The 72,089-nt window shown below is 39.6% G+C and overlaps 2 protein-coding genes and 2 pseudogenes across 2 annotated transcripts; 1 reads left to right on the forward strand and 3 right to left on the reverse strand.

Annotated features, from left to right (window-relative positions):
* Window positions 1–16,767: 16,767 nt before the first annotated feature.
* Window positions 16,768–17,706, reverse strand: LOC124107783 (vomeronasal type-1 receptor 4-like). The gene has a single exon (XM_046465985.1). The coding sequence runs from the start codon at window positions 17,704–17,706 to the stop codon at window positions 16,768–16,770; it is 939 nt and encodes a 312-aa protein (XP_046321941.1).
* A 3,284-nt stretch (window positions 17,707–20,990) lies between these two features.
* LOC124107784 (E3 ubiquitin-protein ligase NRDP1-like) lies at window positions 20,991–24,619 on the reverse strand (annotated as a pseudogene).
* Window positions 24,620–29,317: 4,698 nt separating this feature from the next.
* Window positions 29,318–30,262, reverse strand: LOC124107785 (vomeronasal type-1 receptor 4-like). The gene has a single exon (XM_046465986.1). The coding sequence runs from the start codon at window positions 30,260–30,262 to the stop codon at window positions 29,318–29,320; it is 945 nt and encodes a 314-aa protein (XP_046321942.1).
* A 14,823-nt stretch (window positions 30,263–45,085) lies between these two features.
* Window positions 45,086–46,022, forward strand: LOC124107786 (ADP-ribosylation factor-like protein 5A; annotated as a pseudogene).
* Window positions 46,023–72,089: the final 26,067 nt, after the last annotated feature.

A 72,089-nucleotide genomic window follows, 5' to 3' on the forward strand; every position in this document is an offset into this window, starting at 1 on the left:
GTACCTGAATTGCCTCGTTTCAGTTGCTATGACCCAAAATTAATCCTAAACTCCCTGCAGGCAGCAGCCCACAAACTTGTAGGAATTTGCTGTGGTCCCATTTCAGGCATTAAGGCAATCACGATGGTTGGTTGTACAAGGATTGTCTGGGTGGATCGAGTCTGTAAATATGGTGCCTCACTATGGCTGGGAGCAATGACGTCAGGCCCTGTGACCTCTCTTCCATTTCCCCTATTTTTTTGGCCCAGGGAAGGGCCGACCGGAAGTTTTTCACTCCCTATTAGACAGAAGTGAAGGCCAAGATGGAGATGGTCTGATGCCATATTGATTGACGCCACATTGATCCATCTCCTCTCCTGTCACGAGGCCTCTCGCCCTATGATGATGCTGACACAGACTGGATAGAACCCTGGCCTTCTGGCACCGAGACTCACAGTCTCATGCAAAATGACCATTTCTCCCACAATTAAAACACTGCCCACGGGATTGGCCTACCTGCTGCTGCAGTTGAAATGCCTGCTTTAAAGCGGCTGCAAGGGTAAAGCCTTGTAATTGAGTTGGGCCAATATCCAAGCACAGGCAAATGATTAACATGTGTCAAATATACTAATACAGACAACAACTGAACTGAAGGCCACACAGAAGAGTTTGAAAAACACTTGTGGTCACATACGACCTTTTTTTTTTTAATTATACTTCATCTGTTCCTCTTTCTGACATCTTGATCTGAACACTCTTCTATGCAGCTCTAGATGTCTAGGGCTTCCTAGGTGATGTGAGGACAGGGAGAAAGAAGCAACAGGGACAAAAATTTCTCTCACAGAAAAAAATGTTTGCAGTAGAGGTCAGATCTCTCTTTTTGCAGGTGGTCACAAGAAAGTTCCTCCTGCATCTGCCTCGTCATGATGTCTCTGTTTCCCATCCATACCTACAACCTTGTTTTCTCCTCCTTGTTCTTCTGAGTTCCAGTGTGCTGTGTTTACCATATCAACTTGTATAAAGTGGATTTAGTCTTTGCCAAGATTGGTGTTGAGTTTGCTTTTCTGTAAAGAAATTTCTCCTTTTTTTGTTTCCTGGGTGCAGTTCATTGCTGCCTATGCCTCACGCTGCTCTTTCATGGAGTTTTGGAAGGTCTTACCCTTCCTTGTAAAAATGGATGACTTTCCCACTTGATGTGGTGTGTCTCACAAGGATTTTAATTAGAAGCTTGGTTTCTGGTGTGGCAGTGTTAAGAGGTGGTGGGACTTGTATGAGATGACCCTGGTACAGGTTGACAGGTCACTGGGTCTTTGTCCATTGAAATAATAAAGGTATTTCTCATGAGACTCTCACTGGGTCTCATGAAGCAGTTTATATAAAAGAGAGGATTGGCCTCAGTCTGTTCTCTAGTTTTCAAACTCTCCATGTGATCTCTCACACACACATTCCTCTCATGATGCCCACCACCTCCTTATGACACACCATGGGGCCGCACAGCAACTGAGCCAATGTGGGTGGACATGAAACTGTGAACTATGATCTCTCTCTGTAAAAAGAGAACTCAACTACTTGAGTTAAGACATAGAAGAGGACAATAGGCTAATAAAGTGGTCTTTCTGCTATATCCATGTGATGCATAGACTCTTCCCTCTGGATCAGGAGGTCTCAGTTGCACACACCCTTCTGGATTCTAATTTCAGCCTCCTTAGATCATCTCTGCCTTACTATGATCTACAATCTCATTATGTATTTTGAATAATGAAGCTTTGGGGCATCAATATCAACTACCTGTTCTTCTGACATCCACATGGACACACCACACCTGGGACTTTCACCTGTAAAACAAGCACAATCTGGAAATGAGACAGTGAGACATGCCAGGATATAATATCGGGAAAATGGTCATTAGAGTGGAACAAGTTTTGCATTGTATCACAAGGAGGATATTTTTTTTTAATTTTTTTCATTTATATATGAAATAGGAATGCATTACAATTCATGTTATACACATGCAGCACAAATTTTTCATATCTGTGGTTGTATACCAACAATATTCAAACTAATTTGTAACTTCATACACGTACTTTGGATAATGATGTCGATCACATTCCAACATTTCTAACCCCGTGCTCCCTATATTTCCCTCCCACCCCTCTGCCCTATCTAGAGTTTGTCAATTCCTCCCATGATCCCCCTCCCTACCCCATTATGAATCAGCCTCATTATATCAGAGAAAACATTCAGCATTTTTGGGGGGGATTGGCTAACTTCACTAAGCATTATCTTCTCTAATTCCATCCATTTGCCTGCATATGCCAAGATTTTATTCTCTGTTATTGCTGAGTAATATTCCATTGTGTATATATGCCACATTTTCTTTATCTATTCATCTACTGAAAGGCATCTAGGTTGGTTCCACAGTTTAGCTATTGTGAATTATGCTGCTATAAATATTGATGTGGCTGTGTTCCTGTAGTATGCTGTTTTTAAGTCCTTTGGGTATAGTCCAAGGAGCTGGGCAAAATGGTGGTTCCATTTCCAGATTTCCAAGGAATCTGCATACTGCTTTCCATATTGGCTGCACCAGTTTGCAGTCCCACCAGCAATGTATGAGTGTACCTGTTTTGCCACATCTTTGTCAACACTTATTGTTGTTTGTCTTCATAATAGCTGCCATTTGGACTGAACTGAGATGAAATCTTAGAATAGTCTTAATTTGCATTTCTCTAATTGCTTGCAATGATGGATTTTTTTATATACTTGGAGATTGATTGTATATCACCTTCTGAGAATTTTCTGATCAGGGCCTTGGCCCATTTATTGATGGGGATATTTGGGGAGTTATTTTTTGGTGTTTAGATTTATGAATTTGTTATATACCCTAGAGTTTACTGCTCTATCTGATGTGTGAGGGGTAAAGATTTTGTTCCTAAGATGTAAGATCTCTATTCACCTCACAGGTTGTTTCTTTTGCTGAGGAAAAAAAAAAACTTTTTAGTTTGAGTCTATCCCATGCCATAATCAAGTGGATTTCATTTCAAGGATGTAAGTTTGGTTCAAAATGCACAAATTAATAATGTAATCCACTATGTAAATAGACTTAAGGGTAAGAATCACATGACCCTCTCAATAGAACTAGAAAAGGCATTTGACAAAGTCCAGCAACATTTTGTGATTAATACAGAGTAACTAGGGAGAGGCAAAAGGAACTTATGTCAACATTATAAAGGCTAATATGATGAACAACAGGAAACATTATACTGAACATAGAAAAAATGAAACCATTTTCTCTAAAAAGCTGATCCAATACAGGATGTCCATATTCAGGACACTTGTTCAACAAAGTACTTGAGAACAAAATAAAAGAGATATAAATAGGAAAAATAATCAAATTACTTGTTTGCAGCTTAGATAATACTATGGTGAGAAGGTACACGCAGAATGCCATCAAATGATTTGAAGAGCTTGTAAACAAATTCACTAATGTAGCAGAATACAAAGTCAACACATATACGTCAGTCAGATTCCTATATGCAAACCGTGATCTACTGAAAAATAAATTAGGAAAATGTTCCCATTCCCAATAACACTCAAAGAATTTCTACATATCAAGCAACTTTGAAGAAGTTGATTTTCGTACAACTGAAAATTTGCTTTGCTTATGTATCCGTGAAGATTAATTTGAGCATGTACATACATACATGGCATATATATATATATATATATATATATATATATATATATATATATATATATATATATGAGCTAGTTGCCCCTAGAATAAGACTAGACTTGAGGGGACAAGTTAGGGTGCAGTTAGGTCTTCCTAGACACCCTCCTCTGTGTTGAGGAGGCAGGTAGAGTGTGCTGCAGAAGCCATGAATCTGTGGAAGGATCCTCATCTGTTAACTCCCATCACTGGTCTCCCCAACACAGCTGCACCCACGTCTGCTTCCCTTGCAGCACTGGCCTCTACCATCTGTCAGAAATGAGATGTGCTTGTTGGCACAGCCAAGGCTTTTTGCAATGTTCTGGGTAACTCCTCCTCTGCACTTGGTTGTTCAATCTTTTCTATTCAATCAAGTGACCATCCAGAATTTTAACAATACCTCTTTTTGCAGCTTATGTGCCTTGCATACTCCTTGAAGGGCACATGCACACCTTTACTCCAGCTTCTCTCCACTTCCTGATGGCTGGGACTCCATCTTCATGTCCAGCAGTTAAGGGCACCCTCCACAAGTGGCCCTGTGGTTCTTTTAGCATTACAACCTTTGGGTCCAGTGATATGTGCAGGCCACATATCATTATGTATCAGGCCACTGGATTAGGTATTTTTTGTTACCTACGCCAGTCTCTGGTGCTATAGAAATTGTAACAGCCCCATCCAAGTGGAAAAATTTTCAACCAGTTTCCTGGAAATATTAACATCCTGCTGGTAATCTCTCCTAATGTGTCTGCAAATAAAATAACACCAAAATTAAAATACCTAGGAATAAAACTAACTAATGAGGAATGAGACCTCTAAACTTAAAGCTAGAAACAATAAAGAAAAAAATTGAAGTAGAATGTAGAAGATGGAATGACTGCCCATTTTTTATTCATATATGAGATAAGAATGCATTAAATTTTTATTACACACATAGAGCACAATTTTTCAAATCTCTGGTCATATACAAAGTATATTCCCACAAATTTGTTTCTTCATACATGCACTTTGGATAATAATGACCATCACATTACACCAACATTTCTAACACCATGCCCCTCCCTTCCCCCCCAATCCCTCTGCCTTATCTAGTGTTTGTCTATTTCTCCCATGCTCCCCCTCCCTACCTCCTTATATCAGAAAAAAATATTCAGCATTTGTTTTTTGGGGGACTGGCTAATTTCAATTAGCATTATCTTCTCTAACACCATCCATTTACCTGAAATGCCATGATTTTATTTTCTTTTGTTGATGAGTAATATTCCACTATGTATATATGCTACATTTCTTTTATCTATTCATCCACTGAAGAACATCTAGGTTGGCTCCACAGTTTAGCTATTTTGAATTGTGCTGTTATAAACATTGATGTGGCTGTGTTCCTGTACTATGCTGTTTTTAATCTTTTGGGAGAGGGATAGCTGAGTCAAATGGTGGTTCCATTCCCAATTTTCCAAGGAATCTCCATACCGCTTTCCATATTGGCTGCAGTCCTAGCTTGCAGTCCCACCTGCAATGTATGAGTGTGCCTTTTTCGCCACATCCTCGCCAACACTTATTGTTATTTGTCTTCATAACAGCTGCCATTCTGACTGGAGTGAGATGAAGTCTTAGAGTAGTTTTGATTTGAATTTCTTTAATTGCTAGTGATGATGAACATTTTTCATAAATTTATTTATTGGATTGTATATCATCTTCTGAGAAGTGTCTATTCAGATCCTTGGCCCATTTATTGATTGGGTTATTTTTTTTTCATGTTTAAATCTTTGAGTTCTTTATATAGCTTAGAGATTTGTGCTTTATCTGATGTGTGAGGGGTAGAAATTTGCTCCCAAGATGTAGGCTCTCTATTCACCTCACAGATTGTTTCCTTTACTGAGAAGACACTTTTTAGATTGAATGCATCCCATTTATTGATTATTGGTTTTAATTCTTGCACCAAAGAAGTCTTATTGAGGAAGTTGTGACCTAATCCCACATGATGGAGATTAGGGCCTACATTTTTTTCTATTAGACACAGGGTGTCTGGTTTTATTCCTTGATCCTTATCCATTTTGTGTTGAGTTTTGTGCATGGTGAGAGATGGGGTTTTAATTTCATTCTGTTGCATATGGATTTCCAGTTCTTCCAGCATCATTTGTTGAAGATGCTATCTTTTCTCCAGTGCATGTTTTTGGCACCTTTTCTAATATAAGATAATTGTAATTTTGTGGGTTAGTATCTGTGTCCTCTATACTGTACCATTGACCTAGCAGTCTGTTTTGGTGCCAGTACCACGTTGTTTTTGTTGCCATTGCTCTGCAATATAGGTTAAGTTCTGGTATAGTGATATCACCTGCTTCACTCTTCCTGCTAAGGATTACTTTACCTATTCTGAGTCTCTTATTTTTCCAGATGAATTTCATGATTGCCTTTTCTATTTCTATGAGAAATGTCATTGTGATTTTGATTAGGAATTGCATTAAATCTGTATAGTGCTTTTGGAAGTATGGTCATTTTGATAATATTAATTCTACCTATCCAAGAGCAAGGTAAATCTTTCCATTTTCTAAGGTCCTCTTTGACTTCTTTCTTTAGATTTCTGTAATTTTTATTATATAGATTTTTTCACTTCATTTGTTGATTTCCAAGTATTTTATTTTATTTTTTATTTTTTGAAGCTATTGTAAATGGGTTAGTTTTTTCATTTCCCTTTCTGAGAATTTGACACTGATATACAGAAATGCCTTTGATTTATGGGTGTTTATTTTATATTCTGCTACTTTGCTGAATTCATTTACTTGTTATAGAAGTTTTCTGGTGGAACTTTTAGGGTCTTCTAGGTATAGAATCATAGCATCAGCAAACAGTCCCAATTTGAGTTCTTTTTTTCCTATGTGTATCCCTTTAATTTATTTTGTCTGTTTAATTGCTCTGGTCAGTGTTATAAGAACTATGTTGAATAGAAGAGGTGAAAGAGGGCATCTCTGTCTGTTCCAGTTTTTAGAGGGAATGCCTTCAGTTTATCTCCATTTAAAATGATGTTGGCCTGGAGTTTAGCATAGATAGCTTTATGATGTTGAGATATGTTTCTGTTATCCCTAATTTTTCTAAGTGTTTTGAACATAAAGTGATGCTGTATTTTGTCAAATGTGTTTTCTCCATCTATTGAGATGGTCATATGATTATTATCTTTAAGTCTATTGATTCAATGAATACACTTTTTGATTTCCATATATTGATCCAACCTTTCATCCCTGGGATGAATCCCACTTGATCATGGTGCATGATCCTTTTATATGTTTTTGTATTCAATTTGCCAGAATTTTATTGAAAATTTTTGCATGTATGAAGAATTAATATTATAAAACAGAAAATATAATCAAAACCATTGTACAAAATTAAAGAAATACTAATCAAATTATCAATGATAATCTTCACACAATGACATAGTGACATAAAATATTTCTCATAAGAAATGAGATAGAAATCAACATACAGGACACCATGTATGACAACAAATAGACCAGGAGAAAAAACACTCCAAGACATATTGTAATCAACACTGAAAATAAAAACAGAATATTAAAATGTACAAGAAAATATAAACATCAGGTTACATCTAGAGGCAAACCAGTAAGATTCACCTTTGACTTCTCAACACAGACACCAATATCAAGGAGAGTGTTGAATGAAATATTCCAAGATCAAAAATATTTTTCACCAATATTGCTGAATCTAACAAAACTGTATTTCAAAATGAGTGGGTAAATAGAAACTTTCCAAGACAAAGCTAAACTAAAAAGCAGAGAGCAGTGGAGCACTCCTGTAATCCCAGCTGCTTGGGAGTTGAAGAAGGAGGATCACGAGTTCAAAACCAACCTCATCAATGGCAAGTCACTAAGCAACTCAGTGAGACCCTTTCTCTGAATAAAATACAAAATAGGGCTGTGGATATGGCTCGGTGGTCGAGTGCCCCTGAGTTCAATCCTTGGTACAAAAAAAAAAAAAAAACTTAAATTAAAGAAATCATGACAATTAACCCAGAACTACAAAATACTCAAACATATATGCACACAGAGGAAATCTAGAAAAAACCCCAAAAATCTCAAGTGGATGAATCCTACTACCAGAGTAACCAACTAAATAAAATCAAAACCAAATTAAAAATGCAAATACATAAAAATTGCAGAACACTACAAACCTACATTTATATTACCTCTGAAAATAAATTGTTTCTAATCCCCAATTAAAAGACATACATTAGCAGAATGAATCAAAGGACAAGATCCAAGTATCTGTTGCAAGAGACTCATCATAGAGGAAACATTGTCCACAGGCTGAAGTTTAGAAAAGGATGAAAAAATATATATTTCACTCAAATGGAGTTTGAAAAAAACACACAAGTAGTTATTATCATATGTAAACTAAGCAAATTCCAACCAAAAATAGCCACAGAAGGAAACTACATTCTGAAAAAGAGAACAATTCAACCAGCAGAAATAATCATACTAAATAGGCATTCCCCAAATGTCAGGAAAAATTAAAATAAATAGTTATTGACATTAAATTCCAGATAGACCACAACAAAATAATGTCGAGTGATGTTAACATACTTTTATCACCAATAGATAGATCATCAAAGATAAAATCAATAAAGATATTACCAATGTAAATAATGCTATAAACCCAATGGACATAATATACATTAGAATACACCTCACAGGCTGGAGATGTGGCTCAAGCGGTAGCACGCTCGCCTGGCATGCATGTGGCCCGGTTTCGATCCTCAGCACCACATACAAACAAAGATGTTGTGTCCGCCGAAAACTAAAAAATAAATATTAAAAAAATTCTCTCTCTCTCTCTCTCTCTCTCTCTCTCTCTCTCTCTCACACACACACACACACACACACACACACACTCTCTCTCTCTTAAAAAAATACACCTCACCATGTCACCTCTTCCTCTCACACACATTCTTCCCCTAATATCGTCCAGCATCTTGTGACATAACTAGAAAACTCACAGGAACTGAGCTACTGTTGGTGCCATACTTGTGATCTTCCAAAACCATGAGACAAACTCTTCTCTCTTCAGGGAACTGAGCTTCTGGGGATTTGTCATAGAAGTGGGAAACAGGCTTCTGCATGTTGTCTCCTATCCCTGTGTGAGAGGCAGAGACTCTTCCCTCTGGAAGATTCCCAGTTCCACATCTGGCCTTCAGGCTCTCCTGACTTCAGTCTCCTGGGGTCATCTCTCCACCTGGGATGGGCTACATTCTTCTGTATCTTTGAAACCTGCAGCTTTATGCTGTAGGCATCCAAACCCGTTCTCTCCTTGAGGCTTGTACATGGACACACAACACACAGGAGGATTCACAGGTCCACAAGCACAACCTGAGTATGAGGCAGGGAGCTCTCCAAAGCCTCATGTCTGTGGCCTGTTTGTTGAAGTGGGAAAAGTCTAAAGTTTCCTCTAACATGGGCTCAAGGGCAAGGTGCACTTAAATACATGTGTAACCCAGAATATGGGCAACCAGCATTCATGGTGGAGACAGAATAGCACTGTTACAACTAGACTTCCTCATTTGGGAAGATTTTATAATTTCTCTAGAGTTCTCTTGATATAGATTCTGTATCTGGACATTTTGGGGCAAATCTTCTTCCATGGATCTTAAAAAAATTTGCTGTTCTTTAGTTTCAGTCTTCTATCTCTCTACAGTAAGAAAAACCCTGGGCTCTGCCACAAAAGTTGACACAACCCCTATCACTGAAGGCTCTTGATGAGCCTAAATATTTATGAGATGACAGAATATAGCAAAAATATCACATGCACCCACCTTGAGACATGAGAACACACAGGAAACTCAATCAATGTTGATCAAAGTCAAAACCCATTGCTTCACTGCGTTCATGCTGGAAACTGTTTCCATGAGCAAACAGTTTAGTAAAATAGCAATTCAACAAATGCAGTCATTAGGATCAAGTCCATTTTGTTTATTTCAAGCAACATGTAATAAAGATTGATGTGATAAGGCAGCCAGAAAAGGAAGCTAATACCTGTAATCCCAGCTACTCAGGAGTCTGGAGCAGGAAGATTGCAAATGTGAAGCCAGCCAGAGCAACTTAACAAGACCATGCTGCAAACACAGTGTTTTATAAAGAAAAGTGGGATGTAGTTCAGTGGCAGAAAACTTGTTTGGGAGACAGGAACATGGCGGCGGGTGCGGAAGGAGCAATCCTGTGACCTCCTCAGCTATGCTGGCAAAGAGAGACTTCAGAATGTCTGGATGCTGTCTGCTCAGGAACGCCTAGCAAAGTTGTTCTGAGGTGGTACCTAAGCGAGCAGTTTGAGCTTCTCAGAGGCCACAGCGCGCTTGGATACCAGTGAATCCAGGCCACCCCATGTGTGGAGTTACTGGCAGGTTGATTTGTGACCCGCCACCAACCCGCTGTGACTCAACATAGTTCTCGAAACACTGACCAGAACAATTAGACAGACGAAAGAAATTAAAGGCATAAAGGCAGGAAAAGAAGAACTTAAAATAGCACTATTTGCGGATGACATGATCCTATACCTAGAAGGCCCCAAAATGTTCTACCAAGAAACTTCTAGAGCTAGTAAATGAATTCAGCAAAGTAGCAGGATATAAAATCAACATGCATAAATCAAAGGCATTCCTATATATCAGTGACAAATCCTCTGAAATGGAAATGAGAACAACCACCTCATTCACAATATCCTCAAAAAAAAAATACTTGGGAATCAACCTAACAAAAGAGGTGAAAGACTTATACAATGAAAACTACAGAACCCTAAAGAGAGAAATAGAAGAAGATCTTAGAAGATGGAAAGATATACCCTGTTCATGGATAGGCAGAACTAACATTAAAATGGAGATATTATCAAAAGTACTCTATAGGTTTAATGCAATGCCAATCAAAATCACAACGGAATTTCTTGCAGAAACAGATAAAGCAATCATGAAATTCATCTGGGAAAATAAAAGACCCAGAATAGCAAAAGGAATTCTAAGCAGGAAGAGTGAATCAGGCGGTATAGCGATACCAGATTTTAAACTATACTATAGAGCAATAGTAACAAAAACAGCATGGTACTGGTACCAAAACAGGCGGGTGGACACGGAGACCAATCCACAAAATTACAACTACCTTATATTTGACAAAGGTGCTAAAAGCATGCAATGGAGAAAGGACAACATCTTCAACAAATGGTGCTGGGAAAACTGAAAATACATATGCAACAAAATGAAACTGAGTCCCTTTCTCTCACCATGCACAAAAGTTAACTCAAAATGGATCAAGGAGCTAGGGATCAAACCAGAAACTCTGCATCTGATAGAAGAAAAAGTTGGCTCTAATCTACATCTCGTGAGGTCGGGCTCCAAATTTCTTAATAGGACACCTATAGCACAAGAGTTAAAATCAAGAATCAACAAATGGGACATGCTCAAACTAAAAAGTTTTTTCTCAGCAAGAGAAACAATAAGAGAGGTAAATAGGGAGCCTACATCCTGGGAACAAATTTTTACTCCTCACACTTCAGATAGAGCCCTAATATCCAGAGTATACAAAGAACTCAAAAAACTAAATAATAAGAAAACTAATAACCCAATCAATAAATGGGCCAAGGATATGAACAGACACTTCTCAGAGAAGGATATACAATCAATCAACAAGTACATGAAAAAATGCTCACCATCTCTATCAATCAGAGAAGTGCAAATTAAAACCACCCTAAGATACCATCTCACTCCAGTAAGATTGGCAGCCATTATGAAGTCAAACAACAAGTGCTGACGAGAATGTGGGGAAAAGGGTACAATTGTACATTGCTGGTAGGACTGCAAATTGTTGCGGCCAATTTGGAAAGCAGTATGGAGATTCTTTGGAAATCTGGGAATGGAACCACCATTCGACGCAGCTATTCCCCTTCTCAGACTATTTCCCATAGACCTAAAAAGAGCATACTATAGGGATGCAGCTACATCAATGTTCATAAAACAGCACAATTCACAATAGCTAGACTGTGGAACCAATCTAGATGTCCATCAATAGATGAATGGATAAAAAATGTGGCATTTGTACACAATGGAATATTAATCAGCACTAAAAAATAACAAAATCATGGCATTTGCAGGGGAATGGATGGCATTAGAGCAGATTACAGTAAGTGAAGCTAGCCAATCCCTAAAAAACAAATGCCAAATGTCTTCTTTGATATAAGGAGGGCAACTCAAAATAGAGCAGGGAGGAAGAGCATGAGAAGAAGATCACCACTAAGCAGGGACAAGAGAAGAGGTGGGAGGGAAAGGGAGAGAGAAGGGGAATTGCATGGAAGATGGAAGGAGACCCTCATTGTTATACAAAATTACATAAAAGAGGATGTGAGGGGAAGGGGAAAAAGACAAAAAGAGAGAAATGAATTATAGTAGATGGGGTAGAGAGAGAAGATGGGAGGGGAGGGGAGGGGGATAGGAAGGGGATAGGAAAGGCAGCAAAATACAACAGACACTAGTATGGCAGTATGTGTAAACGAGGCTGTATAACCAATGTGATCCTGCAATCTGTACACGTGGTAAAAATAAGAATTCATACCCCACTTAAATCAAATGTATGAAATATGATATGTAAGATCATTGTAATGTTTTGAGCAACCAATAAAAAAACTTGTTTGGCATGCACTAGGCCTTATGCTCAATCTCCAGTAGAGCACAAAGAAAGAAAGAAAGAAGAAAGCAAAAATCAAAGTGACATTAAGGATTCTGTGCACCAGAATGAGTTCAAACAGCCCTACTCACCTCCACTATTCCCAGGCCAATCCCACATACAACCATCTATAATAACCATGTTCTCCCTGGGAAGCTGTGTGAAATGATCAATTAAGTAGCTGAGAGTTGTGCAAAACCCTACAATCAACACACTTCTGATAAGCTTCCAGAGGTTGGCATTCCAGAGCCTGGAGAAAAATGAATCTAGGTAAAGCACAGAAAGGTCTGATAGTCCAAAAACAAAACACAGAAATTAACAGAGTCTTCCCCAACCACACATAGGATTATACAAGCTGAAAATGAGATTCAAAAGGCTTGTTGCAGAGCTCATGAAGCTCAACTTGGTTCTGGAGCACAGCCAGCACCATGCTCCACCCTCCACACAGCAGGGATTCCCAGGGCCTTCCAGACACTTTATTTTCTTAAACAAAGGAGAAGTCAAAGATGTCTGCAGACAAGTTAGAAGAAGTTACCAGCAGGATGTTAGGAAACAGGCTGAAAATTTTCCCACTTGGATGGGGCTGCTACAAACGCTACTGCACCAGAGACTGGAGTAGGTAACAAAAAATACCTAACACCGTGGCATGGTAGACAATGTGTGCCTGCATATATCACTGAACCAAATGGTTGTAATGATAAAATAACCACAGGGCCACATGTGGGGGTGCCCTTTAGAGTTAGGTATGAAGATGGAGTCCCAGTGTTCAAGAAGTGGAGAGAAGCAGGAATGAAGGTGTCCATGTGTCCTTCAAGGAGTATGCAAGGCACACAAGCTGCAAAAGGAGGTACTTTTTAAATTCTGGATGGTCACTTGACTGAACACAAAGATTTGAACCACACAGTGCAGAGGAGGCATTATCCAGAGCATTGCAAAAAGCCTTGGCTGTGCCAACAAGCACATCTCATTTCTGACAGATGGTAGAGGTCAGCACTGCGGGGGAAGCAGATGTGGGTGCAGCTGTGTTGGGGAGACCAGTGATGGGAGTTAACAGATGAGGACTTTCCATAGCCTCATGGTTTCTGTAGCACACTCTACCTGCCTCCTCGACGCAGAGGAGGGTTCTAGGAAGACCAAACTGCACTTCACACTTGTCCCCTTGAGTCTAATTTTATTCTAGGGGTAACTAGCTCACTTATACATATGTATGTATGCCATGTATGAATGATGCATGTATGTACAAGCTCAAGTTAATCTTCATGGACATATAAGCAAAGCAAATCTTCAGTTCTACTAAAATAAACTTTTTCAAAGTTGCTTGATATGTAGAAATTTTTTTTAAGAACAGAGTTCTAATCCTTATGGAGGGCTAAGTGTGGTATATAGAGAGAAGAATTGCTAAAATACTTATAAAATATTTTATTTATCAGGTTATTTAAGAAAATGGAAAGCTACTTTTGAGAGTTATGTAGAAGCCTATTGATTTTAATCTTGGAATGGCTTCAGAGATGTTCCTAATAAAAATTCAATGCCTACATTTGATTTTGAGTTATAAAGTTTATAACAACCATAATTCACATTTGTCTCCCTGGGGAGAGAATACCAGTGTATTTGTTTCATCTCAGAAAGAGTTAAGAACTTGGAAGAAATCTCACTTGATCAATGAGCATGTGTTACTTCAGGAGAAATGTGCTGATTATGTGGTGCCCACAGCTAACACTGGCCTCCTCAATGAAAATGTTGCACTGAGGAAGGAGTCTCATTAGAAATGGAGTTCTTGATGTTTAACAAAGAAGACTTTATCCTTTTGCTAAAACCAGCATAGTTTCTAACTATGTTGTGGCACAGTTTAGAAATATGCTAATTGCTATTTACTATTTTGAAAACTCTATAGAAATTAGTTCATTACACCAAGAAGAGTCCTCAAGTGTAATATCTTCCTCTCAATTGAATGTGAGAGATGTAAATTTCATAGCAGCATTCTTTATCCAGGTTTAATTCTAATAAGATTTTAGCTTGGGCCTGGGTTTGGGTGCAGAGGTATAGTGTTTGTCTAGCATGCATGAGGCACTGGGTTCAATCTTCAGCACCACACAAAAATAGAGGTGAAGACATTGGGTCCACATGAAGCTAAAAATACATATTTAAAAACGAGACTTTTGGTTGTTTTCATGTTCAAACTAATAAAAGCGTTTTCTTCCTTTAAAAAAATATGAAAATAAAACTAGGAGCATCTAAAGGGTTGAAATTCTTAGAAATATTTGGTAAACTCTGGTATTGTATGCTAAAGGCAAGTAGATGTGAACCTATGATCAGAAAAATGTGTGTGATTTATTGATACTTATATATAAATATGTGTTCACATATATACATGTTGTGAAGAAACACATGAAAGTACCATGAAAACATGTTGCACATTCCACATGTCAGTTCTGATCATGATGCTCCAAACTAAAAGACACTACTATATTTTATTGATCAGTTTCTGCTGCATATCCAAAGGCCTACACAGATAATTTATAAAGAAAGGAAATTTATTGAACTACAGTTCTGGAAATTCAGGAGCATGGTGCCAGCATCTGTTCAGCTCTGGTGAGGACCTCACAGTAGTTGGAACCACAAAGGGGGGAGAATGTGCAGAAGAGACCACAGAGCAGGAAGGGGAGCAGGAGACACTGGGGACACCAGCACTCAATGTGGGACAACCAATGTTCTCAACTTTTCAGGGGGAAGACAGCAAAATTCTCACTGGGGGATCTTCTGCCCAGAGGAAACCAAGCCACCCTAAATAGCCACCCTGAATCTTAATAACTCAAATAATTAGCAAATAACAAAACATAAGTGCTCAGAAAATTTATTTACAAAAACAAAGCCCCTGATAGATCAAGCCCACGTGGTTCTTGAACTGGACAAAGAAAAAATGGCTTCAGTGGTTTATTTAAGGGGGTACCTTCAAAGGCAGGAGTAAGGTGTCAAGGGCTGACTCTTGCTTTCTGATGTCTTGCAGTCAGCAGGTTGATTGACATTGGCAGGTCACACCCATCTCAGGTTCTGTGAGGGATCTTAGTGAGAGCTTGAGGGGGAAGTTCACCTGCATCAGGCAGTCTATCCCTGTGAGGGGTACTCCAGGGAGTTCCCAGTGCCAGACTTATCCCCTCAGGAGGCTGCAATGAGCAACATAGTCCACACACAGCTCATGATGGCTCGTGATGGCTTGTGACAAGAAACAATATAATTCATCATTAATCTTTTCCAAGGTGACCTTCCCATGACCAACCACCTTGTGCTGCATCCACTTCTCAAAGGTTGCACCACCCAACACATCACACTGGGGCAAAACTTCTAACTCATGGAACTTGGAGGTGGAAGCATAATTCACATCCAAACCAGAGAACGGGTGCTAGAATTGTTTGAAACACCTTCAGTGAGATTCTATCATCAACAACATGGGAAATACAAATTTGAAGCATATGGAATTTTCAAAGTCCAATATAAAACAGGTGATGTCGAATGATTTCATTTATTTAAAGTGCAAAAAAAGGGGAAAGTGATCTATGCTGTTATACTGCTCACTCTTGTGGACACTTAGAGAAAAGAAGACTTATGCAGACTAGAATATTGTTTTACCATGCAGCAGCTTCTTGCACAGGTGTGTTCAGTCCAGAAAAAGTCTTTAGAAATGCATGTCAACACTTCCACACAAATATCTCAAAGATACATATTGATAATTCAATAATCAGTTATAAAATAAAATTTATTATTACCCAGTGTTGTGAATCATCAAGATACACAGTAAATAAAGATTAAATCTAAATAGCTTGTGAAAAAAGACATATTGCATTATGAAAATATCAGTCCAGAAACCAACAAATTAGATATACACTGTTTAATAAAAAGAGCATCAGTAGACTTTGTTTCCCATCATTTCCAAGATTACATGAAACATGTCTCATTTCATTGCAAAAGAAAAACGTTTGAGAGAGTTCACTTTGATATTTCCTTCAAAAGACATAGCTGAGACAAAAACCAAAAGAGTAGACAAAGAAAAACTACATTCCATGATAGCAGGAAAATAATGAAAGCAGATTTTATGCTGAAAAATTTGCTCTTACTGTAACTGGTATATTCAATGTGAAATTTGTATTTTATATCTAATTTTTCAGAAATATTGCTTAATGGTGAAGAAGCCAAATCTTAGTGATATGCATGTTCACACACTCAGTTACACATACACACACAAATGCTCACACTATAGTAAAGAATATATGTGTGTGTTGATTCTCTTTCTCATGAGATGTGACTGTATTACTCTTCTTTCAATTTGGGGGTGACAATGGAGAAACATGTAACAATTGTACAAATGCCTACAATTTACATGTTCCTTCTGACATCAAGGTTTTTCCTATTCCTTGTCCAATAGAGATTGTGTCTGGATGCACTGGTGTCTCTTCTTATGAGCAGAAAGGGGCTGACAGCTGGGAAACACGCAGCAACCATTGCACCAACCTTTACCAAGAGCCAGTGGGGATTATAAATAACAGTCACACAAATCTGAAAGAGGCAGGAAAGTGTGTAAAAAAATACAAAGGTGCTCACCAGTAGGAGGATGGTTTTAGTGGCTCTGGACTCAGGGGAGGACCTGGGGGAGCTGCTCTTATGAACATGCTGCATTCTCCGCTGGTGCATGTGCAGGATGAGCACCATGGAGCTGCTGGCCCAGAGCATGAGCCCCACACACAGGACATCAGGGAATGTTAGCAATGCTGCATACAGTGATTGTAAGATTATTTCAGAATCAACAGAAATACAGTATCCAAGATCTCTCAGGTTTGTGGCATTATTGTTGTTCTTCTTTCCAGTCATAGATAAAATAATAATAATATTTATAAGCAGATACAAAATCCAGCTCAGATATATGGAGAAGCCAATGTACTTAGGAGCTTTCACTTTAAGCTCTGAACAGCTGGAGTCCTCAGGACTAATCTTAATGGCCTGGAAGACACTCAGGAGGCAGGTGCTGCCAATGGACACACCCCTGCCCACCCTGTGAAGATAGAAAAGCAGCTTGCATCCAACATCATTGAGGAAACCTTTCACTCCAAAAGCTGCCACTGTCTGAGGAACTCCTCTACACAGGAGAGCTAATAAGTTGGCCACAATCAAGTGCTGAAGAATCAAGTCTGTGTGTCTTACCTTGAACCCCATGAGGTAATGGACCATGTAATGGAGGAGAAGAGAGGAATTGCCCAGAGCTCCAACCACAGTCTGTGACAAGAAAATAATTCCTAAAGCCACATCACTGGCTGCCATCCTGCCAGTTCCTTGCTGTCCCATCCAGAGGGTCCTGCAGAAGAACAGGCCAGGGCTACACATGTCCTTTCAACCAAAATCCAGTATTGCCCACACTTCAGAGTTAATGCTGTGAAAACTCACCTAATATTTTATTTTCACTAGCAGGTTGTAATGAGGTTCGTATGACTAGTCAAGGCAGGAAGTGTGTATAAATCCCTGTTGTGAAGCCAGAACATGGTGATTCATCTTCATGACATGAGACAGATGCTGAGATGAGTTTCCTGATGACCAGGAGAGCTTGTGCACAGAGATGTTAAGTCTCTGTCCCCAGATTCACACTCTGATCATGTGCACAGAGGGGTCTTGAACCTGGCTGACTGTTTACAGAGAGCCCAGCAAGAACCATCAAGCTTCCCTAAAGGTCGTGAGCAGGTTCTTCTATCAATCCAGCTCATATTTTCTTCCATTTGTCTATATTCCTATTGTCTTCAAAACTAGTGGTGTTTTTAAACTTTTCATTGTAAAATGTTTTCATTTACCAGAAATATTAATTCTATGTGCAAAGTCACTTATGAAGGAACATTTAGATATTGACATTAATGACAGCAGATGCATTGAGGGAACTACACCACTGCAGGCACCTGTGCCGTGGTTAGTCCCATGCAGGGAGGCAGGACTGACTCCACATCAGGACAGCTACCCCATGGCTCATATGGTTGATTGTTAGGAACACAAGCTCAAGGGCCCTATCTCAGGAATTTTGCCACATTCCCAGTTCAGATTCTAAGTCTTGGGATACTAAGAAATAACACGTGATTAAAGATTATAGTGTAGAAACAAAATATTCACTTTTTCAGAAGATACAGAATTCAGTGAATTAATACATAAGAAAAAATATTTCAAATAAAAATATTAGTGAAAGATGTTACAAGAGGAGCCCTCCATGAAAATTGGTATGTGTGAGTATTTAAAACTTGAAATACTGGAATTTCAGTATTCATTGGAATGCACACATTTAACAAAATTTTTAGGTAGAAATATTTAAGTTCACATGTCACTGAACAGATGGTGAAGAGCTTTCCTATGTCCCCTGCATTCATACCCTGCTCCACTATCACATTTCTATGCCACATGGTGAATTCACTACAATCAGAAGTTATCTGACATGTTAAAAGTATAAAGCTCTTACAGGTGGTAATAGAATTCTGTAATAATATTATCCACTATATCCATACATATTCCTTTTCACAATATAGAGAAATGGCCTCATTATCCTTGAATTCTTAGGCTTTCAGGATTGCTACAATTACTCTCTCTGTTGGCTGCACCACACTGAGAGTCAGAGAAAATGTTCTGCCTGAACAGTCACCATCAGCTCTCTCTCTCTGCACAGGCTTAAGAAGATTCCTGTGAGCTCCTCCTACTCCACACACAGGCAGGGAGATACTATGAGTCTGGACGTAGAAATCATGAAGATTTATTGTAGACTTCCTGTAAGGGAAACTGAGAAGTTGGGTGACTTTAAAACAACCTTGTTGTGCACCTTGAAAATCACATTGAATTTTCATTTGCAATAAACTACAGCAATCCCTGTCAGTAAGAATCATACTTAGTTAAATTAGGACCCATGGTGGTTTGGCATTTAGGCTAGGACCCATTTATCTTTGCTACCTAGAGTCATTCTTCATCAACCATTTTAATACTTGTGTGGCTCTGGCTTCTGCAGGGTTCAATTGACTGTGATCAGCTGTGATCACTTACCCAGACTCTTGATGGGTCTCTTCTCACAGATGCTGCTCTCACACTCACCCTGAGTCACTCTCCAGGCTTTTCCTCTCTGCCAGGATGGTGACCTCAGTGCAGAGGCCTCTCTGACCACGATGTGTGCTGCAGGGAGGCGGCCAGGTCCTGAGATATGGGTCTGTGGCTCTGTGACCTCACCTCCCCTGGGACCTGCAATTATCACTGTGCCAGCAGCAGCAATGGCTGTGCAGGCTGGGAGAGCTGAGGACACTGCTGGAAACTTTCTCCCAGGTGTCACTTATGAATAACAATTTTAAACCTTCCTCATAAAATGTCTTCAGAGGATATTCTAGTGTTTGGAGAGACTCTTACTTATCCATGATCCTGGGAGACCAACAGGGTGTCACTTGGAGGGGTTGGGAAGTACTGAGGTCTGTCATATGAAGGACTGGCAGTGAGGTTTGCATGTCTTATATTATTTCTTCCTTCCCTGGGAAGATTTCTACCCAAATCAAGTTGCTTCCTGTTCTTCATTTCAATGAATGGCATCAGATTAAAGGTATTTGCAGAGAAATGGAAAGAAGGAAAACACATAGTAAGGATATTAACACAGGTACAAAGAAAAGAAAGAATGGATGCTAGCATCACCTTGGAAGTAACCAAATTCATCTCACAAATATGAGTGAATTCATTGGACTCATTTACATAATAGAATGTTAATTTTTATCATAATTTGTGAATAAACACGCCCTGCCAATGTTGAACTCCACTACTGACAGTGGGGTGAAAAAGAGCAATATTCATCAAACAAACAGAATATAATAAAAGTCTCCTTCAACAATGACATAAACAAGATTTTCTGACTTGTCTGAGCCAACATTTCTGTAAATATCAAACATAATATTTACATTATTAATTAATTCAGTAATATTGATTTCTAATTAATTATAAACCACTTATATTAGTCTTAATAATTACTAATATTAATTCAGTAGCCCAAGGGATGACCACAGCACAGGAGCTCTTTCAATTATTGTAATCCCTCCAACCCTGCAAGGATAATACTTAAACTTAGATACCTTAACAAATTCTGTGAGATTGACCAAAATTCTGTGAGACTGACTATCCAGGTGAAAACCTGTGGCATGAGCACAGGTGGGTTTTGTGCAGTGACACTAAGTGGGAGTGAGACTGAAGTGGTTAAAAGAATAAGGACATGAGGAAAGAGTGGACTGGGAAACAAGAGGGTAGAGCTCCTGCTCTGGTTCCATGGTTTTGGAGGAGAGGGAAGATAAGAGAGTCCTCATTTTATGCTGATCTTCTAGGGGGAAAAATTCTATTAGTGTCCTGTGAAAACACCTGGAATCAGGGAGCCTTTGCAGGAAAACATAAAAGTGGTAACTGTCCCACACAGATGAGAATATACAGACATTCTAGGGGAAGAAATACTGAAAAAACCAAGAATCTGGGTTTCTTCCTTGAAAAGCTGAGTGAAGGGTTTTGGGGCCCTTTAGTGCTACAACAGCAAGGAGAAGAGTGGCCCAGGCTCAGCCAAGACTTTAAGAATAATGGGGGAACTTAAGTCCCAGCTGTCTGAGGGATGGGGCTTTTCCAATGTTTTTCCCTACCTGGTAGCTGGTCCCACTCTCCTGGATCTCCTCTACATCATGCAACATGACAAGCCCTGGCCCCTGCAGCATGTCATCACTCATAGGCTCATTCTCTCAGGCCATCAGGACCACAGCCTGATTACCAGGGATGCATGTGGCCATGTAGTTCTCACAGTAGGGCCAGTTCATCTGGCCAGTCTCTAGTTTGTCCAGACCCTGGGACCAGCATGTTCCTGGATATTTTTAGCCCTTTGACAATAGAGGACAAACAGACACACTCCACCAAGGACTGATTGACCCAAATCCTAGCATGCAGCCCAAAGGTCCAGATCATCCTGCCCACCAGGTCACTGTGGCTGGCTGCAGGGATTCCACCCACTCCAGGAACTCCAAGTCTTCTATTCTCTCCTGCAGCTTTGAAAGTTGGAGTTGACCTCATGGATTACACACATATGCTGGATATCTCGCTTCTCTCTGCTAGCTGCTGTTTCTGACTAGCTGATGTCTTCTAGAGGTCTGCCTTTTATGTCAACTGCTGCTATACCACAGAGCCAAGTGCTTCCTGCAGTCGTGGTTAAGTAGCTCATCTTTGGATGTCTCCAGGTGTCACTGGCCCCTTCAAAACTCCATGAAAAATAATGGATAAGATCTTCATGCATATCACTGTGTGGAGCATTCCTCTAGCGAGAATGACCAAAGAGTTGGCTACCATAAGTTGGCCAAGAATCAAATCTGTGGATCTCAATGTGCACCTACTGTAGGAAAGCACTAAATGATAATGAAGTACAGAGAAATTTCCCAGAAATGTTAAGATACTTGGGAATCAATATAAAGAAAAAGGTGAAAGATCTATAAAATGAAAACTACAGAATAATAAAGAGAGAAATCAAAGAAGACCTTAGAACATGAAAAGATCTACCTTGCTCTTGGATAAGCAGAATTAATATTATCAAATGACCATACTATCAAAAGTACTGTTCAGATTTAATGCAATTCCAACCAAAATCCCAATGGCATTTCTCATATAAATAGAAAAAGCAATCATGAAATTCATCTGTAAAATTAAGAGACCCAGAATAGGTAAAGCATCCTTAGCAGGAAGAGTGAAGCAGACCGTAAACTATACTACAGAGTAATAGTACAAAAAGAGCATGGTATTGGTACCAAACAGGCTGGTAGACCAATGGTACAGAATAGAGGACACAGAGACTAACCCACAAAATTACAATTATCTTATGTTAGAGAAAGGTGCCAAGAAAATGCACTGGAGAAAAGATAGCCTCTTCAACAAATGGCGCTGGGAAAACTGGGAATCCATATACAACAGAATGAAATTAAACCCCTATCTCATGCACAAAACTTTACCCAACATGGATCAAGCACCTAGGAATTAAACCAGAGACTCTGTATCTAATAGAAGATAAAGTAGGCCTTCATCTTCATCATGTGGAATTAGGCCCCAGTTTCCTTAATTAGACTTCTATAGTGTAAGAATTAAAACCAAGAATCAATAAATGGGATGGAATCAAACTAAAAAGTGTCTTCTCAGCAAAAGAAACAATCTATGAGGTGAACAGAGAGCCTACATCCTGGGAGCAAATCTTTATCCACTAATCTCTAGGGTATACAAAGAACTCAAAAAGCTAAGCACTGAAAAACCAAATAACCCAATCAACAAATAGGCCAAGGACCTGAACGTACACTTCTCAGAAGAAGATATACAATCAGTCAACAAATATATGAAAAAATGCTCATCATCTCTAGCAATCAGAGAAATGCAAATCAAAACTACTCTAAGATATCATCTCACTCCAGTCAGAATGGCAGCTATTATGAAGACAAACAACAATAAGTGTTGGCGAGGATGTGGAGAAAAAGGAACACTTGTACATTGCTGGTGGGACCGCAAATTGGTGCAGCCAATATGGAAAGCAGTATGGAGACTCCTTGGAAATCTGGGAATGGAACCTCCATTTTACCCAGCTATTCTTCTCCTTGGACTATCCTCAAAGGACTTAAATACAACATACTACAGGAACACAGCCACATCAATGTTTATAGCAGCACAATTCACAATAGCTAAACTGTGGAACCAACCTAGATGCCCTTCAGTGGATGAATGGATAAAAAAATGTGATATATATATATATATATACACACACACACACACACACACACACACATACATACATACAATGGAATTTTACTAAGCATTAAAAAAGAACCACATCATGGCATTTGCAGGTAAATGGATTCAGTTGGAGAAGATAATTCTAAGTGAAGTTAACCAAACACACAATGTTCACACAAAGACATAGAGACATAAAACAGTTCTCAAAAGAAATTAGATAGGAATCAACATATAGGAAATCATAAATGACCACAAATACACAATGCCAAAAGAGACACTGCAAGACACATCACAATCTACACTGAAAATTAAGACAGAATAATAAAATCTGCAAGAAAAAACACATCAGGTCACATTTAGTTGCAAATCAATAAGATTCACCTTTGTCTTCTCAACTCAGACACCAATATCAAGGAAAGACTAGAATGACATAGTCTAAGCTCAAAAAAAGAATAATTTCCAGCAAAATTGCTATATCCAAAAAAATGTGTTTCAAAATGAGTGGAGAAATTAAAACATTGCATGATGCAGCTATACTAAAAGAAATCATAACCACAAAGCAAGAACTATGAAGAATATTCAAAGATATGCTGCATACAGAGAAATCCTAGAACAAACAAAAAAGGTCCCAAGTGGATGAGGCCCACTATAAGAGTAAACAACTAAATGAAAATCAAAACCAAATAAAATATGGCAAATAAACAAAAATTTCAGGAATGCACAAACTTATATTCACACTAACTCTGCAAATAAATGGCCTCTACTCCCCAATAAAAAGACATAGATTAGCAGAATAAATCAAAATACAAGATCCAACTGGATGCTGTTTGCAAGAGACTGATCACAGAGGCAAAGATGCCCACAGGCTGAAGTTTGTAAAAGGACATTTACATATCACACAAATGGAATCTGAAAACAATCAGGAGGAGCTAGCTATTCTCACATATAAACAAAGGAGATTTCAAGCAAAAATTAACCACAAAAGGACAGTACATTCTGCTAAAGGGAACAATTCAACCAGAAGAAATAATTGTACTAAATATACATACCCCAAATGTCAGGACACATTAAAAGAAATAATTCTTGACATTAAATCCCAGATATACTGCAATAAAATAATACCTAGTGAGGTTAACACACTTTTATCACCAATAGATAAGTCATCCAAAGATAAAATCAACAAAGATATTACCAATGTAAATAGTACTATAAACCCAATGGGCCTAATAGACATTTAGAATACACCTCACCATGTCACCTTCCTCTCACAACATTCTTCCCCTAATATCATCCAGCATCTTGTGACATAGCCCAGGAGACTCACAGGAACTGAGCTGCTGTTGGTGCCATACTCATGATATACCAAAACCATGAGATAAACTCTTCTCTCTTCAGGAAACTGAGCTTCTGGGGATTTGTCATAGACGTGAGAAACAGGCTTCTGCATGTTGTCTCCTATCCCTGTGTGAGAGGCAGAGACTCTTCCCTCTGGAAGATTCCCAGTTCCACATCCAGCCTTCAGGCTCTCCTGACTTCAGTCTCCTGGGGTCATCTCTCCACCTGGGATGGGCTACATTCTTCTGTATCTTTGAAACCTACAGCTTCATGGAACAGGCACCCAAACCCCTTCTCTCCTTGAGGCTTGGACATGGACACACAGCACCCAGGAGGGTTCACAGGTCCACAAGCACAACCTGAGGATGAGGCAGGGAACTCTCCAAAGCCTCTGTCTGTGGCCCGTTTGTTGTAGTGGGACAAGTCTACAGTGCCCTCTAACATGGGCTCCTGGACAAGGTGCTCTTAAATACATGTGTAACCCAGAATGTGAGCAACCAGCACTCATGGTGGAAGCTGCATGGCCCTGTTCCCATAAGAGTCATTTACTTTGGATGGTTTTATATCTCCTCTAGATGTCTCTTGATGTAGCTTGAGGATCTGGACACTTTGGGGCACATCTTTTTTCATGGATCTCCAAACTTCTTGATATTCTTTGGTTTCAGTCTTGTTTCTCTCTCCAGTAACCAAAGCTGGATTCTGCTACAAAATTTTACACAATCCCTGTCACTGAAGGCTCTCAATTAGCCTAAATATCCAGAACAGAATGTAGCAAAAAGAGCACATGCCCCCACCCTTGAGACATGAGCACACACAGGAAACTCAATCAATGTGGAACAATGTCAAGGCCCATTTCTTCGCTGTGTTCATGCTGGAAACTGTTTCCATGAGTGAATAGTTTAGTAAAACAGTGATGGAACAAATGCAGTCATTGGGAACAAGTTTATTTATTTTATTTGCTTCAAGAAACATTTAATAAAGATTGATGTGATTAGGCATTCAGACAAGGAAGATAAATACCTGTAATCTCAGCTACTCAGGAGTCTGGGGCAGGAGGATTGCAAGTTTGAAGCCATCCAGAGCAACTTAGTGAGACCATGCTGCAAACACAGTGTTTTATAAAGAAGGCTGGGATGTAACTAAGTGGTAGAAAACTTGCTTCACATGCAGAATGCCTTATACTCAACCTCCAGCACAGCAAAAACAAAGATATAAATAAGAAAGCCAACACCAAAGTGACATTACAGGATTCTGTTCACAAGGATGAGGTCAACCCACCCTACTCACCTGCATCATTTGCAGGCCAATTCCACATGCAACCAGCTGAACTATCCTTGCCTCTCCCTAAAAAGCTGTATGAAGTGAGCAATTAAGTATTTGACAATTTTGCATACATATACAATCAACACACTATTGTGAAGCTTTGGGAGGGATGTATTCCAGAACCTGGATAGAGAGGAATCCAGTTAAGGTAAAGAAAGGTCTCATAGTTTAAAAAAAAAACAGCAATTAGCAGGCTGCTCCACCCTCCACACAGCGGGGATTCCCAATGCCTTCCAGATATTTTATTTTCTTAACCAAAGAAGAAGTTAAAGACATTTGCAGACACATTAGTACAGGTTACCAGGAGGATGTTAATATTTTCAGGAAGCAGGCTGAAAAATTCCCATTAGGATGAGGCTCTTACAATCACTACACCATGTGAAAGTGGGGTAGGTAACAAATAATATATGATCCACTGACTTGGTAGATAATGTGTGCCTGCACATATCACTGGACCAAAAAGTTGCAAAGCTAAAAGAACCACAGGGCCACATGTGGAGGGTTTCTTTTACAGCTGTGCATGAAGATGGAGTCCCAGCATTCAGGAAGTGAAGAGAAACTGAAATGAAGGTGTACATGTGCCCTTCAAGGAGTATGAGATGCAAACAAGCTGCAGAAGGAGGTATTTTTTGAATTCTGGATGGTCATTTGACTGAACACAAACGATTGAACACCAGTGCAGAGGAGGAGTTATCCAGAGCATTGCAAAAAGCACTGGATGTGCCAACAAGCACATCTCATTTCTGAGAGATGGTAGAGGCCAGTGCTGCAGGGAAGCAGATGTGAATGCAGCTGTGTTGGGGAGACCAGATGGGATGTTAACACATGAGGATGGGATGTTAACATATGATGATGGGAGTTAACATATGAGGACGCTTCCACAGACTCGTGGCTTCTGCAGCACACTCTACCTGCATCTTCAACAGAGAGGAGGGTTCTAGGAAGACATAACTGCACCTCACACTTTTTCCCTTGGGTCTAGTTTTATTCTAGGTATAACTAGCTCACCTACACATATGTATGTATCCGTTGTATGTATGTACATGCTCAAATTAATCTTCATGGATATATAAGCAAAGCAAAAATTCAGTTCTGTGAAAACAAAACTTCTTCAAAAATGCTTGATATGTAGAATTTCTTTGAAAACTGAGTTTTAAACCTTATTGAGGATAAGTGTAGCATACAGACAAGAATTGATAAAATACATGTCAAATATTTTATTTATCAGGTTGTATTTAAAAATGGAAAGCTACTTTGGAGAGTTATGAAGAAGTCTATTGTTTTTCATGCCAAAATGACTTTAGAGATGTTTCTAATAATAATTTATTGCCTAGATTTAATTGTGAGTTAGAAGGTTTACAACAGCTGCATTTAACATTTGCCTCCCTGGGGATAGAAGACCAGTGTATTTCTTTTTGGAAAGTGTGAAGAATTTGGAACAAAACTCAGTTGATCCATGAGTATCTGATACTTCAGGAGAAATGTGCTGATTATGTGGCACCCGCAGCCAACACTGGACACATCAATAAAAATGGTGCGCTGAGGTAGAAGTCTCTTTAGAAATGTAGTTCTTGATGTTTAACAAATCAGATCTTATCCTGATGCTTCTGATCAGCAGAGATTCTAACTATGTCGTAGCACAGTCTAAGAACATATGCCAATTGCTATTTACTATTTTTAAAGTTCCATAGAAATTAGTCCATTACAAAAAGAAGAATACTCATATGTAAAATATGTCTCTCAATTAAATGTGAGAAATGTAAATTTTATAACAGCATTATTTATTCAGGTTTATTTCTTAAAAGATTTTGGGTTTTTTTCATATTCAGCTTAATAAAATCATTTTCTTATTCAAAAATATAAAAATAAATATGGGCACACCTAATGGGTTGAAATTCATAGAAATATTTGGTGAACTCTGGTAATACATGCTAAAGACAAGTGCATGCAATTCTATGATCAGACAAATGTGTGTGATTTCTAGATACTTATACATAAACATATGTTCCATATATACACGTGTGTGAAGAAACACATGAAAGTATCATGAAAACATGTTGCACATCCCACATGTCAATGCTGATCATGATGCTCCAATGTGTTGTACTGATCAGTTTCTGCTGCCTATCCAAATGCCTACACAAAAACATTATAAAGAAAGGAAATTTATTGAACTACATTTCTGGAGACTCAGGAGCATGGTGCCAGCATCTGCTCAGTCCTGGTGAGGGCCTCACAGCAGATGGAATCACAAAGGTAGAATCATGTACAGAAGAGACCACAGAGCAGAAGAGGGAGCAAGAGACAGTGGAGACAGCTGCATTGTTCTCATGGGAACTAATATAATCCATCATTAATCCCCTCCAAGGTGACCCCCACATGACCAATCACCTTGTATTGCACCCACTTCTCAAGGTTTTACCACCTAGCACATCACACTGGGGCAAAAATTCGAACACATGGAACTAGGGTTGGAAACATAAATCACATCCACAAGGGAGAAATGCTAGAATTGTTTGAAATCCTTTATTTTGATTCTATCATCAACAACACGGGAAAATACAGATTTGAAGTATATGGCATTTTTGAAGTCAAATATGAAACAGATGATGTTGAATGATTTCATTTATGTTAAGTGCAAATCATTGAAACTGATCTCTCCAGTTAAAAGTCACATACTGATCACTCTTGGGAACACATACAGGAAACAGGAGTCATACAGACTATGGCTTTCTTTACCATGTAGCAGCTGCTTGCACAGGTGCATTCAGTTTGTGAGATTTTATTAGAAATTCATGCCAACCCATACATATAAACATTCTAAAGGTACATAAAACTAATTCAATAATAAGTAGTGAAATAAAATTTATTAGCACCCAATGTTTTAAATGACCAAGGCGAACAGTAAATAAAGCATAAATTCTAATTATCTTATACAAAAATATTGCGTTGTAATAATGACAGCACAGAAATCAAAAAATTCAATATAAGTTGTTTAATAAAGAGGACATCAGTAGACTTCTGCTTCCTATCATGTCCAAGATTACATGAAACATATGTCTCATTTCATTGCAAAAGACAAATATTTGATACTGTTCACTGATATTTCCTTCAAAAAACACAGCTGAGACATAAAAATAATATGTAGATAAATAAAAAAGGAATGTCACTTGTTTTCTCAATTTAATAAACCAGGATAGCAAGAAAACAAAGAAAGCAGATTTATGCTAAAGAATTTTGTTCTTGTTGCAACTGGTATATGGAGTCTGAAATTTCTATTGGTAACATCTACTTTCCCCAAAATATTGTTGGATGTACAGAAAAGCCAAATCTAAGTGTTATACATGTGCATATACTCAGGTACACATATGCACACACTATAATAAAAAAGCACATGTGTCTTGATTGTCATTCTTTGAGATATGACTGTGTCACTATTATTGTAATTGGGAAGTACAAATGAAGAAACATAAGAATTGTGTGAAGCCTACAATTTACACATTCCCCTGACATCGGGGGTTTTCCTATTCCTTATCCAAGGGAGACCAAGCCTGGATGCACTGGAGTTCCTGCTCATGAGCAGAAAGGGGCTGAGAGTTGGGAAACTCCCAGCAATGATTACACCCATCTTTACCAGCAGCCAGTGGGGATTATAAATAAAAATTACACAAATCTGAAAGATGCAGGAAAGTGTGTAAAAAGATGCAAAAGTGCTCACCAGGAGGAGGATGGTTTTGGTGGCTCTGGACTCAGGGGAAGACCTGGGGGAGCTGGTCTTGTGAACATGCTGCATTCTCTGTTTGTGCCTGTGCAGGATGAGCACCATGGAGCTGCTGGCCCAGAGCATGAGCCCCACACACAGGACATCAGGGAATGTTACCAATGCTGCATACAGTGATTGTGAGGTTTTGCTAGGATGAACACCAGAACAGTATTCAAAATCTTTCATGCTTGTGATATTATTGTTGCTCCTTTTTCCAGTCATTTGTGAAAAAGTCATAATACTTACAAGCAGGTACAGAATCCAGCTCAGGTATATGGAGAAACCAATGTATTTGGGAGCTTTCACTTTAAGCTCTGAACAGCTGGAATTCTCAGGACTAATCTTCATGGCCTGGAAGACACTCAGGAGGCAGGTGCTGCCAATGGACACACCCCTGCCCACCCTGTGAAGATAGAAAAGCAGCTTGCATCCAACATCACTGAGGAAATCTTTCACTCCAAATGCTGCCACTGTCTGGGGAACTCCTCTTGACAGGAGAGCTAACAAGTTGGCCACAATCAAGTGCTGAAGAATCAAGTCTGTGTGTCTTATCCTGTACCCAGTGAAGTAAAGGACCAGGTAATGGAGGAGAAGAGAAAAATTGCCCAGAGCTCCAACCACAGTCTGGGACAAGAAGATGATTCCTAGAGCCACATCACTGGTTGCCATCCTCCCAGTTCCCTGCTGTCCCAGCCAGAGGGTCCTGGAGAGAAACAGGAGGCCTGGGCTGCACGTGTCCTTCAACCGAGATCCAATATTGCCTTCACTCCAGAGTTAACACTGTGAAAACTTACCTAAGGTTTTATTTTCACTAGCAGGTTTTAATGAGGTTCATGACTAGTTCAGGCAGGATGTGTACAAATCCTTCTTGTGAAGGCAGCACATGGTGATTCTTGAATCTTCATGACAGGACAAAGGGGCTGAGTTGACCAGGAGAACTTGTGCACAGAGATGTTAAGTCTCTGTCCAGATTCATACTCTGATCAGGTGCACAGAGGGGTCTTGAACCTGGATGAGTGTTTACAAAAAGCATAGCATGAACCATCAAGCTTCTGTAATGGTAATGTGCAGGTTCTTCTATCAATCCAGCTCACATTTACTTCCATTTGTCTATATTCCTATTGTCTTCAAACTAGTGCTATTTTTCAACTTTTAATTGTAAAATGTTTTTATTTTTTGTAAATAGTTATTCTATGTACAAGGTCAATTATGAAGGAACATTTAGATATTTAAATACCTGCAGGTGCACTGAGGGAACTCTAGCCCTGCAGGCACCTGTCCCATGGTCATCGACCTGCAGTGAGACAGAACTGGCTGCACATAAGGACAGCTACCCAATGACTCATGTAGTTGTATGATAGGAACACAGCTCAGTGGCCCCTGTCACAGAAATTTTGCCTCAATCCCAGGCCATGTGCTAACTCTTGGAATACCAAGAAGTAACACGTCATTAAAGAGTATGTGTAGAAACAAAATATTCACTTTTTCAGAAGATACAAACATGAGCTAAGTAATACCTAAGAAAAAATATTTCAAAGAAGCAAGATTAGTGAATGATGTTACAATGGAAGCCATCTATGAAAACTGGTATTTGTGGCCATTTAAAAGTCAAATACTAGAATTTCTGCATTCATATAAATGCATATATTTAACTTAATTTATTAGGTAGAAAAATTTAGGTTCACATGTTACTAAACAGATGGTGAAGAGCTTTCCTATGTTCCCTGCACATTCATACCCTGCTCCACTATCATATTCCTATGCCACATGGTGCATTCACTACAATCAGAAGATTTTTTACATGCTAAAAATATACAGCTCTTACAGGTAATACTAGTAATCTGTAATAATCTTGTCCACTATTTCCATACATGTTCCTTTCCATAATATAGAGAAATGGCCTCATTATCCTTGAATTCTTAGGCTTTCAGGATTGCTACAATTACTCTCTTTGTTGGCTGCACCATGCTGAGAGTCAGAGAAAATGTTCTGCCTGAGCAGTCACCATCAGCTCTCTCTCTCTGTACAGGACTAGGAAGATTCCTGTGAGCTCCTCCTACTCCACACACAGGCAGAGAGATACTATGAGTCTGGACCTAGAAATCATGAAGATTTATTGTAGACTTCCTGTAAGGGAAACTGAGAAGTTGGGTGACTTTAAAACAACCTTCTTGTACACCTTGAAAATCACATTTAATTTTCATTTGCAATAAACTACAACAATCCCTGTCAGTAAGAATCATACTTAGTTAAATTAGGATCCATGGTGGTTTGGCATTTAGGCTAGGACCCATTTATCTTTGCTACCTGGAGCCATTCTTCATCAACCATTTTAATACTTGTGTGGCTCTGGCTTCTGAGTGTCCCCTTTTCGGCTGTGATCACTTACCCAGACTCTTGATGGGTCTCTTCTCACAGATGCTGCTCTCACACTCACCCTGAGTCACTCACCAGGCTCTTCCTCTCTGCCAGGATGGTGACCTCAGTGCAGAGGCCTCTCTGACCAAGATGCATGCTGCAGGGAGGCGGCCAGCTCCTGAGATATGGGTCTGTGACTCTGTGACCTCACCTCCCCTGGGACCTGCAATTACCACTGTGCCTAGAGCAGCAATGGCTGTGCAGGCTGGGGGAGCTGAGGGCACTGCTGGAAACTTTCTCCCCAGGTGTCACTTATGAAACACAATTTTAAACTTTCCTCATAACATGTCTTCAGAGGATATTCTAGTGTTTGGAGAGACTCTTACTTATCCATGATCCTGGGAGACCAACAGGGTGTCACTTGGAGGGGCTGGGAAGTACTGAGGTCTGTCATATGAAGGGCTGGCAGTGAGCTTTGCATGTCTCATTGTATTTCTTCCTTCCCTGGGAAGATTTCTACCCAAATCTAGTTGCTTTCTCTTCTTCATTTCAATGAACAGCACCAGACTGAAGGTATGAGCAGAGAAATGGAAAGAGAGAAAACACATAGTAAGGATATTAACACAGGTACAAGGAAAAGAGAGAATGTGATGCTATTATCACCTTGGAAGCCACCAGATTTATCTGCAAAAACATGGGAAAATTCAATGGACTCATTTACATATTGAATGTTAATTCATATCATTATTTTGTGAATAAATATGCCCTGCCATTATTGACCTCCACTACTGACAGGAGGAAGAAACAGAGCAATATCCATCAAACACACAGAGTGTAATAAAATTCTCCTTCAACAATGACATTAGCAGAATCAGTTTGCCTTTACTGAGTAAAGATTTCTGTAAATACCAGGTATTCAAGGGATACAAACATTAATTCAGGAGCACCGTGGGGTGACCACAGCACAGGAGCGCTTTCAGTTACTGTACTCCCTCCAGCCCTGCAAGGACAATGTATGCACTGAGGCACCTTAACTAATGCTGTGAGATTGACCATCCAGGTGGAAACCTGTGGTGTGAACACAGGTGGGTTTTGGGCAGTGACACTAAATGGGAGTGAGACTGAAGTGGTTAAAAGAGTAAGGACATGAGGAAAAAGGTGGACAGGGAAACAAGATGGTAGAGCTCCTGTGATGTGGAGGAGAGAGAGTTCAAAAGAGATAAGGTAGATGCAGAAAAGGCAAAACTCATTAACTCTCCAGAAAAAGCTCATGGACATGCCTAGGTGTGGGCACACCTGGGGTGAGGATCCAAGGGACACAAGGACATAGGGTTAACCAGGTAAGAGAGACATGGGGTGCAAGGTCACACAGGAATGAAGATGCTTCTGGGGGTGGGGACAGAATACAAAATAAAGTTGCAGGTTGCTGGATGTAAAGCCTCTGAGGTGTTCATAGCTCCACGTGGTGGGAAGTTGTGAACACAGATGGGGGAACAGGGACTGCATTAATTAGTTGTCCAAAATAGGCCCAGAGTGTGACAAAAAAGTGAGTCTATGCAGAGAGAATGGGTCTTGGAGAAGACAAATTAGACAGAGAACAATGAAACAGCAGGGGAAGTTGGTGGGGAAAGAGCTAAGGGGGCCATGAGGCTAAAAGTGGAAGGAAACACAAATGTAAAAGTGTTCACTTCTAGATTTCAGGACTAATATGAGTCCCCACAACCATGTGGTGTAATTGAGTGACAGAAAAGACACCCGTGAAACAGGGAAAGTGTATTGATTGAGAACCAGGCACACATGGAAGAAATAATATGAAGAGCTCTGCCCCAGGAGGAAGGTGGAGGACAGTGGCCTTGGCTGCAGTCACTTTGGAGCCTGAATTGGGTTTTGAGAAGGCTGAGAGTTGACCTTGGACATTTGGTTGTGGGGGGCCCGGGGTCCTGGGGACTAACTGAGGAAATGGAGTTGAGGGTGGATACAAGAGAAGACAGAGCTCTGATGATGAGTCTTGATGGGTGAATGGAAGGCAGAAGGGCTGTCCTGAGGCCACTAGGAGAGACATCACTGAGGAACGGACATTAAATATGTCACAACACAGCTGTGTGGAGGTTGGGTGAGGAATGGATTCATGGCTCTGAGGGATGGGGGAGCTTCAGTGTGTGGCTACAGCTCAGAGTGAGGAGCCAAGCCTCACCGAACAGTAGGGGAACATGTGTTCAGACTCAGCCCTGCTTATGGAGGTGGGACTGACAACTGAATTTGTGTACATTTGTGGTGTACAACATGAGGAGCTCACATGGGTAGATACTGTGAAGAGATTACCACAAGCCAATTAATTTACCTACCTATCATGCAATATATTCAACTTGAGTGGGGGACATTGAAGATCTCTCAGCAAACTTCAAGAACACAATCTTGTCTTGCTAACTGCAGTTTCTATGTTGCACAGCAGATCCCAGAGTTCATTCATGTGGTTATGGAACTCTGTGCACTTACCAAAAGCCCCCAATGTCTCTCAATACCCACCTCTTTACAATACTCATTCCATTCTGTTTCTGTGAAGTTTACTCTTTTAGAAGTCACATGGAAGAGATCAAAGAGTATTCTTATTTTGTTGTTTGTTTTTTATTTTGGGAATGCTGGAGATTAAACCCAGGGCCTTGTGCATCTGAGACAAGCACTCTACCAACTGCACTATACCTCAGCCCCTCCAACAGTATTTTCATTTGTCACTTCCATGCTGCCCTCCAGGATCGTTGGTCAGCACAGTGGCAGGATTTCCCTGATAGAAGTCTCAGTACAACTCCCCTGAATGTTGATGGACACACCACCTCTCCTACACACCTGCACACTCTGGTGGACACCACGTCTCACCTTGCTGCTGTCTTGCCTGTCGTGAACAGTGCTGCAGTGAACCTGGAGGTGCAGACGTCTTGTTGACTATGAATACTTTCCTTTAGATGCGCAGCAGGGAGTGGGATTGCTGCCCCACAGGTGAGTTTTACTCTACATTTTCAGAGGCATCCCCCTGCACTTTTCCATGGTGGGGTGCCAGGTTACCTGATCTCCCACATAATCTGCCCAAGGTTGACTTGCCCCACATTCCTGCCAACACTTGTTTTCTCTGGTCTTTTTCACATTAACCATCCAACACTTGTGAGGTAATATCTCCTTGTATTTTTGTGCATTTTACTGATTAGTCAATATAAGTATAATTGACATATATTCTGATCACTCTTTCTCTTTGAAAACCACATGTACTCTATATTTGGCCCAAGTTTTGAAAATTATAACTTTTACTGTGCATATTAATGTAGATAAAATCACTCCATAACATATAGAAAAATGGTGACTAAAATAGAACAAACTCACTTAGCCATTATCTCTCTTAAATACCATGCATTCCCACTTGTCAAGAACACTGATAATGTAATTATGTGGCAAAACTCCCATACAGAATACAGAACCTCTAACATGGTCAGTATATTATACCTGAGATTTCCTTAACTGCTCACACTATTTACTATCTGGTAGGTTTTTACCCACAGCTATGGGTAGATGAATTTTTATATGAATCCCATGTTCTGTGGAGTAAATTTCTTCCTTTAAGAGATTCCCAGCCCTGGCAGAGCTAGTCTTCTCAAGGTTAGGGGCCACCTTGACTATCCCCAATCTGCAAATAACAAGCACATCTAACAGATATAATGAGTCCAGTGATTAACAGTTGTCAAATAGACCAATACAGACAAAAACTGAACTGAAGGCCACACAGAAGAGTTTGAAAAACACTTGTGATCACATAGGACCTTTTCTTTATTTCAAATAGAATTTATCTGTTCCTCTTTCCCACATCTTGGTCTGAACACTCTTCTATGCAGCTCTAGATGCCTAGGGCTTCCTAGGTGACCCAAGGACAGGGAAAAAGAAGCAACAGGGACAAAAGTCTCTCTCACAGGAAGCATGTTTGCAGTAGAGCTCAGATCTCTCTTTTTGCAGGTGGTCACAAGAAAGTTCCTCCTGTATCTGCCTCGTCATGATGTCTGTCTTTGCCATCCATACCTACAACCTTGTTTTCTCCCCCTGGATTATTCCAGGAACTTCCTTGTTCTTCTGAGTTCCAGTGTGCTGTGTTTACCAAATCCACTTGTATGAAGTGGATTTAGCCTTTGCCAAGATTGGTGTTGAGATTGCTTTTCTGCAAAGGAATTTCCCATTTTTTCTTTTCTGGGTGGAGTTCACTGCTGCCTATGCCTCACTCTGCTCTTTCATGGATTTTTGGAAGGTCTTACCCTTCCTTGTAAAACTGCATGACTTTCCCACTTTATGTGCTGTGTCTCACAAGGATTTTAATTAGAAGCTTGGTGTCCGATATGGCAGTGTTAAGAGGTGGTGGGACTTTTATTCCTAGGTAGTTTAATTTTGGTGTTATTGTGTTAATTTTGGTGTTATTGTGTCTGAAGACACATTAGGAAAGATTACCAGCAGGATATTAATATTTTCAGGAGACAGACTGAAAATTTTCCCACTTGGATGGGGCTGCTACAATCTCTACAGCACCAGAGACTGGGGTAGGTAATGAAAAATACATAATCCAGTGGCCTGGTAGATAATGTATGCCTGCACATATCACTAGACCCAAAGGTTGTAATGCTAAAAGAACCACAGGACCACATGTGGAGGGTGCCCTTTACAGCTGGCCATGAAGATGAAGTCCCAGAAGTCAGGAAGTGGAGGGAAGTTGGAATGAATGTGTGCATGTGTTCTTGAAGGAGTATGCAAGGCACACAAGCTGCAAAAGGAGGTACCTTTGAATTCTAGATGGTCACATGATTGAACAAATGGATTGAACAACCATGTGCAGAGGAGGAGTTATCCAGAAGATTGCAAAAAGCCTTGGCTGTGCCAACAAGCACATCTCATTTCTGACAGATGGTAGAGGCCAGTGCTGCAGGGGAAGCAGATGTGGGTGCAGCTGTATTGGGGAGACCAGTGATGGGAGTTAATATAAGAGGACCCTTCCACAGACTCTTGTCATCTGCAGCACACTCTACCTGACTCCTCAACACAGAAGAGGGTTCTAGGATGACCTAACTGCACCTCACACTTTTCCCCTCAAGTCTAGTCTTATTCTAGGGGCAACTAGCTCACTTATACATATGTATATATGCCATGTATGTATGTACATGCTCAAATTAATCTTCATGGATACATAAGCAAAGAGAATCTTCAGTTCTACTAAAATAAACTTCTTCAAAGTTGCTTGACATGTAGAATTTTTTTTCAGAACAGAACTCTAATCCTTATGGTGGGCTAATTGTGGTATATAGGGAGAAGAATTTCTAAAATACATATTAAATGTTTTATTTGTCAGGTTGTATAAGAAAATGGAAAGCTACTTTGGAGAGTTATGTAGAAGCTTATTGATTTTAATCTTGGAATGGCTTCAGAGATGTTCCTAATAATAATTCAATGCCTACATTTAATTGTGAGTTAAAAAGTTTATAACAACCATAATTCACATTTGTCTCCCTGGGAAGAGAAGACCAGTATATTTGTTTCTTCTCAGAAAGAGTTAAGATCTTGGAAGAAAACTCACTTGATCAAGGAGCATGTGTTAATTCAGGAGAAATGTACTGATTATGTGGTGCCCACAGCCAACACTGGTCTCCTCAATGAAAATGGTGCACTAAGGAAGCAGTCTCATTAGAAATGTAGTTCTTGATGTTTAACAAAGAAGACTTTGTCCTGTTGCCTAAAACCAGCATAGTTTCTAACTATGGTGTGGCATAGTTTAAGAAATATGATAATTGATATTTACTATTTTTAAAGTTCTATAGAAATTAGTTTATTACACCAAGAAGGGTCCTCACATGTAACATTTTCCTCTCAATTGAATGTGAGAAATGTAAATTTCATAACAGCATTCTTTATCCAGATTTTATTCTAATAAGATTTTGGTTGGGTCAGGGGTTGTGGCTCAGTGGTATAGTATTTGCCTAGCATGCAAGACACACTGGGTTCAATCTTCAGCACCACACAGAAATAGAGGTGAAGACATTGTGTCCACATGAAGCTAAAAAATACATATTTTAAAAAAAGACTCTGGGTTGTCTTCATGTTCAGACTACTAAAAGCATTTTCTTCTTCAAAAATATGAAAATAAAACTAGGAGCTCATAAAGGGTTGAAATTCTTATAAATATTTGGTAAACTCTGGTATTGTATGCTAAAGGCAAGTAGATGTGAGCCTAGATTAGAATAATGTGTGTGATTTATTGATACTTATATATAAATATGTGTTCACATATATACATGTTGTGAAGAAACACATGAAAGTACCATGAAAACATGTTGCACATTCCACATGTCAGTTCTGATCATGATGTTCCAAACTGAAAGACACTAGTATATTTTATTGTTCAGTTTCTGCTGCATCTCCACAGGCCTACACAGATACTTTATAAAGAAAAGAAATGTATTGAACTACAGTTCTGGAAATTCAGGAGCACGGTGCCAGCATCTGTTCAGCTCTGGTGAGGACCTCACAGCAGTTGGAATCACAAAGGTGGGAGCATGTGCAGAAGAGACCACTGGGCAGAACAGGGAGCAGGAGACACTGGGGACACTGGCACTTGTTGTAGAACAACCAATGTTCTCAACTTTTCAGGGGGAAGACAGCAAAATTCTCACTGGGGTGTCGTCTGCCCAAAGGAATCCAAGCCACCCTAAATAGCCACCATGAATCTTTATATCTCAATAAAATTTAAATTTATTAGCAAATAATAACACATAAACACTCAGAGAATTTATTTTCAAAAGCAAAGCCCCTGATAGATCAAGTCCACGCTGGTTCTTGAACTGGACAAGGAGAAAATGGCTCTGGTGGTTTATTTAAGGGGGGACCATCAAAGGCAGGGGTAAGGTTTCAAGGGCAGACTCTTGCTTTCTGATGTCTTGCACTCAGCAGGTTGATTGACATTGGGAGGTCACACCCATCTCAGGTGCTGTGAGGGATCTTATTTAGAGCTTGAGGTGGAAGTTCACCTGCAGCAGGCAGTCTATCCCTGTGAGGGGTGCTCTAGGTAGTTCCCAGTGCCTGACTTATCCCCTCAGGAGGCTTCAGTGAGCAACGTAGTCCACACACAGTCCACAGATGGCTTGTGACAGGAAATAATATATTCCATCATTAACCTTTTTCAAGGTGACCTCCACATGACCAACCACCTTGTACTGCATCTACTTCTCAAGGGATGCACCACCCAACACATCACACTGGGGCAAAACTTCTAACTCATGGAACTTGGAGGTGGAAGCATAATTCACATCCAAATTAGAGCACAGGTGCATCAAGGAAAAATGCTAGAATTGTTTGAAATACCTTCAGTGAGATTCTATCATCAACAACATGGGAAATACAAATTTGAAGCATATGGAATTTTCAAAGTCCAATATAAAACAAGTGATGTTGAATGATTTCATTTATTTAAATTGCAAAAAATGGGAAAGTGATCTATGCTGTTAGAAGTCACATACTGTTCACTCTTGTGGACACTTAGAGAAAAGAAGAGTTATTGTTTTACCATGCAGCAGCTTCTTGCACAGGTGTGTTCAGTTCAGGAAAAGTCATTAGAAATGAATGTGAACACATCCATACAAATCTAAAAGTTACATATTGATAATTCAATAATCAGTTATAAAATAAAATTTATTAGTACATAGTGTTGCGAATCACCAAGATAGACAGTAAATAAAGATTAAATTCTAATTAGCTTATGAAAAAGACATATTGCATTATGAAAATATCAGTGCAGAAACCAACAAATTGGATATACACTGCTTAATAAAAAGAGCATCAGTAGACTTTGTTTCCCATCATTTCCAAGATTACATGAAACATGTCTCATTTCATTGCAAAAGAAAAACCTTTGAGAGAGTTCACCTAAAGACACAACTGGGACAAAACCATAGGAGTAGACAAAGAAAAACTACATTCCATGATAGCAGGAAAATAATGAAAGCATATTTTATGCTGAAAAAATTTACTCTTGTTGTAATTGGTATATTAAATGTTAAATTTACATGTTACATCTAATTTTTCAGAAATATTGTTGGATGGAGAATAAGATGAATCTTAGTGATCTCCATGTGCACATACTAAGGTACATACACACACACACAAACACACACACACACACACACATGCTCACACTATAATAAAGAATATATGTGTGTGTTTATTCTCATTCTCCTGAGATGTGACTGTATTACTCTTCTTACAATTTGGGGGTGACAATAAAGAAACATGTAAGAATTGTGCAAATGCCTACAATTTACACATTCCTCCTTACATCAAGGTTTTTTCTATTCCTTTTCCAATAGAAATTGTGGCTGCATGCAGTGGAGTCTCTGCTCATGAGCAGAAAGGGGCAGAGAGCTGGGAAACACCCAGCAACCATTGCACCAACCTTTACCAGGAGCCAGTGGGGATTATAAATAACAGTCACACAAATCTGAAAGAGGCAGGAAAGTGTGTAAAAAATACAAAGGTGCTCACCAGGAGGAGGATGTTTTTGGTGGCTCTGGACTCATGAGAGGACCTTAGGGGTCTGGACTTACGAACATGCTGCATTCTCTGCTTGTGCCTGTGCAGGATGAGCACCATGGAGCTGCTGGCCCAGAGCATGAGCCACACACACAGGACATCAGGGAATGTTAGCAATGCTGCATGCAGAGATCGTAAGATTATATCAGAATCAACAGCAAAACAGTATCCAAGATCTCTCAGGCTAGTGGCATTATTGTTGCTCTTTTTCCCAGTCATAGATGAAATAACAATAATATTTATAAACAAGTACAGAATCCAGCTCAAATATATGGCAAAGCCAATGTACTTAGGAACTTTCACTTTAAACTCTGAACAGCTGGAATTCTCAGGACTAATTTTGATGGCCTGGAAGACACTCAGGTGGCAGGTGCTGCCAAAGGACATACCCCTGCCAACCCTGTGAAGATAGAAAAACAGCTAGCATTCAAAATTATTGAAGAAAACTTTCATTCCAAAAGCTTCCAGTGTCTGGGGAACTCCTCTACACAAGAGAGTTAACAAGTTGGCCACAAACAAGCGCTGAAGAATCAAGTCTGTGGGTCTTACCCTTCCCCCAGTGAAGTAAAGGACCAGGGAATGGAGGAGAAGAGAGGAATTACCCAGAGTTCCAACCACAGTCTGTGACAAGAAGATAAATCCTAAAGCCACATCACTGGCTACCATACTGCCAGTTCCCTGCTGTCCCAGCCAGAGGGTCCTGCAGGGAAACAGGAGGCCTGGGCTGCACATGTCCTGTCAACCAAAATCCAGTATTGCCCACACTGCAGAGTTCCCACTGGGGAAACTTACCTAAGATTTTATTTTCACTAGCAGGTTTTAATGGGGTTCATATGGATAGTCAAGTCATGAAGTGTGGGTAAAACCTGTTGTGAAGGAAGCACATGGTGATTCATCTTCATGACATGAGGCAGGTGCTGAGATGAGTTTCCTGATGACCAGGAGAACTTGTGCACAGAGATGTTAAGTCTCTGTCCCCAGATTCACACTCTGATCAGGTGCACAGAGGGGTCCTGAACCTGGCTGAGTGTTTACAAAGAGCCCAGCAAGAACCATCAAGTGTTCCTAAAGGTCGTGAGCAGATTGTTCTATCAATCCAGCTCATATTTTCTTCCATTTTTCTATAAATGTCTTCAAAAATAGTGGTAGTCTTAAACTATTCATTGTAAAATGTTCCCATTTACTCTGAAATATTAATTCTATGTGCAAGCTCACTTATGAAGGAACATGTAGATATTGACTTTAATGACAGCAGATGCACTGAGGGAACCTCAGCACTGCAGGCACCTGTGCCATGATTAGTCCCATGCAGGGAGGCAGGACTGACTCCACATCAGGACAGCTACCCCATGACTCATATGGTTTGTTGTTAGGAACACAAGTTCTAGGGCCCTATCTCAGGAATTTTGCCACATTCCCAGGTGAAGTTCTAAGTCTTGGGATACCAAGAAATAACACATTATTAAAGAGTATAGTGTGGAAACAAAATATTCACTTTTTCAGAAGATACAGAATTAATTAATACCTATGAAAAAAATTTCAATAAAGAAAATTAGTGAATGATATTACAATAGGAACCATCCATGAAAATTGGTATGTGTGAGTATTTAAAACTTGAAATACTAGAATTTCTGCATTCATTTGAATGCAAATATTTAACAAAATTTTTAGGTAGAAAAATTTAGGTTCACATTTGACTGAACACACAGTGAAGCTTTTATATGTCTTCTGCACATTCATACCCTGCACCACTATCAGATTCCTATGTCAGATGATGAATTCACTACAATCAGAAGATATCCCACATACTAAAAATATAAAGCTCTTACAGGTGGTAATAGAATTCTGTATTATTCTTGTCCATGTTTTCATACATGTTTCTTTCTACAGTACAGAAAAAATGGACTCACTATCCTTGAATTATGATGATTTCAGGATTGGTACAATTACTGTCCTCATTGGCTGCACCATGCTGAGAGTCAGAGAAAATGTTCTGCTCGAACAGTCACCATCAGCTCTCTCTCTGCACAGGATTAAGAAGAGATCCTTCTATTCCACACACAGGCAGGGAGATACTATGAGTCTGGACGTAGAAATCATGAAGATTTAGTGTAGACTTCCTGTAAGGAAACTGAGCAGCTGAGTGACTTAAAAAACCTCCTTGTGCACCTTGAAAATCACATTTAATTTTCATTTGGACTAAACCACAGCAGCCCCTGTCAGTAAGAATCACACTTAGTTAAATTAGGATCCATGGTGGTTTGGCATTTAGGCTAGGACCCATTTATCTTTGCTACCTAGAGCGATTCTTCATCAACCATTTTAATACTTGTGTGGCTCTGGCTTCTGGAGGGTTCAACCAAGTGTCCCCTTTTGGCTGTGATCACTTACCCAGACTCTTGATGGGTCTCTTCTCAGAGATTCTGCTCTCAGAGTCACCCTGAGTCACTCTCCAGGCTCTTTCTCTCTGCCAGGATGGTGAGCTCAGTGCAGAGGCCTCTCTGACCAAGATGTGTGCTGCAGGGAGGCAGCCAGCTCCTGAGATATGGATCTGTGGCTCTATGACCTCACCTCCCCTGGGACCTGCAATTACCCCTGTGCCAGAAGCAGCAATGGCTGTGCAGGCTGGGGGAGCTGAGGACACTGCTGGAAACTTTCTCCCCAGGTGACACTTACAAAAAACAATATTAAACTTTCTTCATAACATGTCTTCAGAGGATATTCTAGTGTTTGGAGAGACTCTTACTTATCCATGATCCTGGGAGACCAACAGGGTGTCACTGGGAGGGGTTGAGAAATACTGAGGTCTGTCATATGAAGGGCTGGCAGTGAGTTTTGCATGTCTCATATTATTTCTTCCTTCCCTGGGAAGAGTTTTACCCCAAATTTATTTGCGTCCTGTTCTTCATTTAAATTAATATCACCAGATTGAAGGTATGAGCAGAGAAATTGAAAATCGAGAAAAAACATAGGAAGGATATTAACACAGGTAGAAGGAAAAGAATAGATGCTAATAGTTCACCTTGGAAGTGACCAGATTCATCTGCACAATATGAGTAAATTCATTGGATACACTTATGTAACTGAATGTTAATTTATATTCTACTTTGTGAAGAAATATGCCCTGCCATTATTGACCTCCACTACTGACAGGGGGGAGAAACAGAACAATATCCCTCAAATAGAATGAAAAAAAGTCTCCTTCAACAATGACATCAGCAGGATCTGTTTTACTAGTCTGAGCCAAGATTTATATAATATCAAATCAAATATTAATATTACTAATTAATATTAGTAATATTAATTTCTAATTAATTATAAATTATTTATATTGCTATTAATAATTACTAATATTAATTCAGTAGCCCCACAGGGTGACCACAGCACAGGAGCCCTTTCAGTTACTGTACTCCCTCCAGCCCTCCAAGAACAATATATTCACTGAGGCATCTTAACTAATGCTGTGAGATTGACCATCCAGTTGAAAACCTGTGGTATGAAACAGGTGGGTCTTGGGCAGTGACACTCAATGGGGATTAGACTGAAGTGGTTAAAAGAATAAAGACATGAGAAAAGGGTGGACAGGGAAACAAGATGGTAGAGCTCCTGTGATATGGAGGAGAGAGAGTTCAAAAGAGATAAGGTAGATGCAGAAAAGGCAAAAACTCATTACCTATCCAGAAAAAGCTTATGGACATGCCTAGGTGTAGGCACACCTGGGGTGAGGAGCCAATGGACACAAGGACATAGGGTTAACCAGGTAAGAGAGACATGGCGTGCAAGGTCACACAGGAATGAAGATGCTTCTGGGGATGGGGACAGAATGCAAAATAAAGTTGAAGGTTGCTGGATGCAAAGCCTCTGAGGTGTTCATATCTACACCTGGTGGGAAGTTGTGAACACAGCTGGGGGACAGGGACTGTATTAATTAGTTGTCCAAAACAGCCCCAGAGTGTGACAAAAAAGTGAGTCTATGCAGAGAGAATAGTCCTTGGAGGAGACAAATTAGACAGAGAACAATGAAATAGCAGGGGAAGGTGGTGGGGAAAGAGCTAAGGGGGCCATGAGGCTAAAAGTGGAAGGAAACACAAATGTAAAAATGTATACTTCTAGATTTCAAGACTAATATGACTCCCCACAACCATGTTGTGTAACTGAGTGACAGAAAAGACACCTGTGAAACTGGGAAAGTGTCTTGATTGAGGACCAGGCACTTTGTCCACAGCAAGTGCATATGGTTAATTGGCCATGCAGGGAAATTCTCAGGGAGATACAAAACCAACACACAATTTTACCTTTAAACCAAGTTCTGGGATGGCTCCTTGTGCTCTCTGCATCAAGGTCCCTGGGGGGGGGAACGTGAGGTTCTACTGGAGAGGCTAGAAAGAGAGAGGGGGCATGCTTGGAAGTGGGTTTTATTGGGAACTCTAAATGCTGGGGAAAATCCCATCCAATGAAGGTCAAGGGGGGGAGGGCAGTGTTGCAAGGTCAGGTGATGTGATTGTGTCCCTGGGGTAGTGGAGAGACTACCACATGGACACCATTCTGGAACCCAAGAAGTGTGGGAAAGTCCTGCCACATTTCTGCTACTTGGACACCTCAAAGTACTCAGCTGGGGAGTAACTCAGTCCGTGCCAGGTTGATCTCCCACATATTCCCCCTTCTTTCTTTGAAAAGCAGGTGATGATTTACTCTTGGGTCCCTGAATTCTTGCTTTGAAGGTTCACCATCCTATAATTACAACACAAAAGAGAATTAACAGCAAAGAGAACAATGCAAAAATATACCAAGCAGAGTGTTTAAAAATGTTTCTGAGGTTAAAGCCATTTAATTCTTTTAATACTTGATTAGCTAAGGAAGAAGGATCTGAAAAATCAGCTTTATTATCCTGTATATCCTGAATATGATGATGGAGCTCCAAAAGATCCAAGCTGTTATTATTATTTTGCCAAATACCCAATAAATGGTTTTTAACCTTCTCTCAATCCCACAGGAAGGTATTGAATGAAGTTGTACATACATCCCCTACAATAGGAAGTAATGTAGAAGAGATAGTGATTAATAATACACGTTTCCTAATGTGGGATATTGGTGGCCAATAATCTCTTCATTCTTCCTGGAATATTTATTATACTAACATGGAGTTTGTAATAGTAGTTGTGGACAGTAAAGACAGAGAGAGGATTTCTGAAACTAGAGAAGAACTCTACAAAATGTTAGCACGTGAGGACCTAAGAAAAGCTGGATTACTGATTTTTGCTAATAAACAAGACGTTAAAGAATGCATGAGTGTAGCAGAAATCTCCCAGTTTTTGAAGCTAACTTCTATTAAAGATCATCAGTGGCATATCCAGGCATGCTGTGCTCTTACTGGTGAGGGATTATGCCAAGGACTTAAATGGATAATGTCACGACTTAAGATTAGATGATCTCTACTGACCTCTTCTCATAGACTTTGCATGAACAAAGTGCTGGAACTTTACCTGAAAGCTGCAAAAATTAATGGTTTAGATATATTTATAATAAATTGATTTCAATTTTTTATATAAGAAGAAAAATTAAGACCACTTAATTTGAAAACAAGATGAAGTCTCTCCTTCCAGTTTGCTTTCTAATTAGTTCCTTACAAAGTACTTTATTAAAGCTGTGATTGACATTTTTCTTAATGAATCCTCTCAGGACAATGTATAGCCTGTGGTAAGTACAAAGGGAGAGGAAGATGTTTTGAACTTTAAAAGCTTTATTATCAGTATACCCCTCCCCAACTGAATGTTGTTCTCTTTTGGTTCCATTAAGTCAAAATACAAATCAGCACAGATACTGTTTCCAATATTTTAAATGTCATGTTAGTTATGAAAAAAAGTATTTTACTTACGGTTGTGTATGTATTATGTATATACCTCAAGTTCAAGTTAATGGCTTTGATTTGTGTTCTAAAGAAAAGCAAATAATGCAAAAATTAGTAATATCCTTAGTTATTGCCCTAATGAGATAAGTACTGCCATTGGTATTAAGTGCCATTTTATACTTTTCCTGTATGTTTTCTGTATTGTACTAATCAAACGTCCCCTCTCCCCCAATCATTGAGCTGCTCTTAAGAAAAAAAAAAGATACAGGAAAAAGCTTGATATTGTGTACCCATTTTTGTTGATCAGTAACACACATAGAAACGTGTAATCCAACTAAGTAAAATATCTGTCCAATTTTTGGCTTACCCAATTGACAGAATTGCACAGTGGAGCATTTATCAGATTAATCCTTGTATTGGTCTAAATTATTGTATAGATTATTATTCCACTTATAAATCAATCATAAATTGCAATTAGCACTATCAAGTGATTTCTTCTTAATTAAAATCTATTGTGTAAAACATGTCTACCCAAAGAGGTAACATTCTATAAATATTATTAAACAATTAGCTACAGTCTTTTTAAGTATACAATTATATATGTCAAGCTTTAAAATTAGAGTACAAGTAATGCATAAAAAATTTCTGAGCAACATTTGAATTTTTTTAATTTGCAGATTTCTTATTTTAGGATTTGGAATCCTTTTGAGGTTTGTTGTTGTTGTTCTTAAGCTTTCTTTCACCATGTAAATGCTTTGTTTAACAATTAATAGTGGTAAATTTTTTAATGCTGTTGGCTGGAAAACTGATTGGTGTATGATATATTATTTGTACTAAGAAATAATTTGACCCAAATACCTTTTGTTTGCTTAGGTTTCTTTCTTTCTTTCTTTCTTATTTTTAATGTCTGAAAATTGAAGGTTTTTTTGTCATAATTGTATACAGAATTATCTTGTATTAAAATATATACTCTATTTGTGTATCTTTTATGCCTTGAAAATATGAAGGTTAATCCATACTGGCATGTTTTAGAATATTCAAAAAAAGAAATTACTTTTAATACCAACCTTTTAAATTTTATGAAGATTTTTGTAGGAATAATAGTATATACTATAAACATTGACAAAACTGAAAATTTCTTTCTATGAAATATAAAATGCTCAGTAACTAAATCCAAGTTGGGTGTGGTATATCAGTGTTAACTTTGGATGTTTTATGTTTTATATTTATGTTGCAGTGTTCAAAATGCAAATATAACATTTAATACATGTCATGCTTTTACAAAAGTAAATTCTAAATTACTAAGCTTTGTCCATATGTACTCATACTTTTGGAATTACTTGTTGTATATTAAAATTAAAAATTCCCTTAAAAAACAATTCTATTTTGCGGTTTCATCAGAAAAAAATATCCTTTAATAGAGTCCCAAAATCTACACTTTTTGTCCTTTTTATTTTTTAACTTGAGTAATCATGTACTTATCCTTGGATTGCTGTCCTGTCAATACAATACAGATATATTCACTTGTAAAAAAAAAATGGGGGTATTCCAAGAGCTAAGTGTTTGTTCTATATGACCACCTTAAAGCTGTTCCTCACCAACATATGAATTATGTTAGATTTCTCCCCTGGGAAGGGCCAACAAGAAATCAATATAGGCTCTTCTCTGAGCCAAGTGATCTTTTCTGCTGTCTTCTGGGTCGGGGAGACACTCAGGGTCCCTAATACATATTTTGGTCTGGAGCATTTACTGATCTCTGTCAAGGAGACTGGTTTGTAAGCAGATATTCATCCTTTAAATTCCTTTAACTATCCCTAAGGAGGAAATCCTTGATTAAATTCCTCAAATGACCTCATAGAACTTGGAGTCATCAATAATAATCCTAATTTGCTTAGTACATCCCTTCCCCATAAGTTTACTGGTAAAGAATCTAACACATATGGCTTAAGAACTCCACCATTTCCATCTTGGTCCTCCCAGCAAAGATATTGGGTGCTCTGAGCAGGCTGTGAAATCTGTCCTATTCCTTCTAAATTGGCTGGTGCTATATGTAGAGGCCAGGTTTTAGGACAGAACTGGTGAGACAATATGGACCTGTCTGCTCCAGTGTCTATCACCCCTTTAAATTTTTTATGATTAATTTTAAGTTCCAGTAGGGGCACTCCTGTCTCACTAATTGGTCCAGTACACTCTGTCCGTGGGCCTGGGAGTTGAGGTTTTATCCAACAATTGGTGGAATTACATGGTAAAATACTCAATTGAGCTATTGTATTCTTAGTAGAAAGCTGGATGGCATAGTATGATTTTACAGTAACTATTATGTCACCTCTACAATAAGAATCTACACCTCTACAATAAGAATCAATAACTTCTGGTAATACCTGGATTGCCTGGTTTAAGTTGCTATGACCCAAAATTAATCCTAAACTCCTTGCAGGCAGCAGCCCACAAACTGGTAGGAATTTGCTGTGGTCCCATTTCAGGTGTTAAGTCAATCACCATGAGTAGTCATAGAAGGTTTGCCTGCATGGATCGTGCTGTGCCATGGCTGGCAGCGATGATGTTAGGCCCTGTGACCTCTCTTCCATTTCCCCTATTTTTTTAGACTGGAGAGGGGCCAACCAGAAGTTTTTTCACTCCCTATTAGGCAGAAGTGGAGGCCAAGATGGAGGCGGACTGACACCATATTGATCCATCTCCTCTCCTGTCACGTGGCCTCTTGCCCTATGATGGTGCTGACACAGAACAGGAAGAATCCTGGCCTTGTAGCATCAAGACTGGCAGTCTCATGCAAAATGACCATTTCTCCCCAATTAAAACACCGCCCGTGGGATTGGAGTACCTGCTGCTGCAGTTGAAATGCCTGCTTTAAAGCAGCTGCAAGGGTAAAGCCTTGTAATTGAGTTGGGCCAATATCCAAGCACAGGAGAACGAATTCTGAAACTTTCCCTTTCTTCCTATGGGGTCTGACAATGTCCTGACAAAGTTTATTTGCATTTTCAAATGCTAACTGCTTAGCCACAAATTCACAAGTGCCTGGAGCCCCAATCGACCTATTGACTGTCTGATACAGATGGTCCAAAAAGTCCGAGTAAAGTTCCTCTGCACCTTGTTTTATCTTAGTTAAAACTAAACTAGACTGGTCCTGGGAATTAATTTGTTGCTATGTGAATTTGGTGCATGTGGTAATCTGGTCATAAACTGCTATTTGCTCGAGTTTGTGACCCACAAAGACCACCAGAGACCAAGATCAATGTAAGCAGCAAAGAGGCATTTATTGCGAGCTAACTCTGTCCTCTGAGCACACAGCAACTGGTGACACTGAGAGGCCCCAAGCCCAGGGTTTGCAGCAGTTTTGTGCAATCTTTGGGGAAGGCAGGGACTTCACATACATCATACACGGTAAAATAATCTTAGCAAATCATCATACACTGCAGCAAAATCATAAAACAACTCTAAAACATGATTAGCACATTCACTGGCAGGAACAAGTTGGGTAAAGGTGATTGGTTAGTACAAGAGGGGGATTCATTTGAACTGATTGGTTTAGGCCACAAGAGGTGAATGTGCTGAACTACAAGGTTTCCCAACATGTTATCAACCACCAAAAAATACTGGGAGGATCATCTGGCATCCCAGGTATTTTCCCTCTTTCATAATTGCCAGGTTTCTGTTCACAACTAAAAGGCTCAGGGGTCACTCCAGCTGGTTTAACTGGGCTGCACAAAATAACCACACAAGAGAAACAAATACCTTTTTGTTTTGGGTTACTGTGATGGCTCCTCTGACCTTAAGGGTCCGCAGAAAGAGAGAGAGTGAGAGCACATGCTGACCCCTTTTATTGAGGCAAAACTATTCAAATGAGGCAAGGGACCAGATTTCAGGGGGATGAGTCTATCTTCATGATGTCCACTGTCAGCAGGTTGACTGACACCTGGGTAGGCCACACCAAAGGGCACAGTAAGAGAAGGGGACACACACAAGGCACTTCCATGGAAGATTCTACCCTAAACAGGGCAAGAGGTTATATTACAAAGGAACAGGTGAGCGTTGCTTCACCCATGGGACTATAGCAAGACACACCCATGCATGATACACTGACCCTCGAAACCAAGAAGGGTGGGGAAAGCTCTGCCACATTTCTGTGACTGAGCACTTCAGCACCCAGCCGGGGAGTGTGACCCAGTCACGTGCAAGGTTGGTTTCCCACACATAATGATAGGTGGTTGCTAGGGGGTTGCTATGGGTCCTCACCTAGCCTGACTCAGTCATGGACGCCTGATGCCATAGACCTCTCCTGTTATATGTAGACAAACAACTCAGCAGGGTGAGTGTGTGCCTAGGAGTGCTCTGTGGGTTTTTCCAAGGACAAGGGCCATGCCCCCTTCCTTGGACAGGCTTTGCTCTGAGGTAGAGGCTGGTTTCTCAAAAATGGAGTCACGTCAGTTTCTCACTGCAAATTCATAATTCAACTATCATTCCAAGTCCACAAATTCACCTGTCCCCATAAGCATTTCGAAGGGTATTTCAATATTTTGCTTTCGATTTCTCTCTGCTTACTCCAAACTATAAGCTGTCCAATAGAATTTCCAAAGTAGGAAATCTCCACTGCTTAAACAAGAACATGCAATAAAAATCCAGTCACTCGGAGGAAGAGGCTTGTGGCAAATGGACTTGAGCAAGCTTTGTAAAAATGATGAATTAGGGTCATATACATCACAAGAAATTTTTAATGCCTTGATAGTTTTGAATGGTATTACAGCATGGACATTGACACACTGGTCTTGGTCATTAACCTGTTCAAAATCTGGGAAAATCTGAAACCCACTAATGTCCTCTCCTGCCTATTGAGCTCTCCTGAACCCACGTTATAAAGGTGTAAGGAAAGTCATTGTGAGCTCAGACTACCTGTTAAAATTTGTTCTCCCAACAGGAAGCAGCTGAATCTGAATAGCTGGAGCAGGTCCTGCTAGTAATCTATTAAAATCTCCTGGTAATTCCTGGATTTCATCATCTGTCTCATCTATCTTGATTTGAGACTCATTTGTGCCTCAATCTTCATCGCCATCTTGGTTTCATTTCCCAAAGCTCTGGGGAGGAGGACTCTCTATCTCTCTAGAAATTTCCTCTTGGTGGTTCTCTTCCCTCCAAGGAGGATTATCTATCCCCCCTAGAGGCTTCCTCTCAATGGTTTTCCTCTGGCATTCTCAGGAAGGATGTTTTTCTAGGTGACTAATCTGGTCTGGTTCAGTGGAAGCCAACCTCTCAGTCTTGGGTCTAGCTCCAAGTTTACCCACCTGATGGGTAATTTGAATGGAATTTGATTCTGCTATCAACCTTCCTAAAGGAAGAGAGATTCTTTTTGAAGAATTAGCCTCAGGAAGTTTTTCTTTTTTTAATATTTTTATTTTTTAGTTGTAGTTGGACAAAATACCTTTATTTTATTTATTTATTTTTATGTGGTGCTGAGGATCGAATCCAGGATCTTGCATGTGCTAGACAAGTGCTCTACCACTGAGCCACAACCCCAGCCCTCAGGCAGTTTTTCAAACTCTATAGATTTGACCACTCTTTGAATCCCTTACAATAGATCCTCTGGGGGCCATGAACTTTGGTCTAAATCATCAAAGAAGCATATTTCTAATGCAGTCCAAACCCTCTGAATACTGTCTATAGTACATTTAGGTAATTCAGCAGAGAGACAAGTTTTATGTAATTTTCTTCCTAATCTCTCCCAAGTACATGAATCTAGTAAATCTTGTTCACAAAACCATGGACAAAACTCACTAATCACCTTTAAAAATTGTGCTAGCTGGCTCCTTTTGACCTGTTTTCCTTTTCTATTAATTACTATCTCCAATATTGTTGAATACATGTCCTTATCTATTGAAACTGAATTTCGCATAATTAATCTTTAATGTCCTTAGCTCTAAACTGTCTGCTACTTCCGTGACCCTATAAAAATTGTCATGATACATTTTTTTTTACAGCGTGCTTCTCCACTCAAACTAGAATTTAACCTGTGTGGCCTCACACTTAGGGCACCATTATTTGTCCATGGCCAGTGCAGACAGTTAATTGTTTGGTCACCTAGGGAAATTCTCAGGGAGATACAAAATGAAACACAGACACACAATTTTACCTTTAAACCAAGCTCTGGGATGGATCCTCATGCTCTGTTCATCAAGCTCCCCAGGGGGGAAGCAAGGTTCTACTGGAGAGGCTAGCAAGAGAGAGCAAACACGCTTGGGAGTGGGCTTTTATTGGGGAACTCTAAATGCTGGGGAAAATCTGTCCATTGAAGTTCAAGGGGGGGCATTTTTGCAAGGTCAGGTGAGGTGATTGGGTCCCTAGGGTAGTGTAGAGACACACCTCTACATGGACACCATTCTCAAACCCAAGGAGGGTGGGGAAGTCCTGCTGCATTTCTGCTACTTGGACACCTCAAAACACCTAGCCAGGGAGTAACTCAGTCACATGCGAGGTTGCTCTCCTACACAGGCACACATTGAAGAAATAATATGAAGAGATGTGCCCCAAGTGGAAGGTGGAGGATGATGGCCTTGGCTGCAGTCACTTTGGAGACTGAATTGGGTGTTGAGAAGGCTGAGAGTTGACCTTGGACATTTGGTTGTGGGGGGCCCAGGGGCCCTGGGGTGGACTGAGGAAATGGATTTGAGGGTGGATAAAAGAGAAGACAGAGCTCTGATGATGAGTCTTGTTGGGTTAATGGAAGGCAGAAGGGCTGTCCTGAGGCCACTAGGAGAGACATCACTGAGGAACGGACATTAAATATGTCACAACACAGCTGTGTGCGGGTTTGGGAGTGGAATGGATTCCAGGCTCCGAGGGATGGGGGAGCTTCAGTGTGTGGCTACAGCTCAGAGTGAGGAGCCAAGCCTCCCCGAACAGTAGGGGAACATGTGTTCAGACTCAGCCCTGCTTATGGAGGGGTGACTGACAACTGAATTTCTGTACATTTGTGGTGTACAACATGAGGAGCTGACCTGGGTAGACACTGTGGAGTGAATACCACAAGCCAGTTAATTTACCTACCTACCATGAGATATACTTAACTTGTGTGGGGGACACTGAAGATATCTCAGCAAATTTCAAGAACACAACCTTGTCTTGCTAACTGCAGTTTCTATCTTGTACAGCAGATCCCAGAGTTCATTTATGTGGTAATGGAACTCTGTGCACTTCCAACCATCTCCCCCATGTCTCTCACTACCCACCTCTTTACAATATGCATTCTACTCTGTTTCTGTGAAGTTTACTCTTTTAGAAGCCACATGGGTGAGATCAAACAGTATTGTTTTTTGTTGTTTGTTTTGGCAGTGCTGGGGATTGTGCATCTGAGACAAGCACTCTACAAACTGATCTATACCCCAGCCCCTCCAACAGTATTCTTATTTGTCACTTCCATGCTGCCCTCCAGGATCATTGGTCAGCACAGTGGCAGGATTTCCCTGGGTAGAAGGCTCAGTACAACTCCCCTGAATGTTGATGGACACACCACCTCTCCTACACACCTGCACACTCTGGTGGACACCACATCTCACCTTGCTGCTGTCTTGTCTGTCGTGAACAGTGCTGCAGTGAACCTGGAGGTGCAGACGTCTTGTTGACTATGAATACTTTCCTTTAGATGTGCAGCAGGGAGTGGGATTGCTGCCCCACAGGTGAGTTTTACTCTACATTTTCAGAGGCATCCTCCTGCACTTTTCCATGGTGTGTGTGACAGGTTACCTGATCTCCCACATAATCTGCCCAAGGTTGACTTGCCCCATATTCCTGCCAACACTGTTTTCTCTGGTCATTTTTGTATTACCCATCCCAACACTTGTGAGGTAATATCTCTTTGTATTTTGTGTATTTCACTTATTAGTCACTACAAGCATAATTGAAATATATCCTGGCCACTCTTTCTCTTTGAAAACCACATGTACCCTATATTTGTCTCAATTTTTGAAAATTATAACTTTTACTGTACATATTAAGTAGATAACATCACCCCATAACATAGCAAAATGGTGACTAAAATAGAACAAACTCATTACCCATTATCTCTCTTAAACAGACATGCATTCCCACATGTTAAGAACACTAATCCTTAATTATGTGGCAAAACTCCCATACAGAATACAGAACCTCTAACATGGTCAGTATATTAAACCTGAGATTTCCTTAACTGCTCACCCTATTTACTATCTGGTAGGTTTTCACCCACAGCCATGGGTACATGAATTTTTATAGGATTCCTATGTTCTGTGGAGTCACTTTCTTCCTTTAAGAGATTCCCAGCCCTGGCAGAGCTAGTCTTCCCAAGGTTAGGGGCCATCTTGACTATCCCCAAACTGCCCATAACAAGCACATCTAACAGATATAATGAGCCCAGTGATTAACAGGTGTCAAATAGACTAATACAGACAAAAACTGAACTCAAGGCCACACAGAAGAGTTTGAAAAACACTTGTGGTCACATAGGACCTTTTTTATGTAGAATTCATCTGTTCCTCTTTCCCACATCTTGGTCTGAACACTCTTCTATGCAGCTCTAGGTGCCTAGGGCTTCCTAGGTGACCTGAGGACAGGAAGAAAGAAGCAACAGGGACAAAAGTCTCTCTCACAGAAACCATGTTTGCAGTAGAGCTCAGATCTCTCTTTTTGCAGGTGGTCACAGGTAAGTTCCTCCTGGATCTGCCTCGTCGTGATGACTGTGTTTGCCATCCATACCTACAACCTTGTTTTTTCCTCCTGGATTATTCCAGGAACTTCCTTGTTCTTCTGAGTTCCACTGTGCTGTGTTTACTATATCCACTTGTATGAAGTGGACTTAGTCTTTGCCAAGATTGGTGTTGAGTTTGCTTTTCTGCAAAGGCATTTCCCGTTCTTTATTTCCTGGGTGGAGTTCACTGCTGCTAATGCCTCACTCTGCCCTTTCATGGATTTTTGGAAGGTCTTACCCTTCCTTGTAAAACTGCATGACTTTCCCACTTGATGTGCTGTGTCTCACAAGGATTTTAATTAGAAGCTTGGTGTCCGATGTGGCAATGTTAAGTGGTGGTGGAACTTTTATTCCTAGGTAGTTTAATTTTGGTGTTATTCTGTTAATTTTTATATTATTGTGTCTGCAGACACATTAGGAGAGGTTAACAGCAGGATATTAATATTTTCAGGAGACAGACTGAAAATTTTCCAACTTGGATGGAGCTGCTACAATATCAACAGCACCAGTGACTGCAGTAGGTAATGAAAAATGCATAATCCAGTGGCCTGGTAGATCATGTGTGCCTGCACATATCACTGTACCAAATGGTTGTAATGCTGAAAGAGCCACACGTCCACATATGGAGGGTGCCCTTTACAGCTGGCCATGAAGATGGAGTCCCAGCAGTCAGGAAGTGGAGAGAAGTTGGAATGAATGTGTGCATGTGTCCTTCAAGGAGCATGCAAGGCACACAAGCTGCAAAAGGAGGTACTTTTGAATTCTAGATGGTCACATGATTGAACAACTGAATTGAACACCAGTGCAGAGGAGGAGTTATCCAGAAGATTGCAAAAAGCCTTGGCTGTGCCAACAAGCACATCTCATTTCTGTCAGATGGTAGAGGCCAGTGCTGCAGGGGAAGCAGATGTGGGTGCAGCTGTGTTGGGGAGACCAGTGATGGGAGTTAACAGATGGCGACCCTTCCATAGCCTCGTGGCATCTGCTGCACACTCTACCTGCCTTCTCCACAGAGGAGGGTTCTAGGAAGACCAAACTGCACCTCATACTTGTACCCTTGGGTCTAGTTTTATTCTAGGGGTAACTTGATCACTTATACATATGCATGTATGCCATGTATGTATGCACGTGCTCAAATTAATCTTCATGGAAACATAAGCAAAGCAAACCTTCAGTTCTACTAAAATAAACTTTTTCAAGGTTGCTTGATATGTAGAAATTTTTCAGAATAGAGCTCTAATTCTTATGAAGGGCTAAGTGTGTATATAGATAGAAGAATTGCTAAAATACATATCAACTGTTTTATTTGTCAGGTTGTATAAGAAAATTGAAAACTACTTTTGAGAGTTATGTAGAAGCCTATTGATTTTAATCTTGGAATGGCTTCAGAGATGTTCCTAATAATAATTCAATGCCTACATTTAATTGTGAGTTAAAAATTTTATAACAACCATAATTCACATTTGTCTCCCTTGGGAGAAAAGACCAGCATATTTGTTTAAGAGTTAAATACTTGGAAGAAAACTCGCTTGATCAAGAAGCATGTGTTAATTCAGGAGAAATGTACTGATTATGTGGTGCCCACAGCCAACACTGGCCTCCTCAATGAAAATGGTGCACTGAGGAAGCAGTCTCATTAGAAATGTACTTATTGATGTTTAACAACAAAGAGTTTATCCTGCTGCCTAAAACCAGCATAGTTTCTAACTTTGTTGTGGCACAGTTTAAGAAATATGCCAATTGCTACTTACAATTTTTAAGTTCTGAAGAAAGTAGTTCATTACACCAAGAAGAGTCCTCACATGTAACATTTTCCTCTCAATTAAATGTGAGAAATGTAAATTTCATAGCAGCATTATGTATCCAGGTTTAATTCTAATAAGATTTTGGGTTGGGCATGGGGTTGTAGCTCAGAGGTATAGTGTTTACCTAGCATGCATGAGGCACTGGGTTCAATCTTCAGCACCACACAGAAATAAAGGTGAAGATATTGTGTCCACCTAAAGCTAAAAAATACATATTAAAAAAAGACTTTGGGCTATTTTCATATTGAGACTAATAAAAGCATTTTCTTCTTCAAAAATATGAAAATAAAACTAGGAGCACCTAAAGGGTTGAAAATCTTAGAAATATTTGGTAAATTCTGGTAATATATGCTAGTTGCAAGTACATGTGAACCTATGATCAGAAAAATGTGTGTGATTTATTGATACATATACATAAATATGTGTTCACATATATACATGTTGTGAAGAAACACATGAAAGTACCATGAAAACATGTTGCACATTCCACATGTCAGTTCTGATCATGATGCTCCAAACTGAAAGACACTACTATATTTTATTGATCAGTTTCTGCTACATATCCAAAGGCCTACACATATACTTTATTATAAAAAGAAATTTATTGAACTACAGTTCTGGACATTCAGGAGCATGGTGCCAGCATCTGTTCAGCTCTGGTGAGGACCTCACAGCAGTTGGAATCACAAAGGGGTAAAATGTGCAGAAGAGACCACAGGGCAGGAAGGGGAGCAGGAGACACTGGGGACACCAGCACTCAATGTGGGACAACCAATGTTCTCAACTTTTCAGGGGGAAGACAGCAAAATTCTCACTGGGGGATCTTCTGCCCAGAGGAATCCAAGCCACCCTAAATAGCCACCCTGAATCTTTATATCTCAAATAATTGGCAAATATTAAAACATAAACACTCAGAGAATTTATTTACAAAAGCAAAGCCCCTGATAGATCAAGTCCACGCTGGTTCTTGAACTGAACAAAGAGAAAATGGTCCTGATGGTTTATTTAAGGGGGTACCATCAAAGGCAGGGGCAAGGTTTCAAGGGCAGACTCTTGCTTTCTGATGTCTTGCAGTCAGCAGGTTGATTGACATTGGCAGGTCACACCCATCTCAGGTGCTGTGAGGGATCTTAGTGAGAGCTTGAGGGGGAATTTCACCTGCATCAGGCAGTCTGTCCCTGTGAGGGGTAGTCCAAGGAGTTACCAGTGCCTGACTTATCCCCTCAGGAGGCTGCAATGAGCAACGTAGTCCACACACATCCCACAGATGGCTCGTGACAGGAAATAATATAATCCATTATTAACCTTTTTCAAGGTGACTTCCCCATATCCAACAACCGTGTACTGCATCCACTTCTAAAAGGTTGCACCACACAACACATCACACTGGGACAAAACTTCTAACTCATAGAACTTGGAGGTGGGTGCATAATTCACATCCAAACTAGAGCACAGGTGCATCAAGAGAGAAATGCTAGAATTGTTTGAAATACCTTCAGTGAGATTCTGTCATCGACAACATGGGAAATACAAATTTAAAGCATGTGGAATTTTCAAAGTCCAATATAAAACAGGTGATGTTGAATGATTACATTTATTTAAATTGCAAATAGGGGAAAGTAATATATGCTGTAAGAAATCACATACTGCTCAGTCTTGTGGACACTTAGAGAAAAGAAGAGTTATTGTTTTACCGTGCAGCAGCTTCTTGCACATATGTGTTGAGTTCAGGAAAAGTCATTAGAAATGCATGTCAACACATCCATATAAACATCTCAAAGATACATATTGATAACTCAATAATCAGTTATAAAATAAATTTATTAGTACCCAGTGTTGTAAATCATCAAGATAGACAGTAAATAAAGATTAAATTCTAATTAGCTTATGAAAAAAGACATATTGCATTATTGCAGAAATACACATAGTTGGGCTGTTAGCCATCCCTTGAGGGAGTACTTTCCATTCATATCTCTGATCAGGACCTTCATGATTCAGTGCAGGGATAGTAAATGCAAAACGTGGACTATCCTCAGGATGAATTGGAATTGAAAAAAAAACAATCTTTAATATCTATAACTAAAACATACCAGGATTTTGGCAAAGCAGACAACTGAGGAATCCCTGATTGAGCAGGTCCCATAATAACCATCTCATTATTAATGGCTCTTAAATCTTGCAATAATCTCCATTTACCAGATTTCTTTTTGATGACAAAAATGGGAGTATTATGGGGAGATACAGAAGGTTGTATATGTCCTTCTGCTAATTGTTGTTTGACCAGGTCATGGGCTGCTTGTATCTTTTCTTTAGTCAGGGGCCACTGAGGAACCCATACTGGTCTTTCTGATTTCCAAGTAATTTTTATTGTCTCAGTGGCCCTTTCTGAAAATCCAACCCATGTCTGTCTGTTCCTTGATCTATTTGTATTGGTGCTGCTATACCTTGTTCTTGTTTTTCTAATCTTTTTCCTTTCCTAAAACCTTGTCTAGTCATAATAGTGGGTGCATTTTGGTTGATGTTATTTGTTAATGTCAAACCTAATTGATCTAGGACATCTCGTCCCCATAAATTTACGGGAAGATGATCCAATACATATGGCTGTATAGTTCCTTCACATCCTTCAGGATCCTTCCAATCTAATACCATTGCACTTCTATGGGGATTAGTCGCCACTCCTAGGCCTCGAAGCGTTTGAGTGGCTTGTTGTAATGGCCAATGTTTTGGCCATTCTTGACAAGAGATGATGCTAAGGTCTGCACCTGTATCCAGTAGCCCATTAAATTCATGTCCTTGAATATTTAGTTTTAGCATGGGGCGAGAATCTAAATTTAAAGAAAGCATAGCCCAATCTACACCTGTGGAGCCGAATCCCTTGGAACCTCTTTCTACAGTACGACTGGAAAATTTATCATGTAGGCTGGGTATTATTAGTAACTGTGCTATTCTATCTCCTGGTGAAATTACTGATATACCCTTTGGAGAACTGGCTATAATTTTTATTTCACCTTCATAATCGGGATCAATTACCCCAGGACTTATCATAAGTCCTTTTAGAGTAGAAGAGCTGCGTCCCAATAATAAGCCTACTGTTCCTTTGGGAAGAGGTCCTTTCACCCCTGTGGGAATGATTTGAACTCCCATCTCTGGAGTTAGTACTGCTCTGGCGGAGGCGCAGATGTCCAACCCTGCGCTCCCTCTGGTTTGTCTGATGAGGGATCTGATGGACAATGTGTCCTGGGCACTACCCTGATGGGGTTGCTGGGTTCCTCCAGTGCTCCGTATATTTGTGGTTTTGGGCCCCGGAGCATTGGGCCCCCCTGTCCATTTTTTGGCAATGAAGCCCAATGCCTTTCTCCACGATATCGTGGATAAACACCTGGTCCTTGTTCGTTTTTTGATAATGGAGTACCCTCTATGGTGGTTTGAGAACGGCATTCATTAGCCCAATGTCTCCCTCTACGGCATCGTGGGCAAATACCTGGTATTCTACTCCTTTGATACCTAGTTTTGTTAAACCCTCCTCCAATGGGGCAATTCCTTTTAAAATGTCCTGTTTGTTCACAATTGTAGCATGTTCTTGGCCTGGCATCTAAAGCCTGTTTTACTGCAGCTGCCACAATTTGCCCTTGTTCATTAATGTCTCTGGCATCTAAAGCCTGTTTTACTGCAGCTGCCATGACTTGCTCTTGTTCATTAATGTCTCTACATAATTTAATATATGTGTTTAAATCTTCATGTTTCCATGGTCTAATGATATCTCTGCACCAACGATTCGCTTGCTCATAAGCCAGGTGTTTTAGTAATGGCATTGCTTGTTCTGTATTCCCAAAAACTCTGGTAGCTGTTTGAATAAGCCTATCTACAAATTCAGCATAAGGTTCATTAGCTCCTTGTATTACCTTAGATAATTGACCTTGTAAACCTCCATGTCCTTGTAAAGTCTTCCATGCCTTAATTGCATCTGCAGCAATTTGTGCGTATACGCCAGGATCATATGCAATTTGTTGCTGCTGATCCTCATAAGGTCCCTTTCCTAACAACATATCTAGATTTCTCTGAGGATAACCAGCTGCTGCATTTCGCCTAGCCGTCTCCTTGCAAAATTCCTCATTGGCAACCTTCCATAACAGGTATTGTCCTCCATTTAGCACAGCTTTACACATATTAGCCCAATCTGCTGGCATCATGTTCAAGTTGTTAATGGATTCGACCAAGCTTACAGTGAAGGGTGCTTGAGGACCATAGGTTGTTACAGCCTCTTTTAGCTGCTTCACTGTTTTGAAATTTAAAACTTGGTAAAATCGCTGCCCTCCTGCCTCAAATACAGGGCATGTTAATATTTGAGACCTTGTCTCAGGATCCCAACTATCAACTGCGGGGGTTGGGGGCCTCCCAGCATATGGAGGTGGCGCTGTTGGTTGGACACTTACGCCCTCTGGTGATAGAAAGGTGTTAGTAGCAGTCTCCTGTAGAGGTGGTGCTGTTGGTTGGACACTTACACCCTCTGGTGATAGAAAGGTGTTAGTAGCAGTCTCCTGTTGTAACTTTCCCCCTGATGGCTTTTTCTGTTTTACACTTTCTTTCTCTGTCTGACTAGCTTGAGAGGCCTTCTCTTTTACTTGAATCTTTTCCTCTGTCTGACTAACTTGAGAGACCTTCTCTTTTACTTGAATCATTATGTCTTCTTCTTCCTCTACCATTGTCTGAACTGAAGGCTTTGGACTAAGCAAACAAGATACGAATGTCCACAGTGGCAATGTGCCAACTGGCAGAGTCCCTGGGCTTTTCTTTTCTATTCTTTTTAAATCTTCACCATGATGGTTCCATTGTGATATATTCAACAACTCCTCCTTAAAAAGCCATGGGCTACATTTTTGTATTGTATCAACGTATGCCCTGACTGCTCTTGATTTTACTGGGATGCCTCCTTCCTCTAACAATTTACTTAACACTCTTTCAGTTTGTTTTTTACTAATTTCTGATCCCATATTTCTACTATAATACAACCCAACAAGATGACGCCAAACAAAACCGAGACAGAATGAAATAAAAAGGGAACAACAAAAAGTCATTATAGCCTTTCTATCCTCCTGACATGGGCATCCGTCCTTTCTCCCTATCTGTTCCTCAGACGTAAATAGTTTTTCCTCAGATGTGAGTGGTTTTTCTTCCGTCTCACTCATCTCCAGGGACAGGCAACTTAAAACAAAAGTGAAGCAAAATAAAAGAGGAATCTTAAAATGGCTACCCATCCTCTCGCCCTGCCCTCAGGGGCGAGCAGTTTCACTTACCCTCAGTCGCTCCCCGTGCGAGCCACCAAATGCCGCAGTCTGGCTGGGCACAATCAGGAGCCACTTGTCAAAAGAAACTAACTTTATTTTTAGAACCACACACGACAAACAAAATAGTCTCTCAGGAAAAACCCTCAGAGCCTCAACTGCCACCACCGGCTTTCCACAAGCCTCTCTCTCCCACACAAGCTTCTCCCCACCTCCCACAATCCTCCTGCTCTTGAGGCCGATTGGCTGGGTCACGTGGGCAGAGCCAAAAAAGTCCCCCAATGAGCAGCTCCGTGGTCTGAAAGGGCAGGGAAACAGTCCAATGAGCATCACCGCAGAGGAGCCAATCAGCTAGATGTTGCTGGGGCCGAGGAGCCAATCAGCTAGATGTTGCTGGGGCTGCTGTGAGCCAATCATCAGCCAGCAGCTGGAAGTTTGCTGGCAGCTGGAAGTTTGCTGGGGCCCCTTTGGCTGTGGCTCTCAACAATTGTCTACCCCAAATTACATGCTATCTATTCTCCTGCTACTAACCATCTTCACTAGATTTCTTCTTCACATTTCCTAAGATATATTAACTATATACACTCAAATATTCTCCCCACAACATATCGTCTTATGCGTGACCCCCAGTTCATTGTCCACCACCAGAAACTGCAAACCTTTTTATGAAACTACTGATTATATTTTAAATAATAATTGAATCCAACATTTCTCGGCATTGAGACTAAACTGTAAATGTCTTAATAACAACAACTTGTTCATAGGTGATGTATTGTTGATACTGGGATCTGTTGAGACTGTCCTTCCCCACAAAGGAGAGATCTTGGAACCCTACAAGAGCACTACAGTTCTATAGGGTAAAAAAATTACATACCAGATCCACAGAGTGAAAAGGAAGACACATGAGCAACATGAAAAGACAAGGGAAGAAAGTACCACAAACAAATCAAGACAACACATCGTTAGAAGCATTGGCAGCTACAGCAGAAAAACTACAAATATTTCAGGATATACAGGGTTAAAAACTTTTGGAATCTCAAAGAATACATAAAAGAACAAATACAGGCAGTGAAAGGCCACTTCAACAATGAGCTACTGTCGGATTCCAGCTCTGACAGGGGTCTCAGGAGACGAACCGATGGTGAGGAGTCGGTGAAAGGGGTGGAGAAACAACACAGACAACAAAGTGAAGGTGCTGAATCCCAATCTTTACCTGTGAAGTTAATCATATATACTTTTCATTTTGGCAGGCTCACAGTACTTTGTGGTTACAAAACAGGATTCATTATTCAAAGACACAAAGTATTATGTAGCTACAATTAGAATAGAAGAATGTATCTTGGCTTATGCATAAGCAAGCATTTTTCCTTTCAGTCCCATTTTGCTTTTGAGCTGTTTCTGCTTAGTTAACTTTTAATAAAAGTTAGAAATGTCACAAACTATTGGCCTATACCTTGACTATTCTTTCTTCACTTACTGACTAGAACCAGTGCCATGGTTAGGGCCAGCGGTTATCTTGAAAAGAGAGGCTAATAATTTTAATCAAACAAGAGTAAGAGCACAAACCATTGTGCACAGGAACAAGAACAAGTTGCCGAGTGATAAACACTAATCTATCTTCTTAACATTAATTCTTCTTCTCTAGATTTTAATTTAATTTCTCAAAAACTTCCTTGACAGGAATACAGGGAGTTTTTCATTAAACATTAACAATTTATGCTCCACAGCTGAATCATTTAATTTAGAGCATACAGATCTATTCTTTAGAAGGAGTTGCATTAATTGGGAAAGCCGTGTTTTTTCCTTCATAGTTAATGGTCATATGAGAAGTCACAACTATACTTATTAAAGGAATACAAAAACAAACCATACCATTCCCAGAAACATACTGCACTCCTCCAGAGTATGGAAACTTGTGCCATCCACCTCAGTATGGCCTTGCCATTGCCTGAGTCAGGGGAGGGGTGCAGCAAGCTACATAAACAAATCCAAGAAACAAAAGATCACCTCCACAGAGAGAAGAGGTTCTACAAAAAAAAAAGAACAGAAATCCTTGAAATGAAAAAAAATAATAAACCAAATTAAAAACTCAAATTAAATCATCACCAAAAGAATAGACCACTTAGAAGACAGGACATCAGACAATGAAGATCAAATAAGTCATCTTGAAAAGAATATAGACCACACAGTGAAAATTATAAGAACCCATGAGCAGAACATTCAAAAACTATGGGATAGCATAAAAAGACGAAATTTAAGAGTTATTGGGATAGAGGAAGGCATAGAGGTCCAATCCAAAAATGGACAATCTATTCAATGAAATAATATCAGAAAACTTTCCAAACATTAAGAATGAATTGGAAATCCAAATTCAAGAAGACTACAGGACACCGAATGTACAAAATCACAACAGACCCACACCCAGGCACATTATAATGAAAATGCCCAACATACAGAATAAGGAGAGAATTTGAAAAGCCACAAGAGAAGGGACTCTGATTACATATAAGGAAAAATAAATTAGGATAATGGCAGATTTTTCAACATAGACCCTGAAAGCTAGAAGATCCTGGAACAACATATATCAAGCTCTGAAAGATAATGGGTGCCAACCAAAAATCTTCTAACCATCAAATTAACCTTGAGATCAATAAATGGGAAGGAATCAAACTAAAAAGTTTTTTTCTCAGCAAAAGAAACAATCTTTGAGGTGAACAGAGCCTACATCCTGGGAGCAAATCTTTACCCCTCAGACATCAGATAGAGCACTAATCTCTAGGTATATAAAGAACTTAAAAGCTAAGCACCAAAAAAAAAAAAAACAAATAACTCAATCAACAAATGGGCCAAGGACCTGAACAGACAGTTCTCAGAAGAGGATATACAATCAATCACCAAATATATGAAAGAATGCTCATCATCACTAGAATTAGAGAAATGCAAATCAAAACTACTCTAAAATATCATCTCATTCCAGTCAGAATGGCAGCTATTATGAATACAAACAGCAATAATTTGGCGAGTATGTAGGGGGAAGGGTACACTCATACATTTCATACGCTGCTGGTGGGACTGAAAATTGGTGCAGGCAATATAGAAAGCAGTATGGAGATACTTTGGAAATCTGGGAATGGAACCAGCATTTGATGCAGCTATCCCTCTCCTCAGACTATACTCAAAGAACTTAAAAAAAAGCACACTACAGGGACACAGTCACATCAATTTTTATAGCAGCACAATTCCAAACAGCTAAACTGTGGAGCCAACCCAGATGTCTTCAGTGGATAAATGGATTAAAAATTTGGTATCTATACACAATGGAATTTTATTTAGCAATAAAAGAGAATAAAATCATGGCATTTGCAGGTAAATGGATGGCATTGGTGAAGACATGTTAACTGAAGTTAGCTAACCCCAAAAAACAAATGACAATTGTTTTCTCTGATATAAGGAGGCTGACTCATAGTGGGGTAGGGAGGGGAAACATGGGAGGAATTGATGAATTCTTGTTAGGGAAGAGGGGAGGGAGGGAAAGGGAAGAGGCAGGGGATTATCAAGGATGGTGGAATGTGATGGACATCATTATCCAAAGTACATGTGTGAAGACTCGAATTGGGTGTCAACATATCTTATATACAAACAGAGATATGAAAAATTGTGGTATATATGTGTAATAAGAATTGTAATGCAAAAGAAGTACATGTATAAAGACATGAATTGGTGTGAACATACTTTATATACAAAATATGAAAAATGTGCTCTATATGTATAATAAGATTTGTAATGCATTCCGCTAGCATGTATTTAAAAAAATGAAATCAATTTTTTAAAAAAGAAGAAAATTAAAGGGATAAAAATAGGAAAAAACTAAAATTACTTCTTTGCAATTAATATAATCCTGTGTTGAGAAGGTACACACAAAATACTCACAAAATATTTGCAGAGGTGACAAATTCAGTAAAGTATCAGAATATAAAATCAACACAAAAATCAGTCAATTTTCTATATGCAAACAATGAATCTACTGAAAATGAAATTAGAAAAGTGATCCCATTCACAATAACACCAAAATTAGAATACCTAGGGATAAATCTAACCAAGGATAGGAACGACATCTGAAATTAAAACTAGAAAACAATGAAGAAAAAAATTGAAGTAGAATGTAGAAGATGGAAAGACAACCCATGTTTTGGATAGTAAGAATGAATATTATAGGACTCAACATATAATCAAAACCACTTTAAATCTTTAATGCATATTAACCAAAATATCAATGATAATCTTCACACAATGACAAAGTGACACAAAAGAGTTCTCATAAGAAATGAGATAGAAATCAACATATAGGAAATTATAAATGACCACAAATAGACAAGAGGAAAAGAGATATTCCAATAAATATCATTATCATCACTGAAAATTAAGACAGAATATTAAAATCTGCAAGAGAAAAAAAGCATCAGGTCACATTAAGAGTCAAATGAATAAGATTCACCTTTGAATTCTCAACTCAGACACCAATATCTAAGAAACACTAGAATAAGGTATTCAAAGCTCAAAAAAAAATGCATCAAGATTGCTATATCCAAAAAAAAAAACTATTTCAAAATGAGTGGGGAAATTAAAACATTGCATGACAAAGCTAAACTGAAGGAAATCACAGCAACCAAGTTATAACTATGAAAACTATGCAAAGATATGCTGCACACAGAGAGATCCAAAACAAACCCCAAAGATATCAAGGGGATGATACCTACTGTAAGAGTAAATAAAAAATCAAAATCAAATTAAATATTGCAAATAAGCAAAAATATCAGGAAACTACAAAATTATATGTATATACTAAATCTGTAAATAAATGGACTCTACTCCCCAATTAAAAGACATAGATTAGCAGAATAAATCAGAAGGCAAGACCCAACTGGATGCTGTCTGCAAGAGATTGATCACATAGCAAAGATGCCCACAGGCTGAAGTTTGTAAAAGAACATTTACATATCACACAAATGGAATCTAAAAACCATCAGGAAAACAATCAGCTAGCTATTCTCACATTAAAACAAAGGAGATTTCAAGCAAAAATTAACCACAGAAGGACAGTACATTCTGGTAAAGGGAATAATACAACCAGAAGAAATAAGAGTAGTAAATACACACGCACCAATGTCAGCATATGTTAAATAAAATAATTCTTGACAGTAAATTTCAGATAGATGTCAATAATATAATACCTAGTGATGTTAACATACTTTTATCACCAATAGATAGGTCACCTAAAGATAAAATCAACAAAGATATTACCAACGTAAATAGTACTATAAACCCAAGGGACCTAATATACATTTAGAATACACCTCACCATATCACCTCTTCTTCTCACACACATTCTTCCCCTAATATCATCCAGCATCTTGTGACATAGCCCAGGAGACTCACAGGAACTGAGCTGCTGTTGGTGCCATACTCATGATCTTCCAAAACCATGAGATAAACTCTTCTCCCTTCAGGGAACTGAACTTCTGGGGATTTGTCATAGAAGTGGGAAACAGGCTTATGCATATTGTGTCCTATTCCTGTGTGAGAGGCAGCGACTCTTCCCTCTGGAAGATTCCCAGTTCCACATCCAGCCTTTAGGCTCTCCTGACTTCAGTCTCCTGGGGTCATATCTCCACCTGGTGTGGGCTATATTCTTCTGTATCTTTGAAACCTGAAGCTTCATGGCACAGGCACCCAAACCCCTTCCCTCCTTGAGGCTTTACCTTGGACACACAGCACCCAGAGGGTTCACAGGTCCACAAGCACAACCTGGGGATGAGACAGGGAACTCTCCAAGGCCTCTGTCTGTGACCTGTTTGTTATAGAGGGACAAGTCTACAGTGCCCTCTAACATGGGCTCATGGTCAAGGTGCACTTAAATACATGTGTAACCCAGAATGTGGGCAACCAGCACTCATGGCGGAGGCTGCATGGCCCTGTTCCCATGAGACTCATTTACTTGGGATGACTTTTGTCTCTTCTAGACATCTGTTGATGTAGCTTGAGTATCTGGACACTAGGGCATATTATTTTCTATGTATCTCCAAAATTCTTCCTGTTCTTTGGTTTCAGTCTTGTTTCTCTCTACAGTAACCAAACCTAGATTCTGCCCCAAAACTTTAAACAATCTCTATCACTGAAGGTTCTCAATTAGCTTCAACATCCATAAAAAAACAGGATGTAGCAAAAATAGCACATGCACCCACCCTTGAGACATGAGCACACACAGGAAACTAAATCAAGAAATGCCAAGACCCATTTCTTCACTGTGTTCATGCTAGAAATTGTTTCCATGAGTGAATACATTAGTAAAACAGTGATTCAACAAATGCAGTCATTAGGACTAAGTTGGTTTTACTTGCCTCAAGCAACATTTAATAAAGATTGATGTGACTAGACATTCAGACAAGTAAGTTAATACCTGTAAGCCCACCTACTCAGGAGCTGGGGCAGGAAGATTGCAAGTTTACAGCCAGCCAGAGCAACTTAGTGAGACCATGCTACAAACACAGTGTTTTATAAAGGAGGCTGAGATGTAACTAAGTGGTAGCAAACTTGCTTCACATGCAGAATGCCTCAGCTCAATCTCCAGCACAGCAAAAACAAAGAAAGAAATAAAAAAGCCAAAATCAAAGTGACATTAAAGGATTCTGTGCACAAGAATGAGGTCAACCCACTCTACTTCCCTGCACCATTCCCAGGCCAATTCCACATGCAACCAGCTGAAATACCCTTGTGTCACCCTATAAAGCTGTGTGAAGTGAGCAATTAGTTGACAATTGTGCATACATACAATCAACACACTTGTGATAAGATTTGGGAGGGTTAGGCTCTAGAGCCTGGATAGATAGGAATCTAGGTAATGTAAAGACATGATGTGATCATCCAAAATACCACAGAAAATAGCAGAGAAATCTTCACCAACCACACTTTGGATTATACAAAGCAGGAAATGTAATCTAAAAGGGCTTGTTGCAGAGCTCATGAAGCCCAAGGTGGTTCTGGGGCACAGCCAGCACCATGCTCCACCCTTAACACAGCAGGGATTCCCAGTGCCTTCCAGACATTTTATTTTCTTAAACAATGAAAAAGTTAAAGATGTGTGAAGACACATTAAGAGAGTTACCAGCAGGATGTTAATATTTTCAGGAAGGAGGCTGAAAAATTTCCCATTGGATGAGGCTATTACAATCTCTATACCATGTGAAAGTGGGGTAGGTAACCAATAATATATGATCCATTGACCTGATAGATAATGTGTGCCGGCACATATCACTGGACCAAAAGATTGCAATGCTAAAACAATCACAGAACCACATTTATAGGGTTCCTTTTACAGCTGTGCATGAAGATTAAGTCACAGCACTCAGGAAGTGGAGAGAAGCTGGAGTAAATGTGCACATGTGTTTTTCAAGTGGTATGCAAGGCACACAAGATGAAAAAGGAGGTATTTTTAATATTCTGGATGGTCACTTGATTGAACAGAAAAGATTGAACACCAGTGCAGAGGAGTAGTTATCCAGAGCATTGCAAAAAGCCATGGATGTGCCAACAAGCACATCTCATTTCTGACAGATAGTAGAGGCCAATGCTGCAGGGGAAGCAGGTGTGGGTGCAGATGTTTTGGGGAGACCAGTGATGAGAGTTAACAGATGAGGACCTTCCACAGCCTCGTGGCTTCTCTAGCACACTCTACCTGCCTCCTCCACACAGAGGATGGTTCTCGGAAGACCAAACTGCACTCACATTTGTCCCCTCAGGTATGATTTTATTCTAGGAGTAACTACCTCACTCATACATATGTATGTATGCCATGTATGTATGTACATGTCAAATTAATCTTCAGTTGTGTAAAAACAAAACTTCTTTAAAGATGCTCGATATGTAGAAATTCTTTGAGAACAGAGCTCTAACACTTATTGAGGATAAGTGCCATATAAAGAGAAGAATTGCTAAAAACCATATCAAATGCTTTATTTATCAGGCTGTATATGAAAATGGAAAGCTACTTTTGAGAGTTATGTAGAAGCCTATTTTTTTCAATTCCAGAATGACTTTAGAGATGTTCCTAATAATAATCTATTGCCTACATTTAATTGTGAGTTAGATTTAACAGCTGCATTTTACATTTTCCTTCCTGGGGAGAGAAGACCAGTATATTTGTTCTTCTTGGAAAGCATGAAAAATTTGGAAGAAAACTCACTTGATCAATGACTATCTGTTACTTCAGGAGAAATGTGCTGATTTATGTGGCACCCACAGCCAACACTGGCCACATCTATGAAAATGGGTCACTGAGGAAGCAGTCTCATTAGAGATGTAGTTCTTGATGTTTAACAAATCAGACCATATCCTGCTGCCTCTGATCAGCAGAGATTCTAACTCTGTTGTAGCACAGTTTAAGAACATATACCAATTGCTATTTACTATTTTGAAAATTCTGTAGAAATTAGTTCATTACACCAAGAAGAGTCCTCACATGTAACATTTTCCTCTCAATTGAATGTGAGAAATGTAAATTTCATAACAGCATTATTTTTCCAGGTTTAATTCTAATTAGATTTTGCTTTTCTTCATGTTAGGTTAATAAAAGCATTTTCTTCTTCAAGAATATAAAAATAAAAGTAGGAGTACCTGATGGGTTGAAATTCATAGAAATATTTGGTAAACTCTGGTCATACATGCTAAAGGCAAGCCTATATAAACCTATGATCAGAAAAATGTGTGCAGTTTGTAGATATTTATACATAAACATATGTTCACATATATATATGTGTGTGAAGAAACACATGAAAGTATCATAAAAACATGTTGTACATCCCACATGTCAGTGCTGATCATGATGCTCTAATGTGTTGTACTGATCAGTTTCTGCTGCCTATCCAAATGCCTACACAAACACCTTATAAAGGAAGAAAATTTATTGAACTACATTTCTGGAGATTCAGGAGCATGGTGCCAGCATCTGCTCAGTCCTGGTGAGGGCCTCACAGCAGATGGATCACTAAGGTAGAATCACGTACAGAAGAGTCCACAGGGCAGAACAGGAGCAAGAGACAGTGGAGACAGCTGCACTTGCTGTAGGACAACTCATGTTCTCATGGAAACTAATATAACCAATCATTAATCCCCTCCAAGGTGACCTCCCCATGACAACCACCTTGTATTGCATCCACTTCTCAAAGGTTTCACCACACAACAAATCACACTGGGGTAAAAATTCCCAACATGTGGTATTTAGGTTGAAAACATAAATCACATCCATACCAGAGCATGTGTGCATCAAAGGAGAAATGCTAGAATTGTTTGAAATTCCTTCAGTTAGATTCTATCATCAACAACATGGGAAAATACAAATTTGAGGCATATGGAAGTTTCTTTTTTTAATTGATTTTATCTTTTTAAATACACGACAGCAGAATGCATTACAATTCTTGTTACACATATAGAGCATAATTTTTATATCTTTGTATATAAAGTATGTTCACACAAATCCATGTCTTTATACGTGTACCTTGTGTGTTTATTTTTTGCATTTCAATTCTTATTAGACATATATACCACAATATTTCATATCTCTGTTTGTATATAAATTATGTTGACACCCAATTTGAGTCTTCACACATGTACTTTGGATAATGATGTCCATCACATTCCACCATCCTCGCTAATCCCCTTCCCTCTCCATTTCCCTCCCACCCCTCTTCCCTATCTAGAATTCATCTATTCCTCCCATGATCCCCCTCCATACCCCACTATGAGTCAGTCTCCTTATATCAGAGAAAATATTCAGCATTTGTTTGTTTGGGATTAGCTAACTCCACTCAGCGTTATC

Source organism: Marmota monax, unplaced genomic scaffold, assembly GCF_021218885.2.
Source record: "Marmota monax isolate L192 unplaced genomic scaffold, Marmota_monax_Labrador192_F-V1.1 WCK01_AAM20220418_F8-fsc00160, whole genome shotgun sequence".
Classification (NCBI taxonomy): Eukaryota; Metazoa; Chordata; class Mammalia; order Rodentia; family Sciuridae; genus Marmota; species Marmota monax.

What these genes read in the sequence shown, in the direction of transcription:
- LOC124107783 (XM_046465985.1), bottom strand. Translation starts at nt 17,706, where the DNA reads ATGGCAGCCAGTGATGTGGCTTTAGGAATTATTTTCTTGTCACAGACT.
- LOC124107785 (XM_046465986.1), bottom strand. Translation starts at nt 30,262, where the DNA reads ATGGCAACCAGTGATGTGGCTCTAGGAATCATCTTCTTGTCCCAGACT.